Source organism: Callorhinus ursinus, unplaced genomic scaffold (genome assembly GCF_003265705.2).
Source record: "Callorhinus ursinus isolate GAN/ISIS: 27379988/994484 unplaced genomic scaffold, GSC_fseal_2.0 scaffold26, whole genome shotgun sequence".
NCBI lineage: Eukaryota > Metazoa > Chordata > Mammalia > Carnivora > Otariidae > Callorhinus > Callorhinus ursinus.
This window is the reverse complement of record NW_027397088.1, coordinates 12,163,301-12,235,389: the sequence shown is the minus strand read 5'-3', so window position 1 is coordinate 12,235,389 and position 72,089 is coordinate 12,163,301. Positions and strand designations below refer to the sequence as shown.

General features: G+C 40.9%; 1 protein-coding gene across 1 annotated transcript; it reads right to left on the bottom strand.

Moving 5' to 3' along the window:
- Positions 1 to 23,116: 23,116 nt before the first annotated feature.
- Positions 23,117 to 58,098, bottom strand: TMEM170B (transmembrane protein 170B). Its single transcript, XM_025890986.2, is given in 4 exon segments — positions 23,117 to 31,211; positions 40,166 to 40,336; positions 57,346 to 57,616; positions 57,618 to 58,098. Coding segments are annotated over 4 exon segments (621 nt in total). The 5' UTR covers positions 57,666 to 58,098; the 3' UTR covers positions 23,117 to 31,080.
- Between the last annotated feature and the right edge of the window lie 13,991 nt (positions 58,099 to 72,089).

Here is a 72,089-nt window from a genome sequence, read left to right as displayed (position 1 = left end):
AATGAAGGGCACCTGGGTGGCTCAGACAGTTAAAAGCCCGACTCCTGAGTTTGGCTCAGGTCATGATCTCAGGGTCTTGAGATGGAGCTCCACGTTGAGCTTTGCACTGGGTATGGAGCTGCTTAAGATTCTCTCTCTCTCTCTCTCTCTCTGTCCCTCTGACGCTCTCTCAACTCTAAAAAAATAAATAAAATAAAAATCTCAAATGAAGCTCAGTGAGTGTATGCACACATACTGTCACACTTGGTTTACTTAATATAAACTTTTAAAACCAAAAGGATTCAGAGTAAATGGATTCCTCCTCTCAATGGCATTGGCTGAACCACTATCATTTTACAAATATTACATTTTTACAACCACTCATTTGCATTCACAAAAAGCAAATCAGGACGATTTGCTGTATACCTGTCCATCCATACATATTTCCTATGTTGACTCTCTGTATAAGTGATTTCCTGGCCCCAGGTAAATCCCTCAATTCCCAATGCATTCTGGAAATCCCCCCATTAGTGCTTCAGGCCTGGAGGGCAGTTGTATGGCTGACATGGGACCCACTGAGCCAGAGAAGCTGAAGAGGGGGGTGGGAATGGAAGCAGATACTGAAGGTCAGCAGCCTGAAAAGGCAGAAAACAAAGGCAAACATGAAGCAGGTGGAGATGATAAGTCACAAGATGGAGAAAATGGAGAAAACAATAGTGAGAAGGAGCAAGAACGTGAAGTCAGGGAGGATAGCCAACCAGAAGGAAGGAGGGTGAAAAGAACATGTAACTCACTAGAGAGGTGATCTCAGGAAGAAGGAAGTAGAACATGTCATTTCTGAAGCACAGCAGCTGCTCCTGTCTCTGCTGCTCCCAAACCCAACATCCAGCTGCCGTGGAGGGGGGAAAGTTCGAGTCTCTAGTGACTCTCCTGCTTGAGACACAGATGAAGAAAGTGGGGCTCAAACTTTGACATTTTGAGGAGCATGGAGAGGGAGAGAGACTTTAGAATGATGGAGGCAGCCATTGTTCACCGAATGCCAGAACTTGACTATAGAACAGGGCAAACACCCTGAGCCGTAAGCTCAGCGGCTGATGGAACAGCAGCAGCATGGACGGGGGGGGCGCCTACGCTCGGGAGGACCTGGCCTGGCACCCTGGCATGATGCCCCCTCAGCAGCCCCCTTCCTCCCTGCTGATGCACACACCACCAGATGCCACCGCTTCCTCTTCCTCCTCTTCCTCCTCCTCCCTAGCCGGCTCAGGTACCAGGTCCCATGATGCCTGGGCTGCCCCTGCCCCTGCCTCTCCCATCACTCCCTACTCTTCTGGGAGCAGCCCTGCCCCTCCTGGCATTCCTCCAAGGCCAGGAAACATCTCAGAAGCCTGGGTACCCCTCACAGCCCCTGACGGCCCCTGTCCTGACCTCGTTTGTTCGGGCCTGTAGTCCAGAAGCTGAGGGCCCTTCCAGGACTGCCCAACCTGTCAGTAGCTGCCTCAAGTGAAGTTCTCTGGCCCCGGGAGAGGCAGTTCATCGGCAAGCAGTTATCGCTCACCCGTTTTGTGTCCAGCTAGGCTAAGCACCATGAGAGTTAAGAAAGGAAGACACAGAACTTGTCCAGGAATGAGATTATCATTGAAGTGAAGAAATAAAATTAAGAGAAAAACCATTAAAATACGATGAAATTTTTAAAAAGACAATGAAATCAAACATAATTAGGCTCTGGGAAAACAAAAAGAAAAGGTCAAAAGTCAATGCAGGTGCAGCTGGGCACGCACTGAGCCAGGATCAGTGATTTATGCCCCAGTGGGATTTTGCAGGGGGCTGGGCCTGGCAGAATGACCCTGGAGAGACTCTGAGCCGTGGAGAGCTGGGGCATTAGGAAACCAACAGCAGGACAAAGTCATCAAGACTTATATTCATCATAAGGTCTGAAGCTGGCTGTTGGCAAAAATGTAGGATTCTCTTTCCAGACCTCCTTGATGGACTGCTGGCTCTCAGCAAATCTGTGTTAGCTGCACAGCTCCCCCGAAGCTTCCATTCAGATCCCCCATATTTCTCTACTGTCCTGAAAGTTTCATCTCACATTCTGCACAGAAAAAGATGTAATACCATCATCCAGGACCCTTATCTGTGAGGACTCTTGTGATCATGTTTTTCTGAAGCCTCAGCCAGGCAAAGCCAAGATTCATCATTGTGTTATGTCTTTTTTCTGCTAGAAGGGGTCTCACTAGTCATTTTAACAGGTAGCGCCAATCTGTATAGAATCTTCTATTGCTTGACAAATTGTAGATGCTATGAATACCCTTCCCATACCTGCAACACTCTTCCTTAGGGCTAAGTTTCTGGCCATGGTAACCAGGAACAGAACAAGCCAGAAATGATAGAGAATTAATGCTCCCAGGAATAGCCTTCCACTAATGACAGATGGAGTAGAGCTGAACTATACAAATCCAGGATCAGGGTTGAGTCTAACAACCACGTTAGGTGTTTCTGCAGACATTTATATTTATCACCAGCTACCTATTCGGTGGGGCCCAGGGCAAAATGAAAATTGTTTAAAAGCAAGGGGACAAATGTTGTCAAAAGTACTACAATATAGGGGCACCTGGGTGGCTAAGTCGGTTAAGCATCCAACACTTGATTTTGGCTCAGGTCATGATCTCAGGGTTGCGAGATTGAGCTCCATGTTGGGCCTTGCTCTCAGTGAGGAATAGCTTGAGATGCTCTGTCTCTGCTCCTCTCTGCTGCTCATGCTTTCTCGCTCTCTCAAATAAATAAATTAAATCTTTTAAAAAATTAATAAAATAGATAAAATAAAAAATGAATTTAAAAAAAGATACTATAATATAGAGCTTTTCCTTTTCTTCTTCAATCTCTCAAACTTGCCATGGTATTTTTATTACTTGTTACTTAATGTCCTTCTAATATAGAAAAATGAAACATTTTAATTATTAGCATGAATTTTACCATTCTTTTTTACATGTGCAATGCCAGTTTTATTTTTTTAATGCCAGTTTTCAATGCAAATCGAAAAGCATGTAACTCATATGCAGAATCACCGAAATTATATAATTCATATTTTGAGTTCATTTTGTTCTTAGGAAACAGTGGAAATGCTATTAAAAAAAACTAACTCAACTGTTTTTATTTCATTTCATGATATACACACATGCTACCAACAGCCTATACTTCTGGCTTACTGGTGAATAAGAAAGAACTGAAAAGAAAAAGGAGTATCATTTGCTCCATCTTTCCATTGCGTTCTGTGTCTTCATTTTCAGCCAAAGTACTTGGAGAGCACAGGGAAGCAACAACAGTAAGGAAGGACGTGACTGGGTTCCGTGGTCATCTGTGTTTCTCAGAAGACCACAGCTTTCTTTCCGGAGTGGAGTAAATTCTGTGTTCACTTGGACTGTCAGTGTCCCCTCCTTCTTCCCTGCTCCCACCTTAGTCATAGGCAGGCTTGCCTTGTATTTGCTTTGAGTCTTGCCTGGACTTGGGTACGTCCTGGATCCCGTGGAATTCCATGCTCATGGGGCATCTCAAATGGTACACACAGATGGGCAGTAAGAACAAGAACCAATGGAGATCCATACTGCGTGTAACCACTCAGCTCACATGCATGTTCCACTATCCCATTGGACTTCGTTTACAAAACACGAGTTCAAAGACAATATTATTAAGAATTTCAAAATGGTGACAGCAGAGTGTTAAACCAGAGGTGTGGGGCTCTTCTGAGAGTGGACTCCAGACCACTGCACAGGTCACCTGCCCGTGATACCTGCCCCCCTCACCCCTCATCTGTTGGTCAGAATGCAGAACTGTAATTCTCAATTTAGGGTAAGGTCTTATTTCCAAAATTATATCGTTGTACCAGAGAGAGAGGGCTCCTAAAAACTCTTTTTCATATTCAAGCAGGCCCCATTTAAGACCTACAATGAATTCATTGTTTAATGATTTATTTATTTTTTTTAGAGAGAGAGAGTGAGAGAGCACAAGTAGGGGGAGGGGCAGAGGGAGAAAGAGAAGCAAATTCCCTGCTGAGCGCAGAGCCCGACTATGCTGGGCTCCATCTCACAATCCCGAGATCATGACTTGAACCGAATCAAGAGTCGGAGGTTCAACCAACAGAGCCACTCAGGCGCCCTGAACTACAGTGACTTTAAAGAACATACCTGCCCCTTTCTTTGGGGTTCCCTTCACTCTCACTGGTAAAGGTGAAAAAACCCTGACCGCTTTAGAATATATCTGGCAAGAGCAAACTTCTTCCTAGATGTTAAGATAAATTCCATGGTTATTTTTCTCTGAAATGCTTAAGGCTTTGCAGGCTTTCCACTGGGTCGTTTTTAAACCTGAGTGTCCCCACAGACACACGCACGCATGCCCTTGGCTTTGTTTAAGCGGTCACATCCGCCCGGTGGGGTCACTGAGGCTGCCGTGCCTGCGGACAGGAGGCTTGTTGTGTTCCCTGGCTTCCATCTGTGCTCCCTGCACCTGCCTTCACCTCTGTTCTGTACGTTGCTGGAATGTCTGCTAGTTTTCCGTATCAGGCCCACAGAGGAACACAAACATTTTGCCTTTTCTGAACGAGATGTCGTGTGTGTGTGTGTGTGTATGTGTATCTAACTTCCTAGAAACCAGAACTGTTTTCTCTTGCCAGGCGCCACAGTGGGTCTTCCTGTGCAGGAGGTCATTTCAATAAGGACTTGGAGCTTAGTAAGTGGAGAAAAGAAGGTCATTCTCAGACAGGATGTTGGGAAGACGCCCTGAGTGAGCCTTGCTGGGCAAGAGACGCCAACGGGACCAAGAATGTGGGCCAGTCCCCCAGGAAGTTATTCATGAGCCTGCACTGTATGATAAACAGGCAACCAAAGCCTTTCTAAACAACAAAAATCACAATGCTCCAAATTCCAGAAAATCTTCGAACAATGACTGGACATTCCTTATCCCCAATTTGCTTATTTGTGCACCAAATACTTTCAGAGAAACCAGAAACTGGGGTCTGACTTGGGGCTCAGAGCTGAATCAAGTGTGCAAGGAGATGTGCGGGCAATAGCCCTGCTCCCCAGCATCATCTTCCTTTACGGGGAGCGCGAGTCTCCCGTTACTGTACCAGCCCCACTGCCTGGAATTCCCTCTGCTCCCAAAAGCCATCTTAGGCTGAAGGCCAACATGAAGTAGCTTTAAGCTTGGTCAGCAGGACAGGGTCAAAAGGTGGGGAGTTGCCTCTGCTGCTCATGTCACCAAGTTGACTAAGTGAGTTGATCAGGTCAGAAAGCTCTTCCTGAATAAACAAAAAAACTATGTGGGGAACTAGAAATTTCATATATATGGGAATCTATATCCTCCAGATCTGAAAGAGGTATCAAAGCTCCTTGAGGGTACATTTTTAATTAAATTATAGCATGTATTATTATGTATCTGTGTATACATATATAATGCACATATAATTATAAAATGATATTCTGAATATCGTTTTATGAATAAATATAAGTATCTGCAGAATGTAAGATTTAATTCTACAGACAGTGATATGTCCCAATACTTGTTTATTGGCAAGACCAAGTCTTTATAAGAAGGAATAGAAATTCTCATTTGTCATTTTTCTTCTCACTTGTTTAGTAAAATTTTGTTCAGTAAAAATTTCTTACAGTTTTCCTTTCCCCACTCCACCTGCACATCAGATCCCCCTTTACCTGCTCCAATTTTGCTTCTGTTTTGTCTCTATAACTTGTCTTTTTTTTAGGACTTACTTATTTTGGAGAGAGAGAAGCATGCATGCACATGGTGGGGGAGGGGCGGAGGGAGGGGGAGAGAGAGTCTTCAGCAGACTCCCTGCTGAGCGCAGAGCCCAAGGTGGGCCTTAGTCTCACCACCCTGAGATCAGGACCTGAGCCAAAACCAAGAACCAAGAGTCAGACGCTTAACCGACTATGCCACCCAGGCGCCCATTGATTCTATAACTTCTAATGTGCCACACAATTTACTTATTCTTTATTGTTTACCATCTGTAAACAATAAACTCCCCTCCTTCCCTTACAATGTGAGCTTTCAAGGCAACAAGTTTTGTTGTTCAGGTATCTCAACAGACCAGTGACTGGCACACACTAGACACTCAAAATTAGTTTATGTGTGAACAAATAAATGAATGAATGAGTGACTGAAGGCATCTGCCTCACTTCCAAAATTCAACAGCATCAGGCAGATACTCACTCGGCATCAGTGAACGCCGCTGGTCTGTGTGGATCTACATGGAAGGCAGGGTTAGTACAGGGTGAGGGATACTTGCTGGAGGATGTTTGGCTCAAACTCACAGGCGCTAATTAAAATTTGACAAAAGAGGTGTCGGGAGTATAGAACAAACAGGGGCAGATTTTAATATGGCAAGTAGAAGAGCTTCGATGACGGGTGTTTAGAATTGAAGCCATTTTCCCTGGGAAGGGCACAGATCCTGGCACTCAGCCCTGGCACACTGATGAAGAGGTACTGGGCTTGAATGTCTAGCTGAGGGCTTCTGTTTGGAGAAGCTAGTAGCAGAGCCCAAAGACCCTCTGAGAGGCATCATGGCTTCATTATTACGTTCATCAGAAGACTGAGGTTTTTTAAGGGGCACCTTCCTTCCCTGGATTTGTCTCACCCGACCCGTTGCACTCAGCTGAGCATCCTTAGGGTGGTTCAGTAGGCTGTCTCTGTCACACGAGGGCAGGTGGCCAACTGGATCTGAAACGAGCTTGTGGCCTCTAAACAAAATGTACGCTAATTAAAGGATTGGATGGTAAATGGAAGTGCTGGGGAGAGGGGAGGAAGCTGAACCTAGGTACAGAGTTGGTGGACTCCAAGTTTAACTACCCATTGAAATAGAACCTTAAAAGGAGAAATCACCTTTGCTCAGCATAGTTTTCATTAGCAGCTTCGTCCACAAAGGAGCAGATATACTGCACAAAGTCAGAGCTGAAGACAGCCTTGACTTGGTTCACTGGTTCTAGCAAGCTTGCCAAAAACCTGAAGGGGGTCGGGGAGAGCATCTGCTTTTATAAAGGGTCTTAAATGCAAAATCAATCTACCATATATTGTTTTAGAAACACGCGCTCCTTGGCAGCTCTCCTACCATGTCTCTGAGTGGTTAGCAGGCCCCATTTCAGAGACCTGCCCCAGGCTCCCACCTGCTCCCAGCTCCACTGCATCAAACTGGGGCAGCCTCGAAATAAGCCCTACGCCCAAGGCCAGGGTGCCTTGCTCAGACCAAAACTTGAAGACAATGGCCTCTCTCCCCTCTATCCTCTGGCATTACTCAACACGGATTTTCAAGTTTTGCTTTCACTCAAGTCAAACCAGGGCTTGTTTTCCTGGGAGGCTCAGAAATTTTTTTTTTTTTTTTTTTTTTGCAGGTGGTTCCCCGGGAGGCCTCCACAGTTTCCCCAGCCGTGAGAGCTTTATATTCTATTTTCGGCCTCTGCACACGATAACCCTTTTGTTCTCTTTGAAGCCCTCATGCTGACACGGCGTCCTTCCTCCTTTATAATCTGTCTGTCTTTCTGTATATTTATCTCGGCAGGAATGTAGCTCCAAAGAAAGAAAAGCCAGCTACAGGTTTATTCCCTGCAGCTTAGCTGGCTGTTTATGTCTATACAAAGCATTCACCCCAGAAAGGAATGTGTATAGCTGTAGGCATCCCAGAAAACAAACCCTTCCGATGCCAGGTAACAGAGTCAGGTACACGGGGAACGCACAACAGATCTATTTGTGCCTTTGTATGAGAACAAATGGTACCCGTGAGTGCCCAAACTCGAGTGGGGAAAAGGGGGGGGTGGAACCTAGAAACAAAACAAGGGGTGTTGCAATCTGGTTTTCTTCCTTTCCCAGGCCTCCTGCACCCCGCCCTCGGGGCAGCCAGGCCAAGAACAGGAGTAGATTCTTGACAGGAAACCTCCAAAGGAGACCCTGGAAGGTTCTGCCCAGGGGTGCCTGGGGGAGGAGTGGTGGTTTGTGCCTGTCTTCCCCATTGATCTACAAGTCTTATCTGTGGCTTCCGATGAGTCCTCTGTAGTTGTGTTACCTATTCCAAGTTCCTGAAATAAAGGTGATTAACAGATGATTCAAAAAGGAAGCTTCCGGAAAGCTGAAAAAAATGGACTACTTTCGGCTTAGAGGCAGAATGGGTTTTTTTATGCTGTTCTCTTCTTCCATAGAACCTTTTAAATAGACACAAGATTTTAAAAGGCAAGGTCTCTGGAGTCTAAGAGGGAAAGAGGCTGGGGCTCTCCTGCTTTGAACCATTTTCTGGCTCTGACAAAAATCAAATGAACCACACAGCATAGACTCTGAGCCACCTGTTTTCTCCCTTCCCATAGCCTGTTTCCCTCTGTTTCTCACTTTCCTGGTTGCCTTAAGGCATCCTGATGGGCTTGCTTTACTCAGCGGTGAAGTTTTTCACTGCAAGTAAAAACTCTCTCAAAGCTGGGTCAGCCTCAGCCTGTCCGGGGTGAGAGCTGCTCTCAGCTCCATTCTCCTGTGGCCCTCACCGGGCCCCATGCTGCTGCCACAGCCCCCACCAACAGCTCCCGACCCGAGCCAGTGTTGTGGTCGGACTGGCCCTTGGTCGGACTGGCCCTCCGTGGTTCTTATGATTGCAAGATGCACCTCAGCAACCACCATAGAGGAACTTCGAAAAAACAAGGTTTATTACTCACAAGTCCTGGAGGGTACACAGCAGCGTGCCCAAGACCACATAGTGAGGTTGTGCGGGATGTGGGGGAAGAAAGAGAGAGAGAGAGAGAGAGAGAGAGAGAGAGAGCTCACAGACCTGGGGTTTCGCTTCAGTGGGGTCAAAGCCTAAGGTTTCTTAAGTTCACATTTTATTGGTGAATTTAAAACAAGAGCAAGGAGGAAAGCGCAGGAAGGGAAAAGCAGGGTCACTCGAATGGTCAGTTATGTTCGCCACTAGGGGCTTTCTGAAAGGGGACCTCCATGGGTGGGGTGGCCTGGCTCCGTATCGAGTTGTATAGTGGGCAACGTGCTTATTCGAGATGGCTGTCTTTGAGATGGAGTCCTCAGCAATCAAAAGCTTCATGTCAGGGACCCACACTAGAGCTATGAGAAAGTGCTGATCTCCCCTGCGCCCCAGGCCCCTACTCCTGGGCGACGTCCTGATGTGCCATCAGCTATCTAGTGGAGACAGCTTCTTCGTAGTTACGTGGACAGTCTGCCCAACCCCAGTGTCCGGTATAGTCAGTGCCACCACGATATGTTACAGGTCATTATTTTGGCCATTGCCTCCCGTCACAAGGACGAATTCCTGATTATTCTGTTCCTTTTCTTTGTCACTTCAGGCTCTGCAATTTGATGAGCTGATATGTGCTCTAGCCCAGCTCTCTAGGGTAGGATCCTGGAGTGCCCCTTATCTTTATGTCTCTTAGACAACCCCCTGTCTGCATAGGGTCATCCAAAGTTTAGGAATTTGAGGCCTAGCCACTAACAACCCACACGGTACTGTGGGTGAGCTGTCATGTGCTGCAATCTCAAGACTTTGGATTTCAAACAGGATTCTTGTGCATCAGCCTGAGTGAGTCCTGTAGGATGGGGCTGGATGAGAATGATCTCGGGAGATAACCTAGATGCCCCACCACCATTTTCTCTCCTGACACAAAAGCTTCTCGTCCACTCCCATCCCTGGGGGTGCAGACAGTTTGTCCTGGGAAGTGACTTCGGTGGCAAAGAGACCCCAGGAAGCAAACCTAGGTGTCATTTCTAAACCACAGTCCAGATCCAGGGTCCCAGTCAGCATCTCTGGCTCTGGAAAAACACATCATTAGCTGTCTGTCTATTGCTGATGGAACTCATGCAGGCATCCCTGGATTAGTTCAATACTGCCCGCGTGTTCAAACAAGTCCAGTGATGAAATCACCAGTGCCTTCCAGAGCAATAGCTCCTGTGCAGTTGAATTGAGTAACATTTATCTTATGCCTGTTACATGCAAGATGGTTTGGCCATCCCTAAAGGGAGTGAAAAAGCCAACAGTTCCAGGGATGAGGGTAGATATATGCAAATAACTATAATAAAGAGCAGAATGTTTATTAGTAATCGTATGTAATTGCAGACCCCAACAAAGTGCTGTGGGAGCACAAAGAAGAGGAAGATGTGACCTCCATTGGGAGGGGGAAGTGGGAAGAAAGACTTTGTATTACCTGGGCTTTGGAGCAGGGACTTAAAGGGATGCTTACTGAGTGAGCCAAGTGAGAAGTCCTTCACGGTAGCTGCGTCCCCCGGCTCGTGGGTGCTGCCCCAGAACTTCTCCTCTCTTTGTTGTTCTATTGTGAGTTTGAGGTATCCAGGAGAAAGGACTCCCAGGCAAAGACTGATATTCTGAATATGAAATAACCAGTAAGGCACAGGCAGTAACCAATGCAAATGGACGTAGGGTAAGCCATCGGGCAAGCACATGCCTACGAACATCATTCCCACTTCCAGGGGTGCAGCTGGTGGGGGAGATAAGAACAAAATGTCAGTAAAGAAAACAGAATGATATCAAGAGTTAGAAACAAAAAATCATAATGGAGAAGGTGCCATTGAAGTGGAGAAAGAGAAAGTTTCAAGAAGGGGACACTACGGTGCATCAGGGATAGAGGAGGACAGTGACCCGCAGTGCTTTGGGCTCGGCATCCAGGAAGCCTGGATGGTGGTGGAAGTCAGAGAGAGGATAAGAGCTCCCGGCGAGTTTTCGGGCTGTGAGTGGAAATGCCACCTCTACGACCTTGGCCACCGGCAGGGAGAGGAAGATGTGCAGGAGTTCAAAGGAGGAAGGGACATAGGTTTTTCCCACTCAAGAAGACTGCAAAGATGTGAGACTATTCATAATAATCTGTCGGGAGAACATCCCAAGGCAAACAAGAGAAGACACAGGTAATAGAACAAAGTCAGTTGGGTTTGCAAGAGGACTCAAAGTCAAGGTTAGGACTAGGGCATTAGCCTCCAAGAGGCAGAGGAAAACATGGGTTCTGAAAAGAGGGGAGAGGCAGGAGGGACAGACAAGTAAAGAAAGAAGGCAGGTGAGGGAAGCTGAGGGGCCCTGTGGATGAGGCAAGGTCATTGGCTGAGTGAGGGGGTCAGATAGGAGGGGCAGTAGAGGTGCAGCTGGTCTTGCCGGGTTTGGAAAGAAAGGTTTGGGAATCCTTATCCGGTTAAAGAGGAAAGAATGTTAATATACACAGAAAGTCTAGACCCCACAGAGGCCTTGAAATCACAGCACGCAAGTCTTGGAAGCTCACTCCTTTCCACACCCAAGTGAGTTCAACAACACTTTCCGAGAAAAGGAAAAGACTGTATCCATTCCAAGAATTGCTCCAAACAGCAAAGTCGGGCTAATAAACACCCGGGACAACCAGATCTCTGCCTGTAGGATGGCCTGCCCATGCTCTCACCTCTGCTGTGTGACCTGTCTGGCTTTCAGCCCTGCAGCCCACTCCCTCTATCGGGCAGTGGGTCTCTTGAGAGTCGTGACCCTGGTGTGGCTGGAGCCAGCCTAACCACCAGGAAGAACAGGGGAATTCCCTCCGTGATGGGTACCATTGGGGGTGGGCTGGAAATGTGTCACTCTTTCACTAGTAGAGATGTGCCTTGGAAATCAAAACGACAAGAAAGGCACAGGAAAGAAGGCCCTTCATGTGGCCACCTGTGGACTGGTCACCTGTGGATTTCCTGCCCCAGGAAATGAGACTGAGGGAAGGCCATCCCCAGGACAGACCATTCTGGAAAACAAGGAAGAAGGCAAAATCGGGCAGGCTGTTGCAGTAAAGGTGTCTAGACCTCTGGGTACTTGGGATTTTAGCGGGGCAGGGAAGAAACAGAGATGAGAAACCTAGAGAAAGAGGAGGTAGAGAGGAACAACAACAAAGCAATTCCAAAGCGAAGCCCTAGAGGCATCATAATTTTACTTGGAGTTGCCTTTATTTCAGGGGCAATGGAGGATTTTGAGAGAGAACCTGTTATAACAGAATTTTGCAGAACAAGGAGTGGGATTAGCTCGAGTTTATTCTGTCGGAGCAATCCAGCCAGGTACAACAGAATCAAGCCAGGGAGTACTGGAATGACACTGGAAAGTATGAAAATCCCACGAGGGCTGGATGGGGCGTCCCCAGCAGCTGGCTTATCTTACACTCTTCGCTCCTTGAGCAGACAGTCAATCAGTAGGTTTCTAGAGAGCTCCTCTCTTTCTCTCAAGAATTCCCTTGTACTATTCTCTCCTTTAACCATCCCTAACCATCCCAGCCACCCAGTGAGATGGCCCACTACTACCCTTCCCACCTTACAGATAAGGAAACAGAAGCCCAGAGAAATTAAGTAATTTGCCCAAGACCATGCATACAGTAAGCAGCAGAGTCAAGACTCAGATTCAGGCCATTGTGACTTTCGAGTCTGGGCTCCTAACCAGAAGCTTCACCACCTCCCAGGTGCTGCTTTTTCCTGAACACAGTAAAGGAAAATGAGAAAGAAGGAGGGGGGAGGGAGGGAGGGAGCTGTAAGGGAAAATTTTGAGAATGGAGAAATGGTCCTGAGGCACATTCCAACAGGCAAGGGATGTCGTTCTACCAGATTCAAGAGAAAAGAGTTCCAGACCGTCTAGTCCAGAAAGGTGAGGTGTGCTGTGAGCCCAGGCCCCACAGATGTGTACCCCAAACTTGGATATTTTTACCTCTGGCTTATTCCAGCTCCTGCCTCCCTTCCAAGTATTAGTACCATAACATTCTTTTGATAATTTTTCCTTTTAAAGGAGATACTACTCTTACAAAAAGGTCAACTAGCTAAAAATATTTTGCTTGAATTTTCCATGTGCTTTTCTGCAAGATTTCTTTGCTTCAAGTCCTGCCTAGGAGAAACTGCGAAAACATTTTCCACACGTAGGGACTCATTTTCCAGGCCCTGGTGCCAAGCTTTCTCTTTTCCCTCTTCCTTCCCTACTTCACCCCCTTTGGTCTTCTCAGTAGCTTTCAGAAGAACCAAAAGAAAGATAGTGTTTTTAAAGAAAAAGAGAAGCATTTCTTTTTGACATTTAAAGCTGAAGGGCCGAAGTTCCTTTTTAGTAAATCCCTCTATAATAGCAAAGGCAGGGCATTGTTGCATGTGGGTCATTGAAATGAGCATGATCCTGGGGACAAGGCCTCCAGGTGCCAGGGCACCTGCTTTCCAAGGGTGGGCAACAGGAGCTGTGTGCCCCCGTAGAGTGAGCTGAGGGGGACCCCCAAACAGTACTTGGAAACCCTCTCAGCAGAATCACTTGTCTGAGCGGAGACATTGGAAGATCCCCATTCAAAGTTCTCTTCCTGGAATCCTCCTTCCTCTGTTTCTCTCCCTGGCAAAATTCTACACATTCTTTAGCACACAGTTCAGTTTTCTTGCTCAGGGTAAATGTTTCTGTCTTCTAGATTCTCACAGCAACTGACTCCTACCACTTACTTTTGCTCTTGTCGTTTTTCTATTTGCATGGCTGTCTCTTCATGGCACACGCGCTCTCCTTGTTGGATCCATAAGCACTTTCATTCTAAGCTGGGACCCGTCTTAGCATCTCTGTAAAAATAAGACCTGGGACCTAATGCGTGCTGTTTAGGAGAAAATGATTCCGACACTTGTTAAAATGGTACAAAAGACTTTTTTCAAGACTTAGAGTAGGGAGAGAGAGACTGGGCTCACCTCTGAACATGATAAGGACACGTGAGGATTTACACCCAAGGAGTGGGGTCGGAGGGGAGGTGTGGATGGATATTACTCAGAGGTCATGTCAAAAATAGGGGACTCTTGCTAGATGACCTAGCAGGATTCTTTGCTAAGTCTAGGCTGGGTAGGCCAAACACAGGAAGGGGGCCTATTTTAAGGCCTAGTAGAAAAGAGGGCTCAGAAGAGCCTGACTAATGTTTGGTCAAGGACAGTCTTAGTAGAAAAGGGTGTGTAGAATAAAAGGATCTAATTGCAGGTAGTAACTCACTCTGGCCATTCAACTCAATTCACATTATTCTCTCTATAAACCATCACTGGCCATTTGATAAAAATTCTCTTTGACCAAACTCGAATCTAGGTTCTTCTGAACTCTTCCCAACTAGGCTTTGACATTTGGGCTTCTGTGTTTGTCTCTGCATCATCCAAGTTCAGCAAGAGTCCTGCTAAAGTCCATGCAGCCAGATTCCCCCCTCCACATATTTTTTCCCCTAAACTACTTGAGAGATGTCCTTTTACCCCTGGGTAGAGCAGTGTTTGCCTGAGAACAAAGGTACCCTCCTATATAACCACAGTAGAGTTGTCAAATTCAAGAAACTGACCACTGATAGGATACTGTTATCTAATCTCCAGCCCATAAAATATGGCTCTGATGTAACCCAAAAGTCTTAGCGCAATTTTAGGCAGTTTATTGTTTGTAATAAAGCAAAAGGAAAATGTTTTGTGCAGTGCAGAGACCATTCCTGAGAAACTTCCCACCAATTTCTACTAAAAACAAATGATTTGTGCTGTAAATTATTTATTGATCTAGCTACGTTTAGGTTGCTTGCTGTTTAGCCTTCGAAGGCCTCTAAATACCTATTTATAAATCCAGGAAGGTATTCTGACAATCCTGCTGGTATCAAGGTGATTTGAAAGATCTGATATTTCATTATAAATGCAATTAATCAGTAGGGAAGTCGAAGAGGTAAAATACAGTCTTTAAAATTTTAGCAGGATTTGGGCTTCTGGGACGTATAAGAATGGAAATGTAGACTTGCAATGTTCTTTATGAAAATTACCCCAGGGCCCCAGAAGACCAGAAAATGAATAATCAATAGCCACAGCAGGAGCCAACAGCAAGAAGCACTAAACTAAGCACATGACCAACACTAGCTCTGATACTCTTCCTTCTTACCGAGAAAGAGAGAGCACCATTCTCCCCGGGAGGGTACGTGGTGATTTCATAATCATGTGACATAGATACTGTATCAGTGGCATGTACTTTCCCACAGCCACACACAGTCTTATATCCCTTTCTTCCCTGTCATTTCAAGAGAAGCCTTGGCAGGTGAAGACTTTCGCCCTCTCCCACCCTGGGTGACCTTCTGGAGGCTATTTGCTCTCCTTCCTGTTCCGCTATGAGACTTTCCTCCAACAATCTCTCTACTCCTCCCTCCCCCTCTCTCTCTCCCCCTCCCTCGCTGTCTCTCTCTCCTTCCCTCCCTCCCTCTCTCTGTCACCTTTCCTTCCTTCTCCATTGGCTTTTTTCCCCATAACGCAGAGCCTACTCAAGGTCTTCCCCAGAAACCAAGTCCAGGCACAGCGCCCCCTGGAGTAGGGCCATGGTGGGTGTCATGCCTGGAGGAAGTGGAAAATGCAGGGACAAGGGACCAAATGGACACGTGATAAAAAAGCTACCACATGAGGAGAGAATGAAACAAGGCCTTTAGTCCAGAAAGAGAGTCTGGGTCAAGGGGTTAAAATCAAAATTTTTTTAGATTTATCTATTTCAGAGAAGGAGAGAGAGGGTACATGGGTGAGGGGGGGGGAGGGAGAGGGAGAATCTCAAGCAGACTCCACACTGATCACGGAGCCTGATGCAGGGCTCCACCCCACGACCCTGAGGTCATGACCTGAACCGAAACCAAGATCTGGATGCTCAACCAACTGAGCCACCCAGGCGCCCCGGGGTTCAAATCAATTTTATAAAATCCTGACAGGTAGAGACAAGATAAGGACAGAAAGCACATAAATAAAATGTTGGCTAGTAATAACCATTTACTAAGTGTCTTGCAGTGTAAAATAAATTCTCACAGATGAGAGTCTACTTTTGCTTATTTTCAACACCTTGGGCCCCAGGTAGCGTCCAGGTAAGAACTATTACAGACAATTCCCATCAGGCATTCCCTCCCCCAATTAAGGAACTTCAGAAAGAAGAAAGGGGAAAGCTGCGAGGGAATTGAGATTTTCCAGCTTTAGGCGAAAACAGCCAGCCTGGGGTCAATGGGTTTCACCTCCCTCTGACTGTCTCCTCTGCATGGGAGGTAATTGGGCAGATTGGGTTTCAGCAGTCCTGCTCCCAGAGCCAGCCCAGGTGGCTGCTTTTCTCCTGACAACAGCTAAAGCTGAGGCTAATGCTGCTGAAGAGAGCAGAGGTAAGGGGCTCGTGGCAGACAGACTAACCCAGCAGCTCAAGAAGGGAAAGCACAGGAGGGGCGGGATCCTGTCCGTCGTGGGCACTTCGGGCCGCGTGGGCTCAGGGATGCCGCCAGGGCACGCAGCTGAGCCGGCCGCACGTCCATCAGTGTCTCTGTATCCAGCAGAGCAGAGTGATGGCCAAGGGCACGGCTCTGCCAGCTCTGTCTGCAGCCGCGTCTTTTATTATTATTATTATTATTATTATTATTATTATATTCAATTAGCCAACATAGAGTACACCATTGGTCTCAGATGTAGTGTTCAGTAATTCATCAGTTGTGTATAACACCCAGTGGTCATCACATCCCATGCCCTCCTCAATGCCCATCCCCCAGCTGCCCATCCCCCCCCCCCCCCCCCCCCCCGCAACCCTGTTTGTTTCCCAGAGTCCAGAGTCTCTCATGGTTTGTCTCCCTCTCTGATTTCTTCCCATTCAGTTTTCCCTCCCTTCCGCTATGATTCTCTGCGTTATTTCTTATATTCCACATATGAGTGAAACCATAGGGTAATGGTCTTTCCCTGACTAACTGACTTTGCTCAGCATAATCCCCTCCAGTTCCATCCAGTGTCAATGCAAATGGTGGACAGCCGTGTCTTCTTCCAACAGCACAGCTGCTGGAGGAGTGTGGAACTCGTCCCCTCACAAGAACTGGGTCCCCGACAAGGTAGCTTTTGCAATCCTTTCATACACGGGGAAACTGAGATTTTTGTGAGATGAAGTAAGTTTCTCAAGATCATAAGATAAGTGGCAATACTACGTGGGGTCAGGAGGAGGAGTCTGACCAGAAGCCAGAAGCCCTTGCTCTTCCCTCGAGTAGCACAAAGGTGACACTGGAATGATGGGGGAGCACCCAGACCCCATCACTCTCCTTCCGTCTCATCTCAGATGGAGGTGTGCTTTTCTTTCTCCAGAAGTTTCAGTGGCTCCCTCCGACTCTAGGATAAAAGTCAAGTTCATGTGCCCGGGTGAGGGCTCTTCCATGTGGTGTCTATGCACCTTCCAGGCCCCCCTTCTGCTGTCTCCCACTTCACCCGACCCCCAGCCTGGGTTTCTGTTGTTCTTCCCCCTGCGCTACCCGGCTCTCTCCTTTTCCTCCTCAACAGAGTCGGCTCCTTCTGCCTGGAGAAACACCCTTCAGAGTCCTGTCCTAATGCTATATCACTTGGGAAGCTCTCCCTGACCTTCCCAGCACCTGGAAATTTGGTGACATCCAGCTTGTACCTCTCACGTGACACTTACCAGATGCAACCTTGGAGTCTACATGAAGATCCCAGTGAATATGACTAACTTGAGCCTGGGTCATGGATGGCAAATGCCAGCCTGAGAACGTGGGAATGGGAAGCCCCAGAAGGTCATGTTAGTTACAAAAATGCCTGACATACGTCCACCAAGCATGACATCACAGTGCCAGGAAGGCACCTGTGGCCAGAAGTCCCTGGGCCGGGCAGAGGTTGAGGATCCAGAAGGTCAGCATATATCAGAAGCCAGCGAGGAGCAACCCTGGGCCGCGGTGTTAAAAACTTGGGCCAAAACTTAGATATTAAAACCCTACTTCATATTTAGCATGATTGAGCCAGAGATCTTCGGGATGGGCACAATAGGTGGAAATTTTAAAAATACATTTGGAAATGCTTTCCAAAGACCACAAAATCAGCCAGTGGGATTTCTCTTAAAGCCACCGACAACTTTTCAGAGGATTCATGCCAACAAAGCAAAGCCAAATAGGGTTCTTAACTCAAAGCTTTTCAAAGTCCTTAATAGGCATGTGTGAATTGTGACGGTCTAAGTAAGGAATATGGGAGGCAAATTTTGTCACTTATTTGTCCTGGGAATTCTTTTTCTCAAGAGCCCCTCCCAGTGAGTGGTCTTGGGAATACTCTTAAAAAATGCTATTTACACCTATGTGAAACCCATCTTTCCCTGTGACTCAAAAAGCAGTGAGACTGGGAAATTTTTGAGAGATTGGGCCTTCTTTACCAAATTTTTAGTGTATTAAAAGCCCAAGTTTTTGGTAGGTTCAGATAAAATGAGTCCAGCCTGGATTAATCACAGCCAAGATAATTACAGAACACTTGAAGGAACAAATCAAAAAACTGGAAACTTACCAAATGATTTGATATATTTCTCCAGTTGACATCTGATATTTTCTAATAATAGAGACACTAAATGGATATTTCTTAAAAAAAAAAAAAAACAATTCGTACTTATTTTTAGCTTGATTGTTCTCATTTGAGCTCATGGAAGAAGCCCTGCTCTTGTGACAGAATCTATTTCAAGGGCTTATTTCGTAAACTTTTGGGATTGTTTTGACAAAAAAAAAATCTTATCTGCTTGATCCGTCTTAATTCTGTATTCTGCATGTAACGAAATCCTTTGACGCTTAACCACCTCTGCCCCTTCCAGAGATGGTGAGTGGAGACAAAGTTTATATACATTTGAGAAAGAAATGCCTTAAGATATAAGTGATGTTTATAGAGTGGTGTGGATTTCAATGTCAGGCAAAAATTCTTGGGGGGTTATTCACCGATTTATTATCTCTGCCTCTTGTTTCCTCCATTGTGAAGGGGTTGACATAATGTTGAGCTTTATTTATGGACACTGTTATAATCTAAATTTTGGTTCAAGCTTTTAGTAATTTTCCCAATACAGTCTCAAATACCACAGATTCCTGATGGGTTTTCACTTAACCCTGATTCACACTGTCCACTATTCCTGTCCTCGCCAATGAGTCTGCTACCGACATATTGCAGGCCCTAACCTACAGATGTCCTGAACACGCTGCTTCCCATCTCTGTGACACCAAAATCACACCTTTTCTTTGGTCTCTTTTGGACGCAAAATGCCTTTTTGCGCAAAATGGAAGACTTAATGTTTTGCTTTGACGTAGCAAGTTTTCCTGTCCAGATAATTTGTGGTGTGCATGCAACCAGTTAAGGTGAAAACAAGAGTCTCTGACAATCATGCTGTTTTATTTATGAAAGGAATTGTTTGCTTAGTGAGCCTCACTTGTGGGAAAACCTTAATTAAATATGGTGGCACTTTTATTGACATGAGCATTCTATCAACACTGGCGTGGAAGTCTTAGGACTAAAAATGGTCACCACAAGGAAGATATTTCTGATGGAAGAAAATAGGTTGACCCTCTAATAAAAGCTCAGTAGGACACATATGGGCCTTCTGCATCCTTTCTGAAAATGTCTTAGGCCGAAGCATTGTGGAAGAAGAATGATCTAGTCATGGGTTATGCAGAAAGTAATCAGTTTCCAAGGGGATCTCTTCAGGCATCTGAGGGTCACCTGAGTCCAGGCAACTAGGCTGCTGTGGCCATTTCCGGTCTGTTCTTATTAGCATCTGTCCAAACCACTGTCCATAATAACCTATATCTAACCAAGTAAATGGCTTTGATTTAAAAAAAAAAAAAAAAGAAAAAGCATTTTATCTTTTCCTCAAATAAAGGACAAATTGTGAGGATAAAATGAGATTATAAATGTGAAAAATGGCTTGAGAGTAAAAGTTGAATATCAACGTTATTACAAGGACTACCCATACAGCCTTTACACGTTTCCTCCAAATACTTGTTAAAAAAAAAAAACAAAAAACAAGTTATACCTTAGATTTGAACATTTCATCCCTTCTCCTTCACCTTGCAAAAAGCCTCCAAGTTAAATGAGCTTCAAATAAGAAATCAAAAGGTGGACCAAAGCTTAGAACTCTAACAGATACGGCAAATGTCAGGTCCATGATGCCAAACTTGTCTGGGTCTAGTAAGATCCATGAATGATGCTGCCCCATGGAAAGTTTCAACCTGCATTTAAGAGAAGACAAAAGTGCCAATGGATTTTCCAGAAGAAATTGGCAGAGACAGATTCACTCTAACATGAGGTCTCATGGGCACTAGGGGTCAGAACCAGGGAGAAGACCCAGATCTGATCCCTTTCCCCATCAGTCCACACGCACAGGGCTTTCAGAAGTCCTAAGTCTCTCAAGACTCGTTGTTCCCTCAACCCTACATCTTCCCCCCCGCCCCCTGTCTCTGTCCCTCCTCCTGTTTTCTACACCAAAGATAACACAAGTGTCTTGCGTGACCAGTTGGACTCACCCACCACCACCAATTCCCACCAAAACGAAGCAAAGGGTATGGGAGTGGTGTCGTTTTGTGAAAATCAATTTGGTACATTCTCTGGTCTTCGGTCTCGATTTCTTTAAGACCCTGAGAGCATAGGCATGTTTGTCTCCGTGGCCCCTACAGACCAGGCCGTGTGCGAAGGCCTGTGCTTTTAAGGTCAGAAACTCTGGAGCTAAAAAGCCCAACAGTTCCCCGGGTTTTGAACCCTAAGCTGTCTCTGCAGAACAATAAACAAAGCCAAGAAGCCCCCTTGCAACAGGATCTGAGGTGGCTGAGGACGCTGTGTGCAGCTGAGAGGCGAGTCATGACCGTCACCGGGGGATTTAATTGATGTTGGCCGCTGTGGCTTCCTCATCTTGTACGTATTTGGTTTGCAGAATGCAAGGAATTCGCTTGCTGGGCTAGTTTATCCATTCTTTTTTTCTAACCAGGCTCTTTTCTACTGAGGTATGTCTCTGAGAAATTCCCTCAGCGGACTGTTGCCAAAGAAGCAAATGGTTCAGCGGGACGGTTTGAACCTGAAACAGATCCTCTCTAAAAATACACTGTGCGCTGTATGGAAACAGGATCCGGCTCTGACTTTGAAATGGAGGTATCTGAACTTACTACCAAAACTTAGGGCAAAGACTGGGAGTACATCATCCTTCCATGTGCACACAGTACACGAGAGGAAGAATCTGGCCGGGTCGAGTATTTGCTGAACACCCATTACATGCAACAGGAGATCTTCTCACGGTTTACTGAGGAGAAAACTGAAGATCACAGAAGGAAAATAACTTGGCCAAGTCCACATACTAAATGGCAGAACAGGAATCTATAATCAAGTCTCATGATACAACAAGCCCCATGGCCTTATGTTGGTGTTTTCCCTTTTATCCAACAAGTTGACCAACTAGATAACTAAATGTCACTAAAGCATTAACTAGTAGATTAAAAAAAAAATTATGTGTTAAGAGTTAGAATAACAAATTTGAGAAAAATACATAAATCCAGGTCCATATTAACGACTTACCAAAATCATGCAATTAATGTGATTTTTCTGATTTGCCAATAACCCCTGAACATGATCTTAACCTTCTTTGGAAAGATAAATTTGTTAGTGATAATACGTAGCTCTTGATTTTTCTCATATTTAATTTCCTCGTATGTATTTTTATCAGAAAAAAAAAAATGAACATTAGATACATCCTAACAGAATCGAGTCCAAAATTACAGGCTGCGTTTGTAGGTAACGGCGAAGACAAAAGCAGGGGAAAATAAAATAGAGCCATTGCGCCATCTAGTGATAACACTCTTGCTTTGCAAGAAAACCACCGATGGTGATTCCATTTTGCAAATCAGTCCCCAGGAGTGTGAGCCTGAAGAATATTCATAAAACTGGCCAAAACACAGATGTCTGATAACAAAAAATAATGGGAAATTAATGGCCGTTCAACAAGAACAATGGAACAGAAACGATTCTTCTGTCAAAATTCTCCTGGTAAGATTCCATTAGAAGCTGGAGGTGAACCCAAATTCTACTCCTTAAAGATCAGCCACAGGTCCTGTTTACCTTTCTCCCTATGCCCTAAAACTTTAGGTACTATGTTATTAACTAACAAGGGTTCCATTTCAGCACACAGATGGCATAGGTACCTATTCAGTAAGTCTGAGCTATTCTTCCTCCACGAGTCTGACTAGGACTTAGGCTCCATCATGGAGCTCAGCCTAACACCTGAACATCCTTCCTCCAGATTACCTTTCCCTCAGCTCTTGTTCTGAACCAGCTGCAGTAAGTTTGAACTTTGACATTTTCTCTCAATGCTCAGTAAATATCAAAATACCCATAGATAGCTTACCCATTAGAAAAACTTTACAAAAATATTACTTCAAGAGCCAAAGATAATAGAAGCAACATAGAAAATGTGTTTTTAATCTCAAAATTTGTTTTGCTCAAGAACTTTCTAAGGCATATGACAGGGAAATATAACAATTTTATAATTCCTATGGTTGAATGAAAAAGTTACCTAGGAAAAAAAAGTTTTTTTCACATACATGGACATATTAATTACTGAACTGAAATACAACTTACTTCCATTTTGCTTGCACAGTTTTTAAAGTTACCTAGTTTTTATTCCCGTGGGGTTTGTAACAATTACAGTGACTGGCTCTGTCAGTCCTGGTCTTTTCTCAGGCAGGAGAATAGATGAGCCTAGCTGGGTACCTAGTACCAGCCCCTGGAAATCCCTAACAAAAATTCAAAATATTCATAAATTTGACAATACAAATCCTGAGTTGATAATTTTTCAAATCCCCATGAGGCCATCTGGTCTGGATCAAGAATGAGATTTTCTCTTACTGCAGGTAGGAGATTCCACAATGCTCTGTAGAAGCCAATAGAGCGTATTAGAGAAAACACACCCCAGCACAGTAATATTAGCTGTGTAACCTTGAGAACTTTCTCACCTTCTCAGAACCTCCAATGCTTTATCTGTGAAGGATTACCTTTGTAAACCTTAGTAATCCACTTAACTTGAAGGATCACCGTGTTAAAGAATACATATAAAGCGTCTAACAGGTAATAAGCACTCAATGAACGGTAGTCATTTATTAATAAAAGTGATAGTGTGCCTTTTAAAACAATTCTTAGAAGATGATGTTTATTTGGCCTACGACTAGTCCTAGGTAAAACAATAAACTCAACCAAGTTTGTCTTTTGGACTTCTTGCTTACTTTTGCAGGACTACCTCCAAAATCCACATGTATAACCGGCCAAGAAAACCTGACCGAAGGGTAAAGAGAAAACACTCCAGTCTGCAGTGAATGAGTTGAGAAGCTATGTCATCAAGAGTCAAAACGCCCCATAAAGCTTTTAAAGACAGGTTTATTTATATATAAGTGCATGAAATTGATACAGAAATTTTATTAAAATACTGTATATTACAAATTTTTAATCCAATAAATTCTGTGTAATGACGTTTAAGTGCTGGATTCACTTTTAACAGTTGTCCTGTGTGTGTCAGTAAAGAGTTCACCCTTACAAAGAGGAGAGACACACGGACCCCAGAAACGGTCCTGTGATTAGACAGTGGATGATATTAATTGTGCATCTTTTCTTTAAAGCAATGAATTGGAACCTAGATCTTATGTTTGCAGACCAACTTTCTATAGTCAAAAATAACTTGCATATGTTTATTGCTGCCCTTTGAAGAAAATGAGTGGTGAAAAATAATTTAAAATAAAGACCAACATCCCTAAGGCTAACCTGATGCTTACCACAATTAATTAAAGTTCACTGCAAAATTTGTGTTCTCCAGGAAATTCTGCTATATACACAATGAGATTTGTACATGAATTGGGAAATTAAAAAATTGCTTATATAAAATTAAAAATCAATAGTATACAATATTTACAGCTCGTTAGGTATGATACATAAACAGTTTTTAAAATAACCCTTCAAAATTAAACTGTATTATGTAAACATGCAGTACACATACTCATACAGTGTAGTTTATAGTCTTAACAGAAGGGGAGGGGAATTGTGTTCACATAGTGTAGGGTACTTCATCACGTAGGCCTTCGCTTTTGTGCGTGACCCCATCCGACATTTATTCTTCCTGTCTTTAAACTTCACAGTACATTAAGTATTTCTATAGTAAAAAGAAATCCCTGATGGTAAACATATTCCTAAAGGTTACATAAAGTTTCTGCCCATAAACTACGATATAAAACTAACACTGTTTACACTAGAATTTCTAGTTTACAACAAAACTAAATTTTAAAATCCCACACTTAATTGTCTTGCCTACATTTTTGTCCATTTCAAACGTACTTGTAAAAAGAAAAAATTATAGACAAATACCACATCATGAAAATGTAAGGAAAGCAGTTGTCATCTGTCAGTCAATGGCAAAATGGCTGATTTTTATTCACCATAAGGAGTTGATTCAATTATACCGTCCCTAAACTCTAAATCCCCAGTGACAAGTATGCCAACCCTGAATCCTGTCAAATTCACTTTGCAAAAGTATCTTAACTTCCAGGGCACTGAGGCATCATTTAGCTTTTAAAAACTACTTGTGTTTTACTAAATGATTCATCAGTGGTCTGAGAGTTAATACAATTTGAAAGTGAATTTTTAATACCTATCGGGTAAACTATATTTTTGCTATTTAAATCAAGCCATTTTTGTTGGTTAACTTGAAGTTGATCCCCTCGTCCTCAAATGACTAGAGTCAGAGGTTAATACTTCATGGTAGAATCCTATGAATTTTAGCAAGTTATAGGACTATAATGAAAAATACTGTGGAATTTTATTTGTTCATTTAAATGTGTACAACTCGTGTGTGTGTGTGTGTGTGTGTGTCATGTGTATTGAGTAGAGGGTCGAAACTGTAAAAATTTCTCCAGTCAACAATTAGACCATCAACTCATCCAGTACTTCAAGTAAATCATTTTTAAATTACTTTTCAAACAAGTGCCTCTATTTCGCTCTCTATGGAGAAAACTTTAAAACGTTCCTTCCCCCAAGATACTTAGTGATGATGTGCAATATTTTAGTATAAAAACAAGAGAAATTTCTCATCATCAGTAGTACTGTCAAGTTAACATTCATTTGCACAGGGCTCTAAAACAAGAGATGAACTTTGGAAATCATCAATATTTATTTAGGAGAAAAAGTGTTACAGTTATAGTAATTATGAATGATAGTTCCTCCTTCTATGTATTTGTTACACTGCTTTCCAGTTTGTTACACACCTAAATACATTCCCGAAGAGGGGACAGTCACATTACCATTGAGGGGAGATCGATATGGGTGCAGTATATAATCCAAAAAATATGTAAGAGGTTCATGCTCTCTTGGCTTGACTATAGCATTTAATTTTCAGTAAGATTATAACTGCATAACCATAAGGTGTTAACATTTTCTTCTGAACCAGCACTTCTGAGTCTATCAACAAACTGTACATATGTTTAAACTATAACATATGACATCGGTATGGAAGGAAGAGGGAGATTTTTAAGAAACTGCAAAATTAGTTCTCGAAACCGACCAAGGGTCATTATGTAAGTTCAACGTATGTCCAAAGAATGTAAAGCCGAGTTCTCTAAACCCGGGGGAGGAGACAGTTACAGTTCAGAGCTCAGGTCATTCAGAAATGTGGGCGCTTCCATCAGTTTAATAAAGTATTAATTGGTACGTCTCCACATTTACCGAAAATACTTCACATATTAAGCACTACTTTCCCAAATTCACAGATACGTTTTTAGGTAACTACTTTAGCAACCTCCTTAAAAACATTGTACTGTCTACACTGAACAGAGATCCTTCCATGAGAAGAGCAAACCCATCACCACACACACACACACACACACACACACACACACACACACACACTAGGATTGCAAATGCTCCCCAGCATGTCAGAAACATGCAAAACACACACACACACACACACACACACACACACACACACGGATTGCAAATGCTCCCCAGCATGTCAGAAACATGCAGCCCCCTCTCCCAGTGTAGTTTACAAACCTACCACCAGGGGGCAACTGCATTCGCCCAAGCTTGAGCGCCACATAAACACACACACACACACACACACACACACACACACACACACACACACACACACACACGGATTGCAAATGCTCTCGCTCACACACACACACACACACACACACACACACACACACACACGGATTACAAATGCTCCCCAGCTTGTCGGAGATATGCAGCACCCTCGCGCAGTGTAGTTTACAGACCTACCACCAGGGGGCAGCTGCGTTCGCCCCAGCTTGCGCGCCTTGCCTTCCAGCGCTTCTTCCTGCCTATTTAAACTGCCCGCTACTAGAACTACCACGTTTGAAAAACCTTATCATCTTTAATCAAATAATGTCCTTTTGCACCTGAAGAGTCGCCCCTCAAGATGTTATAAAAAAGGATTAGGAGTCAGGAGAAATCATGAGCCAACTGATCGGCTCACTAGCCGATTTTCAGCACTGAGAGTCTCACCCCTGATTTTTATTTACACGGCGACCCAGCTTCTCTGCCACTGAGATCTACCAGAATTTCTTCGTGACGTTCCGTGTTCTTCACATCTTACAAACAAGTAAGGACTCTTTGAAGAGATTCTGATTAAGACGTTCTGAGAGGGAAAAAAGGTAATAGCAAGAGGGAGGTAGTTTGAGAATATTTCCGAAAATATCCTCCGTGTCTTGTGACTTCGTGGATTATCACCTGGACATAAATCAGGCAGTCTCTCCTTGCAGTTAGAAACAAGCGGGTAGGGCGTAAGCACCCCTGGTCGGTGGGAGGAAGGACACGGGAGGCACTGAAGCCCAGGTCTGCTTCCTGCAGAACCCACAGGACCCCTGAAGCCCGCAGCCCAGGCTGGCAGAGGAGAGGACCCCACACACGGAGGACACGGTTTCCCATCCCTGGAAGGAGGACAGTTAAGTCGCATGCGGCAGACATTCAATGGATGTTGGCTGAATGGTCCAAGGGAAGCGAGTGGGATAAGGCAAAGGCAGAGGAGTGAGGGTGGCTACCTCTTACCCTTTTCCTAGTTTAACGGGCGGTAAACACAGAAATTCAATCCTGCTTGCCCTGGCCATCTCCACCCCCTCCCCAACGTCCAGAAGTGGTCTTGAAGAATCTGCTCGTTTTGGAAATAAAGAGATGGCGAGGAGGTAAGGGAAGCAAGAGTCTAAGAGACACTTTTTAGTTTCTTTCTTAAAATATATGTAGGGGAAAACGTGAAAATGGAAGAAAATAGATGAATTTTACAAAACAACATATTTGGGGCGCCTGGGTGGCTCAGTCGTTAAGCGTCTGCCTTTGGCTCAGGTCATGGTCCCAGGGTCCTGGGATCGAGCCCCGCATCGGGCTCCCTGCTCGGCGGGAAGCCTGCTTCTCCCTCTCCCACTCCCCCTGCTTGTGTTCCCTCTCTCGCTATCTCTCTCTCTAATAAATAAATAAAATCTTTAAAAAAACATATTCAACTGGTGTTAAAAATGTAATTAAAACAATTCTAATGACTCTCTTCTTGATCATCTACTGCCAAATGTGTACTGCTTTGAATTCAGCAAGCGACGGGCCCTGGATTCGAGTTGGCGTGGTAGGCTTAGCGTCTAGAACTCTGCGCGCTCTGTCACAGTAATGACAGCTCAGTTACGGAAGTCCATATGGTGGCTAACCTGGGAACACCAGACTCTTGGGGCAGGGGAACAGGACTTAAACTCTCAAACAGAATTGGGAAGTGAAATGTCCCGACCTTTTTAGGATTTACAATCACCTTGCTAGCTCCTGGTGGACTCCAGGGCAGCGACTCCCTCTCAGTCATCCTTGTACTTACTCCAGAAATACTCAGGGCGGCACTGTGGAAACAGCAGACGCATGTTCACCAGACCGAATGAGTTGGCATGGAAGTGCCGGCATGAGCCCAGTAATGTGGCAGCGCCATTTGTCTCGTAGTTAGACCTTCTTTAAAGGCCTTTTCAACAACACTCTTTGATTTCCACTTACCCCTGTTCCTTCTGTCACCAATGCCTGATATATGGGGCAGCTCATTCCCTTATTTCTCACTTAAAGTACAAACAAAACCCTTAGGTTCTTTTGGGCTGTGGAAATGTACATTGCAAATACTAAGAAAGTACATCGGGTAACAGACTATAGGACTGCTTAGTACACAGTAAGATCTAAAGTAAGAATGATTAAGCTGCGGACACGGAATATAGCCACCATTTAGAAATGTCCTAATTCTAGGCAACCAGTGGAGTCATCCCATGGGGCAGATCACTCACACCTCCTTCATTTAAAAGTTTTACATATTATTTGTAGCCTCAATAGGCCGCCCTGACTGATTCTGATCTATGGACAGTTCTAACCAGTATGTTAAATAATAATTAGTTTGGGCATATTGGCATAGATCTCTTCTTTGGGGAATTGATTTCAACATCAGTAGTATTATAGTAAACATATTTTTTTAATAAAGGAGTGTAAACTCTAAAGGATTTCCCCCTTCCTGCATTTATCACAAAGAAAGTTTACTGCTTAATCATACATAAATTTTAAGACAGTGTAACCCAAATACATCAATAAGGGCTTTTGTCAAAGCACAAACAAGGGTCAACAGCACTAATAAACCAAGAAAAATTTCTCCAAATTCAAAAATCTCAAACATCCTTACTTATTTAAAAGATCATTCAGCTGAACAAATATATAAAATTCTCTACTAGAACATGAAAGTGTTCACTGAACAAAAGCTTTCCAATTAGACTATATTCATATATAGCAGCTTTACATATATGTATATAATGATATATATGTGTGTGGATATATATCATTAAGCATTTGTTGTCTGTAGGAAAACCACTGATTTAAAAAAAAAAAATCTCGGCCTAGAAATAGCTATTAAGACAATTTCATCAACTCACACTATTCAACTGCATTTCAAAACATCAAGAGAGTGACATTTGCACAAAATCTCAATGGAAAGAACTGAAAACCAACAATTCCCCCCAATGGTTAAAAGTACATACACACAGACTCAATTCATAATGTAAAGCAACCTGATGGGGATAGCTGCAGGACACTCTATAGACTAATTATTAACCATCCAATTATACTCCCATTCTGGAGTAAAAACAGGAGTTAAAATCTCTTTGGTCCACACATTGATGGATTTAATGTGTCCAGGTTATTTTCCAGCTAATTTTGGATTCTAAACCATGTGCTCCATATTCCCTTACCATGATAACTTTCGTAAATCATGAAACAACCATATGTTAAAATAAATATTCATATCGTAGATCTGAAAAAATGTGAACACATTATTGGCAACTCCTCTCAAAGAATATGAACACTTGAAATTACCAGTAGAAGAGCCAAAGTAAAGGAAGAACACAATTCAAGTCTAAAAGAAAAGGAGAAATCAAATGGACTTGGAAAGTTTATGCCTAAATTTAATTTGGGAAAACATCAGGAACATAACACAGGAAAAAAATTTTAGGCTTGTACACAATAAAAGGAATCAATTTTAAGATTTACTTCAAAAATCTCCAGGGATGCACAGTTGCTTAATTGTGTCTTTAAAAACAGATTTCCAAGCCACAGCATTAGTAAACCCCCAGAAATGGCTTCCATACTGGTAAAAGTATCCCTTACTCCAAGTCCCTATTTTTGCATCACTGAAACACATTCTGCTTTTCGGTGGAGAAAAAGTGGTGTGGGTAATGAAGGCCTTAAATCTGAATGGGATCTAACAGAAACCTACTTTTTACCAAATCGGGTCATAAAACAGTGAGGCTAGAGTATGCAGATTATCTTTTGAACTGCCCTTAACTTCATATTTTCTGCAGTGGCTTTTTGAGTTAGCACATTTATAAGAGGACCTGGTATTTCAAACAATCTCAGTAGGCGACAAATTCAACCAGGTTCTGTTTCCCTTGCTCCTTAAAAACAATTGCATCTTGCCAAAACCTCTTAAAATGTTGTATTACTAAGGATTTTTCATTCTAATAAATGTCATCACTGATTCTAGGAAACTTAACAGCGCAAATCGAGAACCAAATAACGGAATCACTTTAATATATGTTCAGTACTGTACTGATATGCTGAGATTAACTGCCAAATTTTTAAATTACTTCTTATATTCCCCAATTTCTACTTAGTGAAATTGTGTTACCACATGCCCAATGTAATGTAATTACTCTTCTTATATAACTTACTTGTTACTTATCTATAAATGAGGCTCTTTGTTTTCACAGCCTAATTTAGGCCACTCTTTAAATATAGGTAATACCCCAGAATGAAAGATTGTTTATGTTTTGTCAAAAATCAAGATATATGCAACAAGTAATATAATCCCACCGAGATACTAGTTATAAAGATACTTTCTCCATGAGATACATGGCAAAAACTTTCTTTAGAAGGGTCAAAGAATGCAACATGCATTTCAGACTTCTTTTCTTACAAAGTTTATAAGAAAATTTTCAAATTATATTTCAAAATATATTTTTATGACACACAAACTACAGTCAATGTGTGTGACCCATAAAGTTTTTGAATTCGTATCAATAGAATAGTTACGTAGGAGGGAAACTACTAAAAGAGTGTTATTTAAGTGAGTGGAAAGGATGCATCCTACGGGTCTACTTTGAGTCCTTAAAAGAGTTTAGCTAGTTTTCCATTAAGTATTATTTTCCACATAAATTAAAGTAAATAACAATAATGCCTAAACATATTAAAGCCCTAAATCCCAGAAACGTTCAACATTAAAAACCAAATAGTTTACCTCATATTCAATGATTCAGTGTTCAGCACTCACACGGGATTTAGCGTCACGAAACAAAAATCTCACTATGTTACCTGAATTCATGTCAAATATGGTTCACAGCACTCATCTACATCTACACTTGCAAATTGTCACATGATCCATGTTAAAAAAAAAGAGAGAGAAAAGAGTTTGGCACATATATCAATTCCTCAAAACGTCCCTGTAACTTAACACAACACTGTTAAGAACGATGAGTCAACACCAATGTTAACCTGATTGGCAGCTAAGCAAGGTGCTTCTTCCTGTAGCTTCCTGTCCTGTGATGCGCCTGGCCCGGGACCGAGGCACGTAAGGTGCAGTGCGGTAGTGCAATCACTTGGACACCAGAGGGCGATCTTTGCACACAGCTCAAGGCCTTCGGCTGCGCCCTGCTCCTCCCACGTTCTCCTCGTACGGTTTCATTCCCGCTCCTTCACAACGCCGTGTTCTGAGAATCTGTACATCTGTTTCCTTATGTGAAGTAAGACATTCCCACCGAAAGCTCAGAGTGTGGCGAGGATCCTTGAGAAGGAGATGATTAATGTCAATACAGTCTGTCCCACGCCCCACACCAGCGCCTCCAGGGGGGCCATGTTCTTCCCTGCGACTCGGTAGATGCCCGCAACTGCTGCGCCTGGATGAGAAGGGACAGAGAAACAAACCAACACGTTCATTCCCTTCGCAACACGTTGCACCGTGGCGACGTCAGATCGCTTTTCATCTCAGCACCCCAGAGTCCTCCATCATGCTCATCTTCTAAACTGTCCACGGAAGTTTCCGTGTGATCGGTACAAGTCACACTTGACCACATCACTTCACTGAAAGACAGGCTTTGCTATTCAGCTGCAAAATACATATTTACAGTACATGCTGTTTACTTGACACCAAACATGTTCATAAACCATGAATAATTTGTTATTGTAATCTCTCACCTGGGCGTTGAATTGGACAGACAAAACAAACATGTGTTTTTATAAACATACAACTCAACATACTGATAATTATAAATGAAAATACAGAAAACTACACAATTTAATGCAGTTTCTAAATTATTCAAGTAATTTTTAAAAAATTAATTCTTAAATGTGATCTAAAATATCAGAATAGTTGACTACTACATTTCAGAATCTACCATATAAAGTAGTTTACTATGTCTTTTTAATAAAGCATACAACCATAAAGTTATTTAGAGACTAGTATCTTGACATCTAATAAAAATGGAAGATGCACCTGACATCTGTTCTGGGAAAAATGTTTTGATCATGCACACTTCTGAGAATTCGAGAATCCCAGAGTTACAGGACTCTCAGAGCCCATCTGATTCAACACTTCACCTTATTAATATACTATATATACTGAAACATTTAAATTAGAGTACACCTCTCCAGCACTAAGTTTTCCAAAATGATCCAAGAAGTGGAAAATCTAAGCACTTACTAGCTCAGGCTTCCTAGGAAATGGTAAGCAAATGTGTCAAGTCAAACATCTCATGCTCATATGAGGTGAAGAGCATGGGTTTTGGAGCCAGACTTGGGGGTCAAACTCTGAAATCCACTCCCTAGCAGATGTGCTACAAGGGACAATCACTTAACCTCTCTGTGCCTTATTTCCTCAACTGTAAAATGGGTGGGAATGAAGATGAAGAGTGAGTGGTCCTAGTATGCACTCTGAATTTTGGCTAAGAGCTGTAATCGTAGTAAATGAGAAAGGTATTTCCAATCAGTGATTCAGCATTCAGTAAATGGTGTTGGAACAATGAGCAGCCATTGGAAGGAATAAATCTAGGTCCCTACTTCACATCACTCCCCAGAATAAATTTCAGATGGGTTAAAGAACAAAATGTTAAAAACAAAGCTATAAATGTAAACTTTAAAACAGAAGAGAATATATCTATGATCTTAGGAAAAGAGAACTGCATAAAAAAGAGCAAAACCCCTGAAGGGACAGACGAGAAAAACACCTGATCCATGTCCAGAGGACACACACACACACATATATATGCACATATAACCAAGGCAGGACTTGTTGTAGTAGCAAAAAACAAAAACAAAAACAAAACACCAAAAGTCAAAAGCAAGAAGCCAATATCCTTCAGTGTGGAGTGTGTAAACTATATCAAGCCCACACTATGAAACCCATACAATTTCAAAAGAAAAATAAAAACCTAATGAACAGAAAGAACCTAAGGCATTATTTATGCAACAAAGAAAATGAAACCTAAAACTATATATATTCTCTACTAGTACATGCATCCATCGTATGCATGTGTGCATGTATGTAAACATTTATATATGTAAATATGAATGAATGTAATATTCATATGTACATACAATCGGGGGGCATATAAGCCAAACTGAAAATAGGGATTACAACTGAGAAGAGCACTAGTTTGGCAGTGCTAGTCCAAAGAGACCTTTGCCTTATCCATAATGTTTTGCGTTTTACAAGGAGAATATGCAATCATATATTACTTATGTAATTAAAATTAATTTTAAAAATCTAACAATTTCCACACCAACTTGCCTATACTTCTCTATAATTCCAAGAAACTTTCATCTTCAAGGTCAGAATATCTTTCAATCCTCTTTTCCAAACTAAAATACTTGTACATAATAACAAAGTTCACTGAACTCCTGATATAAAATAGTAAGGAATAAATTATACTTTAAGCTAGGTAGCAAATGCTCGTAGAATAAGAAAAATTGTGTACATGTTCAATGTCAAGCGTTTCCTACGTGACTAAAAGAGGTGGTGCTTATATTTAGTATTTCTGTGCCTCTGAAGTTCAGGGTGGGGTCCTTTGGCTGGAGATGGAGGGCCCAGGAAAGCATGTTTTGGGCATCTCCTGTAGGGGTTTAGAATTTAATGGAGGTCAGGAGCCATGGAGACACACCCGAAGAGACAAGTGAAAAGGAATAAGAAAAAGATTTAAGGAACAGAAAATGAGTACTGACAACCTTTCCACTCTACTGTCATCTTCTTTCCCAAAAAAGCTGACTCCTTTATCAAGTATTTGGCTGGTAGGGTGATTAAAATGGATTTCACACTGGAAGGCCCTGATGTTCGAGGGAAAACAAACGCAACTACTAAATAACCCACTCTTCTTTAAAATCTTTCAAGGAACAGAGGACAAGCCCTTCAAGCCTATATAGTGTTAGACAGAAAAGAAAACAAACCACCGTTTTCTTTCCAGTGGATAATGAGTTAGGAAACAATTCGGAAGTTACAACTTCCCCCCAAAAGAAGTAGATTTACAGAAGTCCCCACTGCCTTGTAGAATCTCACACCCAGAAGCACTGGTCAGAAAAGAGTGTACCAGTGGAACTCTCAATCTAAAAGATCTGCAAAAAAAACAATTTTGTGTGCCTAATAAATGAATTTGGAAGCACTGCTACTGAATATTGAGCAGATATGAAAGAGTATTTATAAAAATATATGTAGAGGCTCCTCGGTGGCTCAGTCGGTTAAGTGTCTGACTCTTGGTCTTGGCTCGGATCATAATCTCAGGGTTGTGGGATCCAGTCCCCACGTCGTACTCCATGCTCAGTGTGGAGCCAGCTTGGGGTTCTCCCTCCCTCTCCCTCAGCCCCTCCCCACCAAATAAATAAATCTTTAAAATATACATAAATATATATATATATATATCTAGATTATAAATTGACAACAAATTCCCAAGTACCATCATCCAACTGAAGAGAAGAATATCACTATTTCCTTTGAAATTCCTGTGGACTCTGCTCAATCATATCCCATTCCTTCCTTGAATTTGTTTTTTATCATTCCCTTGCTTTTTGTCAGCTTTACCACCTTCATGTATCCTAAAAGTATATATTATTTGGTTTTTTAAATAAATTAATTTTATGTAAATTGACACTATAAGCATTCTGGAATTTGGGTTCAATATCATAGGTCTGGAAAGCTACCCACGTTGTTGTATGTGGCTGTAATTCATGCATTTTCACTACTGCATAGAATTCTAAGCATGAATATACCACAATTTATCCATTCTAGTGCCAATAACATTTATTTCCAATCCTTAACAATGACAAACACTGACTCTATGAATATCCTTGTGCGTGACCCCTGGCCCACATACACAGTCAAAAATTTCTCTTCAATACTTGGGTAAAAGTAGAACTGCTCAGTCTTATGTTATGGGCATTTTCAACTTTACTAAGTAATGCCAAACTGTCTTCCAAAGTAGTTGAACCAATTTATATTCCAGTTACTCCATTATCTTCAGAAGCAGTTGGTATCTTTTTTTTTTAATTTTTGTCAATCTGATAAGTCAGAGATGTCATCTCTGTGTGATCAATTTACATTTCCCCGATAATTAATGTGACTGAACTTTTCTTCACATATTAAGAGGTCAGGAGGGTCTTCTACTTTTACGAAATGCTTGTCAAATCTTTTGTCCTTTCTTCTATTGAGTTTCCTTCTTATTATTTAATTCATAGGATTTTTAAAATATGGTTTGGGTATTAATCTTTTTATATTTATATATGTTCACAAATGTCTTCCCTCCAATTTTTGCTTTAGTTTTCCATCTCTCTACAGTATATTTTGCTGAACTTGCCAGATGAAAGGCCACAAATTTTATGGTCTTTATTTTTTTGGTGAAATACTCAGCTAAGTTATGCAAGAACAAAGAAGACCCAAGTGGGACAGGATGCTTGAAATAAACGCTGCATGTCTGGAATCCCCACCACCCACAAGGGCAGAAAGAATCACTTAGAAATAAGCGAAGCACTCCCGAGGACCGAGGGACTAGCAAATGCTGGCATAGTGAGGACGACAGGGAGAAAGCAACACTGCTGAGCTGACGTGATGTTAGTGAAAGATATGAACCTACAAGGCTAGAAGAAGAGCCACCAGTGGACGAAAGATGTCAATATACAGCGACACACCAAAGAAAGTGATCTGATTTGCCCTCCATATTTCCTGAGAGAAAGCAGATGCGAAGCCTAAGGCAGGTTTGGTTTTAACCGTGTTGGTTCTATCAGCCTGTGTGGTCAGAGGAGGGGCCAGCGAGTTGTGGTCCACGTGTCCAACCTGCATACCACATCACACGGACATGGCACAGGAGTGAAGAATGGTTTTTACATTTTTAAATGGTTTTTTAAAAATCAAAAGAAGAATACTTCACGATACGTGAAAATTTTACAAAATTTAAATTTCAGTTTCCATAAATAACGTTTTATTGCCATACAGCCATAGTCATGTCTGATCCTGAATTATCTTTGCATTCCTAGGGTAACACTCAAAAGGTAAATGAGCCTATACTTTTCCGCTCCTGCGCGGTCTTTTTCTTGCTTAACAAGATTACTTTGGCCTCAGCAAATAAGCTGTGCACGGCTTTTACTCTTTCCATTTCCTCAATAATTTGAATAAAACAGGAACTAAATCACTTCTTCAAAATTTGGTAGAACTCTGTAAACTCCATTTGAGCCTGGAATTCCTTTGGGAGGGGAGGGTCTTCAACATTTCAATTGTTTAAATATACTTATTGTCCTATTCATATTTTGTTTCTTATGCCAATTTTGACATTTTATACTTAGGAATATATCCCTGTTCACAAAACTGTTTTTATAATTCTTTATTCTATCTCTGTTATTGGGTCTGTATTTATTCTACTTTTTTCTATAATTTTCTGACTTAACTTTGTATTAAAAATTAGTTTGCCAGCAATCTATTCATCTTAGTATCTTTCCAAAGAACCAGTTTTTTGCTTTATCTTTCATAGACTCAACTCAGAAAACTGAACAGTGTTTCTCTACACCAATAAAACTAACCAATGTCATTGGAAGATACCATGCGCAACAACCATGACAAAAGAGTTCAAGAATTAACCAAAAATATACAACCCTCTTGTTGAGAAAGACATTTTTAAACTCTAAAGAAAGATACAGAAGATGATCTGAAGACATGGAAATCTAATACATGTTCTTGGGTAGAACAGTTTACTATGCCAGTTCTTCCCAAATTAACCTCTCCATTCAATTAAATTCCAATAAAAATCACAGTTATACTTTTTGAGAAACTGTTCTAAAATCTTTGTGAAAGAATAAGAGCCAATAAACAGCTATGCTAACTTTGAGAAAGAGACGAGAGGAATCTAGCCCAACCAGGTATTAAGAAATACCAAAAAAAACACGGGGATTAAAAAAAGTGAACTTGCTGCAAGGACACATAAAAAAACTAACAAATAAGCACAGGGTTCAGAGACAGATCCTTGTGCCTTGAGCATAATATGCAAACAAGGTGAGTCAATGAGGAAATGATGGGTGTTTTTAGTGGATGGTGTGGTCAAAACTGACTTATTACATGTGAAGAAAAATAAATACACCTGGAATCCTATCTAATAATACCAAATACAAAGTTAGACTCTAGACCAGGCCACAAATCAGGAATTTATGAAATTATGCCTGAACGCTAGATCCCTGTTTTTATAAATAAAGTTTTATTGGAAAAAGTTATGCCTATTCATTTACACACATCTATACTTGCTTTCACACCACAATGTCATAGTTGAAGAGCTGTGACAGAGACCACCGGGCTTGCAAAGTTTAACATATTTCCTATCTAGCCCTTTAAGAAAATGTTTGCTGACTCCTGTTCTAGAGGAATTAAAGGCCTCAGTATTAAAGATAAAACTGTAAAATTAACATTAGGAAATATATCAGCATATCTTTTGACCTTGGTGTGGGAGAGAACTTCTTAAATTATAAACCATAAGGCAAAAAACTCTTTGAGCTGATAACATAGCAATTAAGGCTTTCTGCTCAATAGATATCAGAGACGATGGTAACTGATAAAAGACTGAGAAGTTATTTGCAAAGTCCAAAACCAACAAGAGACCAATACCTCGAATGTTTAAGAAACCCCTATAATTTAATGAGAAGAAATCAAGAACCCCAAAAGAAAAGTAAGCACATAACTTACAGAAGCAATTTGCAGAGAAAGAAATCTAAATATATAATAAGCATAGGAAGAGATGTTCAAACTCCTTAGTGATTAGAGAAATGGAAATTAATCCAACAAAGACATAACATTTTATACCTTCAGATTTGCTAAAATTAGTCAGGTATATAATGCCAACTGATGGCACTATACAGACAGCCAGTTTCTCCCAATTTGGTATTAACCATCAATACCAACTAAAATGGAAAATCACTGTATCGGAAATAAAACCTAAGAAGGAGCAAAATATAATAGGTATGTGTCTATATTCAGTCAATATCTTATTCAGAAGAGATATGAAGCAATCTTCTGCAGACTTGAATACACAGTTGTGAGCATACTGACACAAACTGCATTAAGAAATTAAATATAGATAATATAGTCTCATTATGGCTAGTTTTCTTAATTCAAGTGTCTGCAGGTCAAAAGACTAGCCAGAAAAAAATTTTAATTGCTAACCTGGATATGAATTTTTACTTGAAATTATGTCAGACTTATCTTTTTAAGGATTTAAAATATAACACTGTAGTTTCTAAAATCACTGGCTTATTTTATTCTTGGCTGAACTGAAACTAGGTAATATATGTACAAGTGCATCATTAGAGATAAACTGAAGGAGAGTGACATTTCTCCTGCTCTCTGAGCTTTTACAATAATTTCTGCCAATAAATACACATATCCGCACACTACTTACAACTCCTGAGCAGGCTGTTCCTTCTTTCATCCTCTGTTCATGGGTTCACAATTTCTGCAGTGGGGCCCATTGAAAACACTGGCAGTCCCTTTCAAGCCTCTCTGTATGCCACCACAGTGAATGAAACTAATTCGGATTGTTTCCTTTTCCCATAGTCCTTACTTCATGTCTAACCACAGCCACTACTCTTGCTCAGCTCCCAGGCTCAAGTTCAGATCACAGGCAAGGCCTCCTTTCCTCTTCCCTCCCCCGTTTCTTCCTTTCTTTCCCCTGCACCTCCTCCCCTACTCCACCCATCCCTCCAACCAGTATTTTCTGAGTATCTGTTACGATGCAGGTACCGCTTTATTGTTAGGAATACAGCAGTGGTGAAGACAGACGAGGTCCCTGCGCTTTCAGAGTTTTCTCTTGGTTTTTTTTACATATAACTATATTCAGCTATTAAAACAAATTTTTCCATTGGCCTGCTTTGTCCCTTGCCAACCCCATTCAAAACGATCTTAACTTGTTTTCCGCGGCCTGCAGGAAAAAAGTCCAAATTTTCTGGCTCACCTTCTAAGACCCTCTAGGATTTGGCTCCACTCTGTCTCTCCAACAGAATCTCCACCTTCACTATGCATAGCCTGTGCTTCGGCTAAACCTGAGTACTCGTTTGAAACCCTATCGATGGCAAAATGGATGAGGTTTTGATAAGGTATGACATGACAGATAAGGTTACAGGCTGCATGCAGCAACAACAAAACCTAACACGGAGTGACACGGAAAACCCAAACGGGGACTGAAGAAAGGATGAAAAAACTGATGACTACAGGGAAATCTAATAGATGTTCTTGGGTGGAACAGTTTACTATGCCAGTTCTTCCCAAATCAACGCCTCCATGCACTTAAGTCCCAATAAAAATCACAGTTCTACGTCGTCCCACAACTATTTTATGAATGTCCTGTCAGCGTCAGGACAGACACAGAAACGAGGGGACAGGGGTTTTCCTCCCAACGCAAGGTGTGCCAATCCCTCCGGGAAAAGGTGACTGTCCCACACAAAAGGAGGCCTTGGAACTACAGGGGGAAAAGGACTTACTCTTATCTGGGGGGCTAGGAACCAATCAGAGAGGAAGATGTCCTTCTTGTGGCAGCAGTGAGCTGTGCCAGGCAGAAGAGAATGGCGGCACCAGCCTCCACTACCCTGGCTGTGGTAGAAATCACCAGCAGCATGGAGAAGCCGCTAGAACTGCACCCAGAAAGCGGCCGCAGCACCCTCGGGTCTCAACAGGACGCATCTAAGTCCTGGCTCACCCAACACAGCAGAAACTAGAACCGTCTCTGAACCCAAGGTGGAGTGGGGGCCCCGGTCTGGGGTTAAGAAAAGGCGGAGGGAATGACCCAAGGCCTGTGTGCGGTGCACTTCAGGCGGCACAGGAGACGAGCCGCACACAGCTCGAGGGTACTCTCACGGGGCTGATCTCTAGTAGGTCGGGGGAGATTTGTGCTGTAACAATTTGTGTTTAAGAAGAAAGTGCGATTTTACTTTGTAGACCCAGGCAGATCGCATCGAGGACCTACGGGCTATGTTTTCACTTTTTTAAATGACAATTATCACTGGCAATTTGCGTGCCTACCTCTCTCCCTGACTAGATCCAGAATTCATTTAAAGCAAAAACTATGTCCACTAGAAAATAAATTTCCCCATGGATTTCTGCGCCCCTTGCCAATTTTTACAAGTTGTTCTATTTCCCACAGAACCTTGCACAACGAGTCTTCACAGAGAAATACAAAAACTATCCGTTCAGTGAGTAAATGAACTGGTCTTTACCTTCCAGGTGAAGTGTGGTCAGTGCTGAAAATATTCTCCGTGGGAGATTACACTAGTGTCACAGTCATCATAAGAATAAAGTGCATATACAATCAGGTCCTTAAACAAAACAAAATCAACTTACTAGTAATCATTGCTCCAGTTACAGAAGCCAGAAATCCGATGCTGACTGCAATGAGCGAGATTACTCTCCCCTGCCTATGCCTCTGCAGCATCACAAACATCAACACGCCCGCAGCACCATGGACAAACAGAGAGGAGAAGAGAGCCCACAGAAAGATCCAGTACCACATCTCTGAAAGGAAAAGCAGAGGGTTAATAATTCTGTTGAAAACATCCTAGAAAATTTGGTTTAACAAATAGGGAGCGCCCAGGGTTTGGAGGAAGGGTAAATGAGATAAAGGATATAAAAATGCCCAGTACAGTGCCTCATACATAGCAACACTAAATGAAAGTTAACGATGATCATCATCGCTGACGCTCGATGGGGAAAGAGTTCCAGGACTTCAGAATATTAAGGATACCCTCTGATTGGCTCTAAATGTCTCCATCATATAGCTATAATCCATCAACGTGTCTAACGAATCCCTAATTAATCTGCAAATCTCTTGGAATAAAGTTATTTAATTGCTGTTTGAGATACGATTTTCTATTTTCTACACTAAATAACAGCGTTAAAAGACATTTTTGAAATCTACTCCTTAATTCAAGTTGTTCCAGAAATGAACAATTTTATCTTTTATGATTTTAGGAATTTCAGGCAATTCCCCTCTTGGCTCTCAACTTTATATACTAAAGCATCACTCAGAATTTTTTTTTAATTCTTTTTCTCTGGTCATTTTAATAGTCCTTACCCAGACCTTTCCAAGCTCCATTGTTCTTTCTTCAAAGAGTCCTCAGTTACTGTTCATTTTGGTTTAGTTTACGGTGGATGAGCGCACCTTCCATCGTCTCTCTAGCACTCATTCCCTTTCTTTCTGGCCACCTGCGCCCTCCCCGTCAGCCCGTACAGCTCCTGTAGGCTTTGCCAGGTCTTTGCATTGACTCCATCTCCCTGCCCAGGCCTGTGGTGTGAGGTCCATCAGGGGAGGCAACTGATCCCCGCTGGGCCGATCATTCCCCGCCCCTGGGAATTCTGGATTGGGCCCCGAGGGAGCCCTGCAGTCTTTAGGTGGCTGAAGGATTTGTGAAGAGCCATTTCTGCATCACATGATGAGAGCCACGGAACAGGATGAAAGAAAAATGTATCCATCAAAGACAAGAGACAACCAAATCCCTCATTCCAGTGATTTCTAAGGCCTGCCACATTACTACCCTTAGTTTCAATGTAACATCCCAGCTTCCTTTTAATAAAATTCCTTTTTATGTAAACTAGTTCAGGGAAGTCTTCTGTTACTTATAGCTGAAAGAGTGGACTCCAAAATGTGGGGATGTCACCTTGAGGATCATCCTCGGTAGGCAAACATTCTGTAATGCAAAATATCTGCCATCTGTACTAGTATTCACTCTCTATCAAGTGTAAAAGAAAGGTCAATAAAACAGTCATGAAATAAAGAGAACAAAAATGGGTGAATAAAAACATATTTATCCTAACATCATTGCATATATACACTGCTGATGGGAATGTAAAATGGTGTAGTTGCTATGGAGAAGTACAGTGGCTCCTCAAAAACTTTGAAAAAGAACTACCATATGATCCAGCAATTCCACTTCTACATATATAGCCAAAAGAATTAAAAGCAGGATCACAAAGAGCTATCTGCACACCCATGCTCTTAGCAGCATTATTCACAATAGCCAAGAAAGGGAAGCAGCTTGAGTGTCCACCAACGGATGAATGAATGAGCAAACTGCGGATGGCACACACAATGGAATATTATTCAGCTTAAAAAAGGAAAGAAACCCTGGGACATCTACGACAGGGCTGAACCGTGAGGACTTTATACTGAGTAGAGTAAGCCAGTCACAGAACGATAAATACTGTATGATTCCATTCACATGAGGTATACCTAAAGCAGTCCAATTCACAGAGAGAACACAGAATGATGGTTGCCAGGGGCTTGGGGGAGAGGGAAATGGGTACAGAACTGCAGTTCCTCAAGACTAAAAAGATGTGAAGATCTGTTATAAAACAAAGTGAAGGTACTTAGCACTCCTGCACTATACCCTTAAAATAGTTATGATGGAAAATTTTATGTGTTTTTTTAACCACACTAAAAAAATAAACTTTTTAAAGTATGGATATAAATTTCAAAGATAATTATTTTAAGTCATGACCATAAACAAGAAACAAGCAAAGACTTGTGAAGTGGGGTGTCTGTGTGGCTCAGCCGGTTAGGCACCCCACTCTCGATGTCTGCTCAGGTCATGCTCTCAGGGTCCTGGGATGGGGCCCCACGTCTGGCTCCACGTTCGGCGGGGAGTCTGCTCGCCCTTCTCCCCCTGCTCCCCAACCCTCTCTCCAATAAATAAATAAATAAATGAACTCTTAAAAAAAACTCATGAAGGAAGGAAGGTGTGCATAGAAGGTAAATACTAGGGGTCTCTGGGGCAATGGAACTATTCTATAGTTTGACTGTAGTGGCGGATACTTACACGAGCGACAAAACTGTACAGAAATAAATACAAATACACATAAATTAGTACATATATACAAGTAATACTGGTGAAATCTGAATAAGACTGGTGGATCAATGTCAGTATCATGGTTTTGATATTACACTGTGGTTTTCCAAGATGTCTTCATTGGGTAAACTGGGTAAAGGGTACGTGGGTTCCCTCCACATTATTTCTTACAAATACATGTGAATCTACAATCATCTCAAAGTAAAAAGTTTATTTTTTTTAAAAAGGGAGGATACACAGAAAACAGATTTAAAAAATAAAATCATTTTCTGCCTGCCAAATTCTTAAGAATTAACACTTAGACTGGACGCAGTTAATGTGAAATCATTTGAAGGAAGGGACATTGGGTATATTTTCCAATGTGTGCTGAAGGACCACGCATGCTTCTCAATGGCATAAGAGACAGGTGCTGGTCATTAAGGAAAAGGAGACAAAGCTTGCCTTTTAAGGTTTTTCTCTTCCAGCTTTCAGCAAAATGTTTTCATGCTGTCACTCCCAAACAAATAGCTTCAATTTATAATAAATGCATTAAGGACAAAAAAGCTTAACCTGCTCAGAAGATATTTCTATTTTAAAAGATGTAATTTTTCAAGGGGGGAATATAAGGGAATAATAATATGGAGGCATTTTCATCAAGGGAGCTCTGAGATAAGAAAGGCTCCATAGCAACAGGCACATACTCAATCATCTGCCTCGTATCCCAGGCCCACTTCTGATAGCTTACCAATCTACCCCAGAAAGCACTTTTCTTTGTTGTCCTTGAAATACAAATAGAGTGAAAAAATTCTTGACTATATTTAAGACTATGAGTGAGGGATTATTTGACATTATAAGTAATGGTGTTTGCTTAGTGAATACATAGTTATTGGCCTCAACAATAACTCTGCTTGAGCATTTGGAAATGTAAATTTTAAGTTTAATGTTTTATAAGGCCCCAAGATATCAAAGAATTATACAACTAAAATAAAACCTCAAATAGTCCTCTAGTGACCAGGCCAGAGTTATCCCTTAAGCAGACTGAGCACAAACTACCTAAACTCAAATTTATTTTCATATTTCTTTTTTAAAAAATCATGTTATTTATCTTAGAAAAAATTGAACTCTGCTAAGAATATCTATAGCTAACTTAGGTTTCACGTTATCATTATGATTGTGAATTACCTGATAGATACGCACAACCTGGTCCGTGGGCAGGGCCTCTGAAGATCTTGATCTGCTCTGCATAACAAAGTCTGTCTTAGGCCCTGCTCACTACTGGCAAACACAGGAAACCTACCAGGTTAGTTCAGGTGAAGAGAACTGCAGGACCCTAAGAGCAGAGCAGGAACAGATGTCCAAGAGCCCTAGAGGAAGGACAGGTGCTAAGAGGACAGGCGTGGAATACCAGCTCTTCTTCAACTGTCTAGGCCATTCAGTTAATGTGGACATCCACAGGCCCAGGGGTCCCTGTCCACCCCACAGCCCACCTAATCCAAGCTTCCAGCAATTGAGCAACAGTGAAAGGAAGACAGGCCAGAGGGAGACTTTGCTAGTGCTAAACAAGATGCAAAATAAAATTTAAAAAATACAATGCATGAAACAGAAAACTCTGAAGCCTGCCATCCACACACTCGCCTTAATTCACTGGAAGGAAATATTCCTTTTTCCTGGGCACATCTCATAATGTCCTCTGGTTATTTTTCCCTATTCAAGGCTGTCCATAATCTTCATTCTAAACAAATTTTGCCTGGATTGTTGCACCGGAGAACTGTGATGTGTCCCGGCCTCCAAACAATACTAGAAATAGCCTTGCTCCCAATCTGTATCTCTCATCAGCTCCCGTTGCCAAGTTGCTCAAAAATTATCTTCTGTGCTTTTGTTTTTAATCCTTGGACAAAATTATTTATGAGAAATGGTTTTCTCTAGTTGTCTAAAATGTATTAAATGAGTAAAAACAAGTCAAAGAATGGTACATACTGTACGATCCTATTTGCTTAAAAATATGTTTGTTTATGTACAGAAAAATGCACAAACAGAAAACCTGTCAATGGCTATTCTTTAAAGATAAGAGATGGGTGATATTATTTTATACATTCTTTACTTTTTATTTTTCAGCACCTGCCTGAAAAATGTATTTTTTTTTAGTTTTGCTGCAAACATAGTCTTTAAAAAGTAGTTTTTCGTTCTAAAATTCATCAAAGAAGATGCTCTACTAGGCCAAAGGTTCTCAACCCAGACAGCTCACAAGAATTACCCTAAACTAAAGCAATCTCTGGAGGTGGGATCTAAACAACATTTTTGTCAACTCTACCAAATAACTACAACATGCCATAGAAATAGAAATCACTACTCTAGGCTAAAGTTACATAAGAGATACTTACTAAAAAATCCAAAAGTCATAAAAACAACAAAACCGTCTCATTAGACAAACACTAAATGTATTTTTTAATCCTCTAGAGAATATCTCACGCTTCTAATAAAATAATTAACAGATATTGAACGCTTACTGTGCGCTCAATATAATCTAAGCCTCAAGCTGAAAATACCATGCCAGTAAGACCATATGTTGAAGCTGTTCATGATTTCTACCTTCTTTATAGAAATGGTCCGCGTTGTATGTTTAAATAGTCTGTGTTCACATTAGATTATCTCAAGCTTTGGTCTCATTCCAGCAAATCTAAAGTGTGGAAATCACTCCCCTTAGTTTCCAACATCAATGACTTCTCAGTTTGGGGATGCGTCTCACATACGTGGCTTATTAGACTCTTGGAAAGATGATGCACTTATAAATTGAAAAAGTCCCCTAGATCAGAGGTCAGCGAAGTAGGGTCCATGAGCTGTAGCTGGCCCACCACCGGTTTCTGTATATATAGTATGTGAGCTAAGAATGGTTTCTGCATTTTGAAGTGGTTGAAAATCAAAAGAACAATACTTCATGACACATCAAAATTACACAGAATTTGAATTTCAGTGTCCATAAAGTTTTACTGAAACATAGTCATACTCATCCAGACTGTCTATGGCTACTTTCATGCTATAAAAGCAAAGCTAAGTAGTTAATGACAGAGATCATATGACCTGCATAGCTGAAAATATTTACTGTAGCACTTTAATTAATTTAACATAGTACTTCTATATATTAGCAAGAGCTGACACTTTGAGTGTTTAGTTAATGATACTTCAATGGCATATATTCTAATACCTCAGGTTCTTCAGAGCACAGTATGCAGCTGATGTTATGGGGAACAGAGGCTTGAACAAGGACAATGTCAAGAAAGGTCCCAAGAGGATTCACTGTCACATATGAATTTTTAAAAATAAGTTTAATTTAACCAAATGATAAACATATTGGAGATGGAATGAGGGTAAAGAAAATAGGAAAAACAATTCACTGTCAAGAAATAAAGCAATTAATAGAACCAAACTCAGGAATGACCCAGACTCTACAACAACCAGACAGGGACTTTAAAATGACTATAATTTACATGTTAAAGGCTCTCGTGGAAAAGGTGGAAAACTCACATGAACAGATGGGGAATTTTAGCAGAAAAATGGAAATTCCAAGTAAAATCCAAATGGAAATGCCAGAAATTTTTTTAAAAGTTAACAACAAAAACCATAATATCTGAGATAAAAAAATTCCTTTAATGGTCTCACCAACAGACCTGATACAGTTAAGCAAAGAATCAGTAAATTTAAAGAAGGACCAAAAGAAATTATTCAAACTAAAATATGAGAGAAAAAAAGAACAGGACAAAAGGAGGAGGGTACGGGGAAAAAGGAATCACCCATTTAAGAGCTATGGAACAATTTCAAATGGTTTAACATACACGTAATTGGAGTCTCAGAAGGAGAAGAAAAAGAGAATGGAGAAGAAAAATATTTGAAGGGATAGTGGCCGAAAGTTTTCTAAAAATAATGAAAGATATCAAACCACAAATCTAAGACTCCCAGAGAATCTCAAGCAAGATAAAGACTTCCCAAAATAACCAAAACACAAGAAAATAAAAAGCCACACACACGTATCTAGATACATCATAGTGAAATGACTAAAAATCAAAGATAAAGGGAAAATACTAAAAGTAGTGAGAGAGGGGAAAAACACTTTACATATAGAGGAACAAAGATAAAAAATATAGCAAACTTCTCATCAGAACCTATCAAACCAGAAAACAATACAGTGACAGTTTTTTAAAGACTGAACGCGGCGGGTGGGGGGGGGGGACACTTGTAAAGCCAGAAATCTATATTCCAGAGAAATAGCTTTCAAAACTGAAGGTGAAATGAAGACTTTTTTCAGAAAGAAGAAAAGCTGGGAGAACTAATTGCCGGTGGACCTACAAGACATACTAAAGGAAGCTCTTCAGACAGAAGGAATATGATATTAGATAAAAGCTTAACTCTATACGAAGAAATGAACAAAAAAGAAAGTTAAAATGAAGGTAAATGTGAAGGACATTTTTTCTTATTTTTAATCATTCTTATCGGTAGTATTAACCAGATTTAAAAATAAGTTGCTGTGTTTGTCCACTTGAAACCTCATTTAACATAGAAGTTGAAGCTACTGTAAATAATAGCTGTCTGCTTCTGCTTAGAGAGAGCAAGAACACTAGTTTTTAACTTTAATGGTGATACTTTCAAGGGTTGCCTTAATTCACTGCCTTTCTCAAAGCTTATGGCAACACTTATTACCCAGTTACACTAAATTACCCTTTTGCCAGCTAATTATATAATTTCAAACTGTAAATTACAGTGCTTATCATTGAGTAGTAAAAGAAATTTCTTTAAAAACCAAGTTTTTTTTAATTTAAAACAATCAGAATATCACTGCTTTAAAGAAATCAGGTTAAGGCTATTTAAAATAGTTCAAAAACTGTTCTATATTCAAGCCATAGTACTGTCTTCCTAAAAGATGTCATTCAACTTGTTCTTCCTCCTAACTGATTAACTACTCAGTTACAAAAGTATAAGAATTAAATGCCAAAATCTGAATCTATTATGAAATTATAACAGCATTATACAATGGTTTCAATGTTATTACTTGTATGCCCTCAAGTATCTTAAATAATACATGTCATACTAAAAAAAAAAGTCAGTAACAACATGTTTGTTTGAATCAGTCACTGATCTAAAAAATCTTGTCAGCAATTGATAAAATGTTTTACAATCTCATGACATACTATTTCCAAGGGATATTGACACTGAACAGTGAAAAAAGGAATTTTGTACATCAATGAGCATAACATACAAGGAAATTCTGGATGTAACAAATTGCTAAAGTTAAATCTAAATACAGGACTAAATGAATGACAGATCAGAAAGTGAAAGCACAACCAAGAAAATTTAGCAAGTAATACACATGCATGGTCAGAACTGTTGCACCTCAGTAATCCTGAGGAAGCAGTTACACCACACACGGATAAACAAGACAAAATTAAACAAAGACATCATTTCAGATACTGAATCCAGAGTTTCCTAAACCAAGTTTTAAGAAGGCCCAATCTTTAAGAGCTATTAAATGCTGTTGAGAGAACAAAGATTTTCTAGGTCTTAGGCCTCACCTTACGAATCAGCCTATTAAGTCTGAGGAAGCACCACTTAAGAAAATTTCTTAAAGATTAAAGAGTAAACTTTTAATTTTTACGTGCAAATGGTAAGCATTTTTCTTAACTCATAGTTAACTAAACTTTTCTCTCGGAACTTTCTGATTTCTAAATCAGCTTTCCCTTAACATCAACATGAGAACGGCTAGCATCAGACTGTATTCCACATGAGGAACCCGAGCCTGGGAAACCATGTGGCTTGTCTAACGTGCGACCAGTTAGTCGCAGTCAAGGATAAAACTCAGTTTCCTGACCCATAAATTTAAGGATCCTATTGCTTTTTTAGACTCTTTATTTGCATACAAAAATCTGAACAGAATCCAAATTATTCTGGAGGGGAAAATTCAAATGACTGCACATTATCTAAGTGTTTACATAAATATTGCTAATGTTAAATTTTCCCATATACTTCAGATCTAATGTAGCTAAGCCATACTGAATTTTTAAAATATGATCATTTAATAGGAATTATTCTCTATAGCTAATAGTTCATATAAAGACAACGCTAAAATACTAAAAATATTAAAATAATATTAATAACTAATATTAAAAGATAGTCACTTTTTTAAAACTGGGTTTGAGCATCCTCCGGGAAATGAGTTGTTTATATTGAAAACATAATAAGTCTTTAGTTATACCAAATTCCCTATATTAATTTGCTTTATATATATCACAATATAGCTACAAATTGATCACAAAAAACAATTTTTTAAAAATCGGGTGTTCCCTCCAGTCAGAATGGCTAAAATTAACAAGTCAGGAAATGACAGATGTTGGAGGGGATGCGGAGAAAGGGGAACCCTCCTACACTGTTGGTGGGAATGCAAGCTGGTGCAACCCCTCTGGAAAACAGTATGGAGGTTCCTCATGTTGAAAATAGAGCTACCATACGATCCAGCAATTGCACTACTGAGTATTTACCCCAAAGATACAAATGTAGGGACCCGAAGGGGTATGTGCACCCCAATGTTTATAGCAGCAATGTCCACAATAGCCAAACTGTGGAAAGAGCCAAGATGTCCATCGACAGATGAATGGATAAAGAAGATGTGGTATATATACACAATGGCATATTATGCAGCCATCAAAAGGAATGAGATCTTGCCATTTGCAACGACATGGATGGAACTGGAGGGTGTTATGCTGAGTGAAATAAGTCAATCAGAGAAAGACAAGTATCATATGACCTCACTGATATGAGGAATTCTTAATCTCAGGAAACAAACTGAGGGTTGCTGGAGTGGTGGGGGGTGGGAGGGATGGGGTGGCTGGGTGATAGACATTGCGGAGGGTATGTGCTATGGTGAGCGCTGTGAATTGTGCAAGACTGTTGAATCACAGATCTGTACCTCTGAAACAAATAATGCAACATATGTTAAGAAAAAAGAAAAAGAAGAAGCTAGCAGGAGGGGAAGAATGAAGGGGAGTAAGTCGGAGGGGGAGACGAACCATGAGAGACGATGGACTCTGAAAAACAAACTGAGGGTTCTAGAGGGGAGGAGGGTGGGGGGATGGGTTAGCCTGGTGATGGGTATTAAAGAGGGCACATTCTGCGTGGAGCACTGGGTGTTATGCACAAACAATGAATCATGGAACACTACATCAAGAACTAATGATGTAATGTACGGTGATTAACATAACAATAAAAAAATTTTTTAAAAAATCGGGTGTTCCCAATCCTTGAGCTCTCAATAACAAAATCACCCAGAAGAACTAGCTAAAAATGTAGCTTCTTAGACCCTGTTCTCAAAAATCCTAATTCCATAAATACGGACTGGGACCCTGGATCTGTACCTTTAACCCAACCCAGGTGATGCTGATATGCAGCAAAGTTCAGAAACTACGTTGGATTAAAGTAATTCACGGTAGGGAATGGGAGAGGGGAGGAATTTTATCATGAAAATCCAGTTCCACGACACTGATAATCGGGAGTAGTATACAGGTATCCCCTGCTTTTCAAAAGCTCCTATTATACCACTTCACTCTTACAAAAAGTCCTCCTAGATTATATGCCAAGATTTATAAGGACACATGCGACTGGACCCAGGTAAAAGTTTGGTTCTTCCTACTTGTATGAAGTTTGGTGAAAAATCTTTTTTTCTCCCAAGTTTAATCTACTCAGCTAAGGTTACTGGAATTTGATAGTCTAATGAGACATTTTTCAAATGTTTCCACTGCCATCGTTTATTCTATGATTAACTTTTATTGCTAAAATACTTAGCCACTAAAAGCACAATTAGCCTATCATACCTGATATAATCACATACATTTAATAAAGCAGTAAGTTACTTGGCCATTTCAATTATAGGAAAAGAGATGCATGCTAAATGCTTTGCACAGTATCCGGCATGCAGTAAATATTCAATGAACATAACTATTTTAGAATTTTGGTATTTATTTAAATTTCTCATCTGATACTATGGTCAATTCAACATGCTATACTCTCGGGGCTCTCTTCTTACATCTGACTTTTTTTTAATTGAAGTATAGTTGACACATAATGTTACGTTAGTTTCAGGTACACAACATAGTGATTGGACAAAGTCTATACACTGTACTATGCTCACAAGTGTAGCTACCATCTGTCTCCATACAAGGCTATTACAATACCATTGGCTATATACCCTATTCTATACCTTTTATCTGGGTAACTTACTCATTCGATAACCAGAGGCCTGTATTTCTCAATCCCCTTTACGTATTTTGCTCATGCCTCCATCTCCCTCCCCTCTGGCAACCATCAGATTGTTCTCTGTATTTATGGGTCTGTTTCTGCTTTTTATTTGTTGGTTTGTTTTGGTTTTAGATTCATATATAAGCATCCTCATATGGTATTTGTCTTTCTCTGACTTATTTGTCTGACTTATTACAGTCAGTATAATATCCTCTAGGTCCATCCGTGTTGTCACAATGGCAAGATCTCATCCTTTTTTTTATGGCTAATAGTACATTGTACATATATAACACATCTCTATTCATTCATCAATCTATTGTAAGTAATGCTGCAATAACAATAGGGCTGCATGTATCTTTTGGAATTAAGTGTTTTCATTTTCTTTGGGTAAATACCCAGCAGTAGAATCACTAGATCATATGGTATTTCTATTTTTATTTTTTGAGGAAGCTTCATACTGTTTTCCACAGTGGCTGCACCAGTTTGCATCACTACCAACAGTGCATGGGGTTCCTTTTTATTCACATCTTCACCAACACTTATTTCTTGTGGTTTTGAATCTAGCCAGTCTGACAGATATAGGTGATATGTCATTGTAGTTTTGACTCACATTTCCTTGCTGATGAGTGATGTTACGTATCTTCTCATGTGTCTGTTGGCCATCCATAGGTGTTTCTTGGGAAACCGTCTATTTAGGTCCTCTGCCCATTTTTTAATTGGATTATTCTTTGTGTGTGTGTGTGTTATTTACATTCCTTAGATATTTTGGATATTAATCCCTTATCAGATATATCATTTGCAAATATCTTCTCCCACTCAGTAGGTTGCCTTTGCATTTTGATGGGATTCCTTCCCTGCACAGAAGCTTATTTTGCTCTAGTCCCAACAGTTTAATTTTGCTTTTGTTTCCCCTGCCCAAGGAGACAAATCTAGAAAAATGCTGCTATGGCCAATGTCAAAAAGATGACTGCCTCTGTCTTCTCCAGGAGTTGTGCAGTTTACATCTAACTATTCTTAAGCCCAACTTCCTTCCCTGGTCTCAGTGCCTCCTCCCCATCCCTGACTCACCCTTCCTCTTCTGTTTAGGCTTCCCTTCTACAAGACAAACACCTCTAGTTATTTTAACTTCTCTTCATGAATTACCTTACTTTTCTGGTCGTTCCTTTCAATCACCAAAAGAAACAAGGGTAAGTTTATATTAAGAGTCTATTAGAGCATCAAAATTACAGCTTACACAGTCCTAAGACTTATCCAGAAATTGCTTTAGGTTTAAGAAATGTCAGCTAGACCTCAGACTTGCTATTGCCAGAGGATATGGATGAATCATATGGATGCATGATTCAAAGATAACGAGATGGGGATTAATAAAAACCTGTAGATGACAATTCTGGTTTTAGAAAAACTACCATAGCTTCATTCTCAGTAAGATATACAGGCAAAACTTCCATAAAGTGAAAGCCTATAGAGTACAAATCATACCAGCACTAGTTAGTTGGCTCTGTACCACAAAAGAGTAAGAAATTTTTCACCTGTATTTCAAAAAAACCTCCTATAATAGAGGAGGTTTAGAAAGGTTAGAAAGAACTTAACCCACTGGGAAGCTGGGAAGCAGGGTACCCCAGAAAGCTGCACACTTGCTTGGGAGCATACTGAAGGAAGGTGCTGGCTCTCCCAGTGTGAGGGTGGACAATTCCAACTATGTACAGTGGATGCAAACTTCCCCTCACCTTTTTTTTTTTTTTTGCTGACAATCAACACTAACACTAAAGTAGCTTAGCAACTATAAAGTCTAAAAAGGAACTATAATAGTGTGTGTATAACATAAAAATAAGCACATATATATTTTATACACACACAGACATCTGACCTTCATTCACGTTTGAATTCCCAGCTTCTCAATGTCTATACCAATAGTCAAGAGGGGCACTTGCCCCACATTTGCTACTGACACTGAGAAAGGAGATGAGCCTGAGGCCATCCTGTGCCTTTCCTTCCCAAGGACCAATTACCCCTTCCCAAGTACCAGCCTCACTCCTGTGTTTACCCACAGGTTTAAGGATCCTGCCTTTTTCTAAATAAAAAATTCTTCTCTAAATTCTTTGCAACCAAATTTGGGTCAGAACACAAAATTGGGAGCCAAAGTAGTTGAAGAAAATAAAAGTAAAGCAAAGGAATATATTTCACTGTAGATTTTTTTTAAGTCAAATTACCCATAAAACTGAAAGAGTACACGCATACTGACTGTAATTTGAGATTGGGAGAGGGGGGGTTAGAACACATGGAGAGAAAGAAAAACGATTTCAAAAAGAAAGGAAGGCATTTATCTCTACTTTAGTAAGCTGAAGAAGCGTATAACCTATACACCGTGAGTAATTTTGGAATCCTGTGAATTACACACTTTGGGCAGTAAAGATACAGAAGAGAACTTTAGCAATGGTGGTTAACCGAAGAGACAGAATCTCCAGGTACTAATCTGTTCTATATGGAATCCCTATACTACTGTCTTCAGGAAGGAGAAAAAATAAATAGACCAAACTTGGTAGGATTTCTAAAACTACATATATAATAAATATGGATCACTAACTTTTACACAGGCAATGGCAAATTAAAATTTGGGGAAAGAATTATTATTCAACAATATCTTACATTTTCCAGTATCTTTTGTTTGCTGGACAAAAATTAGCTCCACTCACACGTTCTTAGGCTCATTGGGGCAAATAATGCTAGGCTATTCTTAAGTATCTTAAGATTTATCACCAGACATGCCTGAGTTAAGAATCTATGTGGAATAAAATGAAAGGCACAGAACTAAGCATCAGTCAACATCATCTCTAGGCCTGCCTCTGTCACTGAGTAACTTTAATGATGTGACACATCAATATTTCTAAAATGAAGGAGTCAAACTATATAACTTCTAGTTCTAAACCCCGTCCTAATTTCTAGTTATTTTTACTTTTTTGAAAATATATTTCTATCAAAGTAATACATACACAAGGCTGTTTCCTAAAGGTCAGTGTCTAAGGGGGAAAAAAAAAGTCAATATAAAAACTTCCCTGCTTCACCTTTGTTTGGGATAAAATACAAAGAGAAGAATAAGTAACACCTGTTATTTATGTTAGTGTAAAGAAAAAATAGAGATGAGAATACTTTCTCCTTTTGTTTAATTAACCAGAGTTCCTATTAACCAGATTTCTGCAAATCTTTCACACAGTCATTTCTTAAATCCAAATTAGTTTGGTTCTACACTATGCTCCTTTCTACCTGTTTCATTTCTAAGTTTATCATGATGACAAACATGTCTTCTGAGTTAATGTGTTATCATAATCTGGAAAAAGGTAATAATTTTTCACTTATTAGCTATCAGAGCTGAGCAAGTTATTTTTAGCTTCAATGTCTGAATCCATAAAGATAAACAATAATCTCTCTTAACATTATTGAAAAGATTAAATACATGAAGGCACAGTAACTAACACAGAAAAGTGCATTTAATAAGCATTTGTGTAGTTTAAAGGTATGACATCTATCCATAAAAGTTGCTTAAACAACTCATTCCCTAGGTAACAGCATATTCAATCCAACAGAGGTACCTGGAACCTAATGCAACTAGAACGTTTAATGCGAATGTTCAGTATTATTTCAGAAATAAACACGTACTGAGTATTTATATGTGCCAGGTAGAATAATGCCAGAATTCCAGAATTCCATGATTTTGACAATGACCCACCCTCCAAAAGCTCAGTCTAGAAGAGACAAATAATTATGTCATTAAACAATATAATAATAAAAGCATGTTCATGGAGCAGAAGTAGCAGGGTGAGGCAAGTAACTCCTTCTGCCTAAAGAAAGGACGAGAAGAAGCAGGTGGCAAAGGGGAAAGGGTACTTGGCGGGCAAAGACAGGGGTTGAAAGCCTCACTCGGCCATTTACTAGCGATAGGATTTGGGGCAACTGACTTTGCCTCTCTTCTCTGCAATTCTACTTCAGAAAGTTATTCTTAAGATTAGAAATAATATATGCAAAATGCCTGAACATAGCAGGCACTCACGAAGTAAGTGGCGGTAGTCTTGTTTTAGGAGGGGTGTGTTTGTTTTGAATAGACCAAATTCTAAATGGCATTGTGGCAAGCATCTCTTGACTAACGGCCAAGCTACATATGGGATCACTAAGGTCACCAGCACGAGAAGGCCACAATGAACCACATCACATCAAATGTTACCACTTCCAGAACCCACTTTTTTAGAAGTGAGGTGATTCCTAACATGTGGTACACTCCCCTGCTGGTGAAGCATATTTCTAACCTACATCTTCCTCCTTTTCTACCCTGAAAACAGAATTTTGCATATTCAGGCTCATTATTTCCTAGAAGCGGTCCCCATGTTCCTCGTCCCACTTGAGGGACTAGCTTTGGATGGTCAGCATATCCTTTACGAAATGGCAAAGTCTGATAAACGACTGACGATTATTAAGATTATATTAAGAGATAATGAGAGCTAACCCTGGGTTGAAACCACTATTATCAACCTACTGGTTGACTCATAGAACTGGAAGCCACTATAATGATTAGAATCCTAAAGTAAATATTTTAGAAATATTGTTAAATCTAGCCAAGTGTAAGTACATTTACACCAGTTTATGGCTCCCCAAACTAATTTTCTCTAAATAAATGATGAGCTAAGCCAGTCCTTAACAAATACAAATATATATTAAGTTCTTACTTTTCACTTCACTCCTACAAACACTATTGATACAACATTTGAAATATGAATAGTGGATAAATACAAGCAAAGCCAGAAGTAAAATAACGTAGGCTATCTCCAAATTCAAGTGAATCATGAAACGGTCTTCATGTCAATGCATTTTTTTTTAGAAATAAAAACATGTCCCTGACCCTCATCCATCATATAAGGTCAGTTTGCTCCAAGTTAAATAACCACAGATTAAAAGTGAGGACACCACAAATCAATCCAGAATCTATGTTAATTTTATAGTTGCCACATTCAAGAAAATCAGTGTCTTTAAAGTCATTCTGTGGTAGAAAATTCCATAAAATTGGGGCACCTGGGTGGCTCAGTCCTTAAGCGTAGGCCTTCGACTCAGGTCATGATCCTTGGGTCCTGGGATCGAGCCCCACATTGGGTTCCCTGCTCTGCAGGAAGCTTGCTTCTCCCTCTCCCCCTCCCCCTGCTTGTGTTCCCTCTCTCGCTGTATCTGTCAAATAAAAAATCTTAAAAAAAATTCCATAAAATTTTTCTCTACAGATATCTGAACTCCATATCCAGATTTTATAATATATACATGTTACTATAAATATTATATATTTATCATATATGTAATACACATGTGTATGTAATCTGTCAGGTTATATTTGTAAAATACTCTTCACACTTAACCAGTTTGACATAATGTATTTTAAATGTTCCTACCAAAATTAGCTTTATACGTTTGCAAGAATTAAAATCCTGTGTATGTTAAGTTTTTTCCCTGAGAAGCAGAGATTGAGTCACCAAATTGCAACTGAATCTTTCTTCTAACCACTAATCTTTAGAGAGTATTTTTTAATTTCAGAAGTCAAAGTATAAGAATTTCCACATTAACATATAAGTTTCTTCACAAACCAAACCTACAAATTCGATAAAAAATGAGTATTACTGCTCACTTTTACAACTAAAATTGAGGTTAATTATTATAATGTAGTTAAGTCCAATTCCCTCTTGACAGCCTTGACGAAGAAAGGAAATGCAAAAAAAAAAAAAATCAAATGTCACAGAAGCGGCAGCTTGAGGCTAGAGGGAGAGACAGACAGACAAAAGGAAATAAGACACAGAAAATATATGGTTAAAGCTGAAATGCTTAGAATGCACTAGACCTTGGCCCAAGCCCCTGACCCACTATAACCTACTTCATTAGTCATCTAGAGCAACAATTTAACAGGTGAAGCAAACTAATCATTGTAAACAGAGAATTTAAGTCCTGCATTCGGTTTGAGATTTGCCAGAAAGAAAAGGATTTAAGCAGCAAGAAGCAGGGTGTGTGTGCGTGTCTGTGTGTGTGCGCGATTGGCGGGGGGGAGGTAAACCAACGCTAACTGTGCCCCAGTCTCAGCACTAACGCTATTCGGCACGTACTACACAAGGCACCGCCGTCGGGAGCCCTCCCCGCGCCAGGCAGGAGGCGGGGGTCGTGGGTTCTCCACCCGCGATCAGGACCCTCGGAGCGCCTGGGGAGTGGGTCGGGCGTCGGCGCCCGGGGGACCCGCGCGGAATGCACCCAGTTAACACCTTCCTGGCCAGGACCTGGGACCACCAGCCGGCCAGCGGGGCGCGCACGGGGTGGGACGGCAGAAGCATGGCCCCTCCTCTGGAGGGAGAAAGGAGGCAGGGGGAGGCACCGCATCCCCGTCCCCACCCCGGGCGCATCAATTACCCGTGAGGTTCCTCAGCACCGTCCCGTGGGCCCAGAGGCTCAGGACCTGCTGCACCGACAGGTTGATCATGGAGTGGTCGCCCCCCTCCGCCTTCATCTTCCCCGGGGGGCGCCCGCCGCCCTCTCCTCGGGCGCCGGGTGGCGGCGGCGGCTGCGAGGCTCCGGGGGCGGCGGCGGGTGCACGGCTCCTCCAGGCCGCCGCCGCCGCCGGGGAAGGCTGCGGGACGCCGGGCCGGGCGCTGCTGCTGCCGCCGACGGGCCTCCGGGGGGGGGCAGCTCAGCGCGTCTCCCAGGCAGCCCCCTCCCCGCCGGGGAGACATTGAGGACGGCGGACGGGGGAGGGGTGGGGGCCGGGCGCTCTCCCTGCGCGGCCCCCGAGTAAGGACTCGGGGAGGAGGAGGCCGCTGCTGCTCCCTCTCAGGGGCAGCCCCGCGCCGCGGGGGCCGGGCACGCGACGAGGCCGAGGTCACGCAGGGAGGCCCCGAGTGATGGGCAGACGGCAGGTGCAGCCCCCGACGGGGCCCAGCTCATCGCCGCCCGAGGACGAGGAAACCCGGGACCCGAAGGAGGCTGCGGCGGCAGCCGCAGCGGCACCTGCCGCCAGCCTGCCCACCCTCCGGCCGCCGACACTCGAGGAACCGCCCCCTCCACCCGCGGCCGCCGGCGGGCCGCTAGTGCGCGCGCGCACGGGTCCCCACCTCCCCCGTCGTCCCCGGAGCCGCTGCGCATGCTCACTCTCCCCTTCCCCGCGACCCGCCGCCCTCCGACAGCCTGCCGGCCCCCAAAGCCCTCCTCCTTCCCCTCCCCGCGCGCGCGAGCTCGCGTGGCTGACGGCACCGAGCGTAGGCCCGCAGTGGGGCGGAGGGAGACGCGGCCTACGTCACTAGCGCCACCGCCCGGCCCCGCTGCTGATTGGGTGCCCCAACAGAGCCACCTCCACTCCCTCCCCGCCCCCAGACCCCGGGCGCGCGCCTGGTGGTGAGAGCTGGAGTCTTGCCCCGGGCGGAGCCGGGGACGGAGATGCCTGGAGCGCTCGCGTGACAGGCACCCCTGACCCATCTTGTGGGGAGCGGGGGGTGCTCAAGCACATGTGATGGATTCTGTGGCATTACAGATTTTTGGCCTCAAAATGCTTTTGATAAAGATGTTTCCGTGTAAGATTTTAAGGGCTTATATATCTCAACATTTGTATGTATTAATTTGCGGGTTTTTTTTTTTTAAGTGAGTCAGCTGATCTGGCTAGGTCACTACCTGCAGAATATATTTTTAAGCCGCTGAAACAGAAATAGACCCGCTTTAGCATTCATCCAGTCCTTCCCGCTTCAAGAACTTTGGCCTCCCGTGGCTCTAGCATCGGAAATCAACTATTGACACAGGGATCGGCAGGTGTCCTGAACGCCATCCCCCGGTCTAGCTCTCTCTTCGTTGCAATATTCTTTTTATCCAAATTGTGAAAGCCTCCGTTATTTTTTTTTCCCCCACGACTGAAACTATGTTAAACTAAACAGTATTAGCCCGAGGAGCTCTCTAAATTACAACTACAGCAAATTAAACTCCTCCTTGAAGCATGAAACCTTTTAACTTGAAAAATAAAAACTAATTTTTGGCGATAGCATAAACATGCACTAGGCAACCCCGTCCTCCTCTCCAGCCTTTTTCTTTTTTTGTTTTTAAAGATTTTATTTATTTAACAGAGAGATAGCGCAAGCAGGCAGAGCAGCAGGCAGAGGGAGAGGGAGAAGTAGACTCCCGCTGAGCAGGGAGCCCGATGTGGGGCTCGATCACAGGACCCTGGGATCATGACCCGAGCCGAAGGCAGACGCTCAACGACTGAGCCACCCAGGCGCCCCTCCAGCCTTTTTCAACCCCTCTGCCTTCTGGAAAAGAAAATCTACAAAGAAAAGTTAAGAAGTTCGTGTTTTAGCTAAATCACCAAGTATATTTGGCCAAAGCACAGAAGGATTGAATCACCTGTAAAACAGTGGTCTTGGTGACCACTTTAAAAATAATTTTATATGTATGTAATTGTCTGTTGTATATATGTATGTGTATCTGTTTGATATCACAACAAGGGAGAGGGCAATTTTTTCCTCATTAATAGTAATTGAGCCAAAACTCATAATGTAGAGTTCATCTTTTTCCTACAGTTTAGAAGTATTAGATCTTAAAGATTATACACTATCAGACTTAAAAGAGGCTTTAATATTTTCCTAATTCATTTTATTTTACAGGTAGAAAACTAATTCTGCAGAATTAACTGATTGGACAGAGGTGACACCACTTGAGAGCCCAGTTTCTGAATTACTAGTCTATGAATTCTTTCTTGCAAATAACATTATCTTTCTCACCTCACTAATTAACTCCATAATTTAAGGTTCTGAATGGGGAAGTGCAGGTTACCTAATGACAGCATTAAGAGATTTAGCATTATTTGGTTAGTAGTATTAGAGAACGTGAGCACATCCGATGAAGGGTTTATAGCAACAGCTCCATTAAACTCTCACATCAGGAACTTTTAGTCAGTTTACATGGAATCAGTTGGGGTTCTTCTGGTTACACACACTATTATTTAAACCTGGTAGCATACATTTAAAACATTCAGGGCTTGGGGCAATGCCAATACATGATATTGAATAAATATTAGCTGAATGAATAATTGAATGAACTTCATAGAAAAGTTGGCATTTTTCTTGTCTCGCATAATTTTTTAAAACTAAAGCTAAGCAATTTCAGGAAATGAGAAAGTAAGACACAGCAATGAAGCCTCAAGTTGATCTGCACTTTAATAACCCGACAATTTTTCCCCCTCCTTTTCAGTTCAACTTAATAAGCATTTTTTGGCACCTACTATCCCTAATATTCTATGTTAGGCAACATCACTAGAATTTGAAGATGAATAAGGTCCCTACTCTCTAGGCTAATGCATTGCATTTAATTTGTCTTTGCCTTGATAAAGCTAAAGATACTCAGTGTGTGGAAGCCTATATTCTTAAGAGAACTGAACATTTTCCCAATAGCCAGAGTTATAGAACTCCAAACTGAGTTAATGCAAATAGAAGCTGCATGCATAACTTCTTTCCTTGCAGATTTTTGATATTGAATTAATGTAGCAATCAAGGAATGGCTTAGTCACACTGCAGAAGTCAGGGAATGCCTCAGATGAATCCTAGAGGTGTCTTTCAATCTTGTGCTGTTGTGCCCAATTCACAAATAGTTCCTGGTTTATTTTTTACTTGCAAGTGGGGGACATCCACAACTCTTAGGCATCCTATTAATTGCCCAGAGAGGGCCCAGAAGAAAGCTTTTGAAATCAATTGAAATATAAAATGATATTGATCCTTTGAGAAAAACATTAACTATTGAGAATTTTTTTCCCTTCACTTTATTATCTTTTCTTGCTCTACAGGACTACAACGTAGAGTCACCTTGTTTAGGCAATCTAATTTCATCTTCTTGCACATTTCAGTGGTTCCAAACCCTGAGTGGTGGAGTAGGTTCAATAGACTGATTATCTGAAAAATATGGTTTGAACACTGGCTCCAACACTCACTAGCTTTAAAATGGGAATAATAACATTATCTCTATCTTCAAATTTTTGGTGTCCTTTAAAAAGAGTAATAATGAATGCAAGCTCCTTCATCATGTCAGGCCTTGTGTCAAATACTATAGATTTAATTTTCACAAGGATGAGTTAAAATTTCACACACTATTAAACTATTTTGTTTTCAAAATCCATACACAAAGCTGTCCAAAACGTCTTTGTACACACACACACACACACAAAGCGAGAGCACTGTTGGTTGTTTTCTGAAGAAAGTAAGACTCAGTTGGAAGAAATGACAGAAGTAAGAAGAAGAAGGAGTCATATATATTATTCTAAGATAGCTATGGCACTGAAATTTATATGTTGCAATGTTTCTTAGAACACCTATCACAGTTGAGAGACATTTCCATCACAGTAAATCAGAGAAACATTGCAGGTAGAGAGAGTACAGAGTATTTCCTTCTCTAAAAGCCACAATCCTAAAAACAATGTTGCAAAATGACATTGTGGAAATTCACATCCTAAATGTAGTCTACCTACTACAATTAGAATCATTCCACTTGGCCTACCTTGGGAATTTAAAAAGCTGAAATTTCTGAGACCAGGAAATACAAAGTGTGTCCTGTTGTATCTCCCCAGTAAGATACGGCACACTTAAGATGCCAAGCTACCATTACGGAGCTGCCCAGAAAAGGAAGAGCTTCTCCACGTTGGCAATGGGATATGACGTCCATCCACAGTCATGAAGGGTTAGGGGCATGTTTGAGATGGAAGGACAGATAGATGCCTCCAGCTCCATTTTCCACCTCATTTTTGTGCCCTCTCTCCACCTGTGTATTCAAACCACCTTGTTTATTATCCCAAGTCTTAAAAAGAGAGAATACATAACGATACTTGGACTCTAAAAATTCATACTTTGAAGCCTAAATGTGAGCATAAGAAGAACACTGCTAAAATCACATGCACACAAAATCCTGCATTTACAACATATAAGACTCAGTTTTCACCCTAAAAACCAGTGTCTACGAATTACCCTGCATCCACCCTGGTCTTATTATACATGGAAGGCCAAATATAATACATAAAATAGTCTGTTCACTGAACAGCACCTGTAGATTTGTGATACCTAATCTACACTGCATTCAGTTGTTAAATTATTTCACTGTTGAGCTAAACATCAGCAAACCTTGTATGCCAAGAACAAAATGGTGAAAATGGTATTTCATCATATTTTAATTAACGTTTTTCTGATTGTGAGTGAGGGTACACATTTTTTCATCATGTGTATAGGAACATTTGGATTACCTTTTCTAGGGACTTTTACCCATTTTTCTTTTGGGTATTTTATCTTTTAAAAATTACATATAAGAGCTTTTAGATATTTAACAAATGCAGCATTTGTGATATGCATTGCATTTATCTTTTTCATAAGGTTTGTCCATTGCCTTTTAATTTTTTTTAAAGATTTTATTTATTTATTTGAGAGAGAGAATGAGAGAGAGCACGAGAGGGAAGAGGGTCAGAGGGAGAGGCAGACTCCCTGCTGAGCAGGGAGCCCGATGCGGGACTCGATCCCGGGACTCCAGGATCATGACCTGAGCCGAAGGCAGTCGCTTAACCAACCAAGCCACCCAGGCGCCCCATTGCCTTTTAATTTTAATAAAATCCTTTTGTCATACAGAAATTTCTGATATTTACGTTGTCAGGCTTTCCTTTTATGGCATCTGAGTCTTCAGCCATGCTTTAGAAAGTCTTCCTCTCTCTCAGATTTGATTTTTTTAAATTTTTTTTCAGATTTGATTTTTAAAGTCTCTTATAAGTTTTCTAAATAGTTTATGAGTGTTTTTGTTTACAACTTTGGTCCACTTGGAATTTTTTTAATGTAAGCAGTTTGGTAGAGATCCAATTTTTTTTCCAGATGGCCACTCAGTTGTCCCAAAACATTTATTGAATAATCCATCATTTTCCCACCTAAATGCCTAAAATATCTAAGCACCTAAAATGCCAGCTATTTCATGTTCAAAATTCTTTATATACTTGGATACTTTATATAATACTTGGATACTTTATATACTTGGATCTATTTTCAGGCTTTCATTTCTGTTCCATCTATCTGTCTGTTCATGTGTCAGTATTACACTATCTTTATTTTAACCATAGAATATGCTTTAATATTTAAATTCCCCCTTGTTTGTTCTTTATTTTCAATTTTTCTTCAGATTAATCTTGAATGTGTATTATCCTAGAGGAACTTTAAAATCAGCTTAATTCTAAAAACATTGTTGGTTATATTTTTAGTGAAATCATGTTAAATTTATAAATAAATTTAGGGGAAATTGAGAAATCTTCCTCTCTTATTTTAAGAATTTTGATTTTGAAAAGTTGGTGAATATGTCTGTTTAACATCTGTAGATATGACCACGTGATTCTTCCTTTGGTTCTCCATACATGGTGAATTATATTAATATATTTCCTAATGCATTCTCTTTGAATACTTAAAATAATGCCACTTGGTCATGATCTCTTATTCTTTTAATATGCTACTCAATTTTGTATCTTAATTTTTTTAAAGATTTTATTTATTTATTTGTCAGAGAGAGCACAATCAGGGGGAGTGGCAGGCAGAGGGAGAAGCAGGTTCCTTGCTGAGCAAGGAGCCCGATGCGGGGCTCGATCCCACAACCCTGTAATCATGACCTGAGCTGAAGGCGGATGCTTAACCAACTGAGTCACCCAGGCGTCCTTGTATCTTAATTTTTTATTAGAATTGTGCCATTGAGGGCGCCTGGCTGGCTCAGTCAGTATACCATGTGACTCTTGATTACGGGGTTGTAAGTTCAAGTCCCACATTGGGTGTAGAGATTACTTAAAAATAAAATCTTCAAAGAAGGCGGCGGGCGCCTGGGTTGCTCCGGCGGTTAGACATCCAACTGTTGATTTTGGTTCAGGTCATGATCCCAGGATCATGAGATCAAGCCCCACATCGGGCTCCGCACCAGGTGTGGAGTTTAAGATTCTCTCCCTCTCCCTCTGCTACTCAACCCCCACTCCTGTGCTCTTTCTCTCTCTCTCTCTAAAAAATTAAAAAATAAAAAAACTTTAAAAATTGGAAAAAAAAGAATTGTGCCATTAATATTACAAGTGAGATTGATCTGCAGTTCTCTGTTTAGAGACATGTTTAATTTAGGGTTTTTTTCCTAATTAATTTTGTTTTGACTTTATATAAAATAATTAGAAGCTGTCCTTATTTGGGTATCTCTCGTCCTTAAATGTTTGGAGGACTTCAACTGTAAAACTGCTGTTGATGCTTTGGGGAAGCAGTTCTTTGTCAACTTTTTCTATTTAATATTTTTTTCCCTGTGGCAATCAATCCATTTGGATATATTTTTCTCTTCTTGATTCCTTCTTATAATTTTTTATCATTCTGACCTATTTTTAGCTCTCTGACACCATTTTAAAAAATAATTTTCATTGTTAACCAATGCCTCCTGTAATTCTTTTAACTTCTCCAACACATTGCTTATTTTTTGAATTTACACATTCCCTTGTTTTATCTTAATTATATTTGTTGATCATTTTATATTTCTCCCAATTTACTAGGTCTTAAAGATATTTATCAGTTCTCCATGTGTCTATATATTCATTCACTTTTTTTACTTTTATCATTATCAGTTTTCTTCTGCTTTCCTTTGTATTGTTTTGTTATTTTCTATGAATTTTACATTAGCTGTTCTTGTTTCTTAATAAGTACGTAAGCTTGAGTGTTCACTGAGTGCTACTTCAGTTCTATACTAGAGCTTTTGAGACATAGTGTTCCATTAACATTTTCTGTTATTACCTTCCAGAAATTCTGCCATTATAGTTTTGATTTCTACTTTAAAATTATTTCAAAGAGGTAATTTAATTTTTGGCTTTTGGGGGAGGAGGTTTTATATGTATTAGCCATTCATAATGCAATTACAGTCTGGCCAAAGAATGTTATCTATACGGTTTCTACTTTGGGAGATTTATTAACATTTTCTTTGTGGCCCAGTATATGGTTTATTTTGGTAAGTGAGTATGCACAAAAAAAGGTGTGTTCTATTTTTATGAAATAGTGTAGTATCCATGAATAAGATCTACCATATTTACTGCGTTGCTAATAGTCTTCCAAATCGTACTTATTTTTACCTGCTAGATCTCCATAGGCTGTACATTAGGTTTCACTAGTCCATGCTACGCAACAAAGAAACTCAAATTTTCATTGGTTTAAACAACACATCTCATTTCTTGCTTCTGGTGCACAAGGACTGCTGATCAGTTGCTGTTCCCCTGCTATCTGTTTGCTTTGGCTCAGGCCAGCTCCAGGTCCTTTCATTTCAGATGCCGGGCTGGAGGAGAAGCCACTTTCTGGGTTCATGCTGTTCTCATGGTCTAGGGCAGGAAGTAGGGTCACAGAGAAGGCTCTGGCCTTGCCTGCAAATTTCAAGAGGACTCCAAAAACTCTGTAATCAAGATGAATGTTCTTGTGCAATAGTTTAAAAAAATCAATATTAATAAAAAATCTACAATGAACAAAATACCAAAAGTTTTAAATAAAAACAGAATCTGACCCTGCACTTACATAATACTACCTCACCCGCCTCACCCCCGATCCCAGGGCTGGCCGGAGGAACAAGAGAGGCAGGGCCAAACTAAGCAGGTGCATTTAAAGTTTATGAACAGATATGGTCCATGTCACATAGACTCACATTCTTTTGGCCAGAGCAGTTGCATAGTTAAAACCAAAATGAATAGGAAAAAGAAGTATATTCCACCTACAAGGAAGGAGGGGAAGGATGGGTGCATGGAGGCAACCAATAATTTGAACAAATAATACAGTCCAAAACAGGCTGAGTGAAGTCAGTCTCCTACAAATAATATATGTGTTAGGGTGGCCAGTGACATGGGCAGCAAAGAATTGCACCAAGAGTAGAGCAATAAGCAAGACAGAGTTTATTCACTCTCCAAGGGAGGAGAGGGGCCAGACATTAAAAGAGGTGTCAGCCCCAAGTTTCTGCAAGGGAATTTAAGGATGTGAGAGGGTTGCAGCTGTGTCCATGGGGGAGGGTGTGTGGGGAGGTCAACCCTTGGCCAGGTAGAGCAGGAGGTGACAGGTTTCACAAAGGGCTTTGTCCAGGGCTTGTCCAGAATGTGGGTTGTGGACCAGCTAGAGAAGAATACGTTTGGTAGTTGTGGTCTATTTTCTGAGAATGTGAGGCACCATGACCTAGAAAAACAAAGAGTTAGGGCCAAGTACAGACCCCTGTGAGATTTGTCCGTAAGCTTGGCTTAGGGGAGCAGGGGGACTTTGAATAGAACCCTTTCAATATGTCCGCCTATTTCTCCTATTTTTGTAGTTTGGGCTTTATGAATTTTGATTCTATATTTTTCAGTGAACAGATTTTCAAGTATGTTAGGGTTTTAATTATTTTATTTTTGTGAAACCTAATGAAGGTAAACCTCACTAAAATGGAATCCGGAGGTTGGATGACAGGAGCTCTCAGGCCCTACCACTTGTTATCAGTTGCAGATCTGACAGGAAGAGACAGACCTTGCTCATAGATACTACTTTATTACTACAGCAGGAGGAAGAAAGGTTTTCCTCCCGCCCCCCGCCCCCCGCCCCCCGCAACAACTCAGCCAATGAGGAGCCACTATACTTCTAACTTCCAGTTTATTCCAATGGACTTTTTGTTTGTATCAGCCTCCCCCCTTCCTCCTCTCCTCTGTAAAGAGCACTCCTCTGCTTTGTTCGGTGGACTTGCCTTTGGTATTTGCCTTAGTTTGCATGTCCAGGATTACAATTCCCTGCTATTCCCAAATAAACCCATTTTTGCTGGTAAAATAACTGGCAGTTTTATTTTTAAGGTGAACACCTTTCCATTTAAAATGTCTTCATTTGGGGCACCTGGGTGGCTCAGCCGATTAAGCATCTGCCTTTGGCTCAGGTCATGGTCCCAGGGTCCTGGGATCAAGCTCTGCATGGGGCTCTCTGCCCATGAGGAGTCAGCTTCTCCCTCCCCCTCTGCCTGATGCTCTGCCTGCTTGCTCTCTCTCTCTGTCAAATAAATAAAATCTTAAAAAATAATAATTAAATAAAGGCTTCACTTGTATTATAGAAGCTTTTAACATTTAATTTAATCTTGTCTAATGTTAAGGTCATGACCTTAAAGGAAATGTTCTTGTTTGTATTTGCCAAACATGATTTTGTCCATTCTTTTTCAACCTTTCTGAATAACTTTGTTCTAGCGGTTCTGTGGTTAAGTTTGATTTTGTGATGAACCATTAGACTCTTTTAATAGTAAATTTTAAACCATTTCCATTCATTGATATAATAGGTATGTGGTATTAGTTGTATCATAGTTATATTATTCTTCCTATTGGTGTTGCTCTTTAAAAGAGGTATTTAATTAGTATGGTTGTGTTTCCTTTATGTGTTTCTTATAATTTAAAAGAGTAGATTCTGTTTTTATTTCTTATTGTAATCTCTATCCTCATCACTAAAATAAACATCATCCTCTATTTAGAATGTGTCTCCAGACCACTCTAAACAATCCTAAAATTACTTACTTCCACTTCTCACATCTGTTTTTCCTCCTTTTCCCCATCAGATTATAGTAGATTATATATTTTTTCTACTCTTTACTTCTACTGCTAACCTACATGGGTCTAATCCTAGTTTGACTGTTTTTCCAGATGTGAACATTTAACGTTAGGCAAATTACTTAACCTGTCTAATCTCCAATTTCCTCCTATAATGGGAAATATATATATATATTTCCACTATTCATTTATATATTACGTATTTTATTTTAACATTTCCTAGAGCTAATGTGAGGGTCATACAAGTACTCAGAATGGAGTCTGGGAGCTATAAATATTTAATTAAAGAGAGCTTTTATTATTATTTTATTTAATTATTAATGGATTTTTACAAATCTATATGGAAATGCCAACTTTCTGAACAATATTTCTTCTAAAGAATATGCAAAAAGGACTTGTAAGGAATTCTCTTGATGGGCAAGCATCTACCTCTCTTTCTCCTCACCCTCTGCCCTTTTTTAAAGATTTTATTTGTTTATTTGAGAAAGAGCGTGCATGAATCAGGTGGAGGGGCAGAGGGAGAGGGAGAAGCAGACTCCCTGTTGAGCAGGGAGACTGATGTGGGGCTCGATCCCAGGAGGGGATCATGACCTGAGTTGAAGGCAGACCCTTAACTGACTGAGCCACCCAGGTGCCCCAACCCCTTTTTTAGACATAATACATCCCCATGGTTGAAAACTCTCATCATACGAAGTGTGTTAAATGAAAAGTCTTCTTCCATCCCTGGTCCCCAACCACTTGGTACTCCTCAGGCATCCACTGGTATTAGCTCTTCTGCAGATTCTTTCTAAATCTTAGCCCTTTTAGATATCATTTCAATCCCAGCTATGAAAGATGAGGAAATCTGTATGTTTAAACGTTCCCTTTACCCTCTTCCCTCTCAACTTCTATAAGCCGCACAATATTACTTCATCACTGACATTAAGAATGTCTATGGAAAATACAATAAATTATTTAAAATCTTTTGTTGTTGCTTTTGCTTCATACTTAAATGAAAACTTGAATAAGTAAAAAAAAATAATAAGTCACAGTCCAGTTCAAGGTAGGATGGAGTAAACCCCTCACCTGGTGTCCTCTGTGGAATGCAGCTATTACACTTAGACAGAAGGCAGAAAGAACTTTGAAAAGTAAAGAGTAGCAGATGGCTTTGAGAAGAAGATGAGAATTTGAAGTGCCACCAAACAGACAATGAGTTTCCCATGTTTTGTTCCTCCAGTATTCCCTGGCCCAGGCTCAGGACAGCACAGAACCTGTACAGGGACATACGTACCAACAGAGAGAGCCCCAGGAGAAGTCCTCTTGTGGCTTGAAGAGCAGGAAAAGGGTCCCCTAACTGCCTCACCTGATTGGATGAGACCCGCACACATTAGAGAAGGCAATCTACTTTACTTAGCCTACTGATTCAAACCTTAATCTCATCTAGAAGCACCCTCAAACAAATACCCAGGACAAGATCTGACCAAATATCTGGACATCTCATAGCTCAGGCAAGTTGATACATAAAATTAACCATCCCAAGGGTAACCTAAGAGATTCAGGAGATTTGAAGACATCTGGGTTAGGGCACTTGGGTGGCTCAGTATGTTAAGTGTCTGCCTTTGGCTCAGGTCATGATCCCGGGGTCCTGGGATCGAGTCCTACGTCAGGCTCCCTACTCAGCCGGGAATCTGCTTCTCCCTCTGCCCCTCTCCCCACCCTTCCCCCCACTTGTGCTAGCTCTCTCCCTCTCTCTCTCAAAAATAAATAAATAAGAAATCTCGAAGACATCTGGGTTATACAATATATTCAGCAGAAGGGATATTCCTTATATTATTGAAAGAAGCTCTGAAATAAAAGATGAAAGTGTTACAAATAGCTTAAAAGCTATCATTTGACTTTTTCTGTCTTCCAAGTGCTGGACTATGACCCTCACAACACTCTTTTAAGTTTCGGCTGTTATTCTACTTTTCCAATGAGTAAAGTGCAGCTCTGAGCAGCCAGTAACTTGCCAAGATCATCTAGCATAATGCCATTTAACTTCAGACCCCCAAAACCTAACTGTTACTCCCCTAAACTATCCCCTCCTTTTAGTAATATTTCTGAGACTTGAAATTTATAGAAACTATAGAAGAAGAAATTGTTGTATGATAATTGTGGAGAGATGTTAGCTGTTCACCAAATTCTCTTCTTCCCTTCCTCCTGCGCACACAGCCAGATATGTTTTCCAGCCCTCCTTGGAGTTAGGGAACAGCCAGGGAATGTGCCCACATGTGCTTTGTTCCTCTATCAGGCCTGGTGTATAAAAATCTCTCATAACAGTTCCTTTATTCTCTTTCACTTTTCTGTCCCATTGGGACGGTGATACCCAGGTAGCCTTGGAAGCCACAGGTTGAAGACATCAAAGAGGTCTTCAGCCCAAGTTCCTGGAAGGGTGCATGCAACAGGGCATAGAGCACCCCTACTGACCTGGAACCTACTTTGAATTTTCTCAGTACTGAGCTATTGAATTTTGGAACTTTTGTTTCAGCAGTTTAGCTAACCTAATTAATATTCCTTCACTTTTCTGATAGGACTTCGTTCTCTTGTACTTGATGTTTTCACTGATTCTATTTCCTGGAATCTACTGGTGAATTCAATGTAATAATCAAATCTAGGTGATCCAAATTTTCTATCAGACCCAAACAATTTGAGTGGATCTTGTTTATCACAAAATCCTTCTACCCAAGCAAAACTTTTGCAGCTAGTGAAGGCATTTCCTGGAGAAATCACCCAGACCACCTTCCTTCCCCCATTCCAACTGCCTAATTTTTTGTATCGTATACAGAATGAACATTACCTCCACCATTCCAGTCCATGTTAAATTTCCGTCCAAGTAAGTTACATAACCAATCTATCATAGATTGAAGTCAACTGGAAATATCTTGTCACAATAAAGAAAAGTAAAACTCCAAACATAATTTTTTCAGTGGCCATTTTTTATGCCATCTTAGATAATATAACTTTTTCAAGCTCAAATAGTAAATATCTGGGGTAACCGGGAATATAATGAAAACATTGGGCCCATTGTTTAAGTACAACCTTGAACTCAATAATTTTCATCATTTTTCTTTCCTTATACTTATCATATATGTTTTTTTAAAAAGAAACTGTTATTCCTATCCTTGAAGATTCAGCATTGGTTTAAGGGAGAACAGAACATATGTTAGAAATGATAAAGAAACAGGTAAAAGAGACACCTGGGTGGCTCAGTCTTTAAGCGTCTGCCTTTGGCTTAGATCATGATCCTAGGGTTCTGGGTTCGAGACCCACATCAGGCTCCCTGCTCCGTGGGAAGCCTTCTTCTCCCTCTCCCACTCCCCCTGTTTGTGTTCCCTCTCTCGCTGTGTCTCTCCTGTCAAATAAATAAAATCTTAAAAAAAAAAAGAACAGATAAAAAACAACCTGAGACTGAGCATACACTAACATTATATATGAAATTTACATGTGTAATATGTGCATATGAAATATACATATGTGGCATGTATTATACATGTATACGTAACATACAATCAAATTATTTATGTATATTTGTATGTATATTATTATATATGTATTGTATGTAATATGTATAGTAATATGTATAATATACATATATGTATTACACATTACATGAATAATATCATTATATACTTTTCTATATTACATTATATATGTGTGTACTCAGTAAAATATATTACATTACATATATAAACAGTGTAAGTGTATGTATACATACACATACATATTTCATAAATGCTGAAGGAATTATAAAAATAGGATAAATCGGAGCCCTCCTCAGAGCCAAAATCATGTGACTCAATTCCAAATTTGAGAAAAGGTTGTATCAACTAGAGCACTCAGTTCCCTCTCTTAATTTATCATTCCCAGTGACCAAAGGAATAGAAGACAGTGTCTTAAAATCAAATTGACAGATACCGATTGAGCAAGGCACTGAGTTTGGGCAACAGTTGAAGTGGCATCTCTCAGAATTAGGCCAAGGGTGCTGTATAACAAACAAGTTGCGCAATAAAATGCAATTTCCTCTCTGCAACCAGGGAACATTTCTTGCTTCTCAGAGTCTGGCTCCAAGGGAACCTCCCCTTAATTCAACCTCCTTGTATTTGTCCTGGATTTCTAAGTTCAAATAAAGTGCAGTTTAGTATTTTACTGTGAAATATGATACATAAAATACAGAAGGATGAATAAACATATTAATTTACTCCAGGGTGAGGATCAGCAGTGAAAAATTTGTGGTCCACATGTACTAAGAGGCCCATTTAAAAAGATCACATTTTAAACAGTGACTGTTTTATAAATTTTTTTTTTTTTTTGATCTGGAAACTCTGGGAAGTTACTTAAAGTGGGGACAAATTAAAGACCCTTTTTCCTTCTGCTTGTCGTTCTTCCTTTCTGAAAGTCTGAACATGATGCGAATAGATTATTAAGCATTTTGAAATCATTATTTATTCCTTACTAGTCTTTGTGAGCCTTTGAAAAACAAGGCCGTTTCCTTCTCATGCATACTGAGGCCTAAGAGATGAGGAAGAAAAAAAATGCATGTATTTAAATTGGTCACTTA